The following is a 71446-nucleotide window of genomic DNA, read 5'->3' on the forward strand; positions in this document are numbered from 1 at the left end:
ACTAAACAGGAACAAGGAATTCTGACCCTGGAATGAGAATGCCCACACATGGTGTTAATCAGGGGAACTCCATGTGTGGACAGGCTGTTATGTGTGACTTTACACTGTTTTAGGCACACTGGTGAGCTTCTTTCCACCCACCTTTAGTCAATCAGGAGAGGTTTTAAAGTAAAGTGAAATAAGGCAGCGTTGAATGGAACCCAGAGTTTCTATAGAGGGGACTCCTCCAGTTCAGTTAGGCTGGTACAAATTTTAGGCAAGGTGTAATCTCTGTTAGGTGCCTCTTGCAGCAGCCTGATGTGGAAAAAAACCCAGGAGCTTGGAGTTGGGATGAAACACTGGCAAGGTCCCACTGTAAGTGATGTAAGATCTTTGTAGAGTGAGTTAGGGCATGGTAGATCCATGAAACCTGTTGGTAAAGGATATTTTGGATGATAAAGTTTTACAAGAACTCATGGGGAGACGGGAGAAATACCTGGAGCAGAAAATCTGCTGAGGGCCACTGAGTGTACAGAAAGCACATTTCACTGAGGAAATGCTGCAAACTCAAAGTGAGTGGGAGAGTAGTTGGGAAAATTATCATATGTTTTCCTTGTTCCTGCTCTTCCTTTGGTGGCCACTTAGGATGGTGGCTGAAGCCAGGACATTGGGATAGTCGGACCCTTGGCTGTATCTGTGTTCTTGTGTTAGAAAAGCACAAATAACCTGGGGTAGAACCAAACACGCACACATTCAACTTCTACTGCCTTGAATACTTTTCCCATGTGGACATTTTGAGGAGAGATACTCAAAAGTTGCATTATTGAGTAGTTACAAGAGGAACAGCCCAATCAGAGTCCGTGTGGCACAACCTCCAAGTAAACACACTTTGACTTCCAGCCCTTTGTCTGAGCAAAACCGAGGGCAAAGTATAGAGGGGTGATGAACTCTGTGTTTGGTTCCATCTGCATTTGCCTGCAAATATTATCCCCCCCCCCCCATTATCTTAAAGATCTCAGCAACAGCATTGCCAGCTGGGTGCTTCAACCACTATCAGTGTTTGTGTTCCTGTTTAAATAAGATAGAGAGGTTAAAAAAAAAGGAAGAAAAAAGAAGGGAGGGGAGAGACAGAGCAGAGCTGACTGCCTCATTTGGGTTGAAATTCTCATCCTGACTTCTTAAGAGGAGGGGGAGGGAAGAAGGGATTTTTGGTTTCCCCACTGGATTTCATTGAAAGATTCTAGAATCTCTCTCCTTTTTAAAATCCTGTTTTATTGACAAAAGCCGTGTGGGAGCAAAATCCACGGAAAGACCAAGAAGGGGGGGGGTCGAAAATCTCCCCTGCGGAGGTTAAACCTCTGCTAGGTGGTTTCTTTTGTTTTGTTTTGCTTCGCTTTGCCTTTGTTTGTGGCTCTCTCCTACTTGGCACCGAGAGAAGTCGCTGCACTTCTCCTCCACGGAATCAGTCACGCCGGCCCGAGGTTCCCGCTGAGGATCTGTAAAGTTTTCCGAGCTCCAGGGAGTCGCTCTCAGAGCGTGTGGGGGCGGCGGGGCACCGGCAGCAGCAGGGTCCGCGCCGCGGTGGCCGCTCCGTCCCGCCGGGCGCTCGTAATTAACCGGGCGGGCGCTGAATTAAACCTTTGTCGAGCCCACCGAGCGGGGGGTTCCTGCAGCTCTACTCCAGCCGGTCTCGGGCGGCTGGGATAACCTCGGCAGCGGATAACCAGCGAGGAGGGGGGAGCCGGCTGGACGCGGCGGGAGAAGCCAAGCCCCCGCTCGGAGCGAGTGCGGGGAGCTGCGGGCGGCGATGGGCGAGCTGTGCGGGGCCCGGCCGCTGCTGCTGCTGCTGCGGATGGTGCTGCTGCTGCTGCCGGCGATGCTGCCGCCGCTCCGGGCACGAGGTGAGTGCGGGAGCCGAGCCCAGCCGTGCCCGGGCTGCGGGATCCGCTCCCGGCTGAGGGATGCCGGGGATGGGGCGGCGGGGCTGCCCCCGCGGTGTCCCCCATCCCGGTGCCCCCGGAGGTCCCGGGCAGGCTTTAAAGCGCCGCTGCCACGTCCAAGCGGAGCAGAAAGGCGTGGCGAGCAGCGGTGCCCCCGCGGGTGCCGCAGCCCCGGGCGGGCTCGGGACGGGGCTCCGACGGGACGGGCTGTGCCGCGGGCATCGGGACCCAGCCCGGGCTCCGGCGGCGGGTGCAGCCCGGAGGGTGTCCCTGCAGTCGCGACATGTCGCGGCCAGCCGGAGGTGTCATCCCTGCTCTGCCCGGGACAAACCTACAGCCCAGGACGCGGGACACGGCACCGGCGGGGGGAATAGCGGAGCAAAGGATGCGGGCTTTTTGGAGAGCAAATGCGGAGCATTATGAATGGGGTGGTTGCTTTCGGAAGCGGGGCTCTGCATCCCGGCCGCGACTCCCTTCCCTCACTTTCCTCCTGATCCTTTAGTGTACGAACCTGATTTAGTTCAGTGTAGCAATCCCACGCAAATCTTAATGTGTAGGACATGACAAAGAAAGAACTCCTCCCGTGGCGATAATGAATTTGTCACAGCCAACAGGTAAGTGGCTTTTCCATTCGAGTAACCCCGAGGGGTCCATTCAGTGTTGAGGTTTGATTACACTCCAGGCAAGTGCTGAGAAACACGTGGTCTCTGGCCTGGGCCTTACAACGGCAGACAAAAGCCAGCGAAGTAAATTATTTGTTACTATTGCAGTGTTTTCAGTCGTAGATTTTCGGAGAGCAGAGCACTTGTCACAGCTACCCTTGTATTTCATAAAGAGATGGTAGCCACTCCTTTTAAAGAGGGAGGGACAGTCTAAAGATGGTTAGAAGAGCAGCATCTACCTCCAGAATCCCCTAATAGCTCCTACTTTCTCTCAGACAAGAGAGTACATCAGCAAAACTGTGGCTTTGCTGTGTCACAGTGTGCAGACACAGTGGTTTTTAGCATTCAACATTATTGTAAAACACTGAAAAATTTTACTTTGTAATCTCTGTACATTCAACCTTAGTTACTGGACAGCTTCTTAGAAAACTGAGAAGTAATTAGATAAATAAGTTTAGGTTTTCAAAGTTTATTTTAACACAAAGTGTAGCCAAATTTGGTAGTAAAAGGTATGTCAGGTTTTTATTCCCAAATATTCTAATTTCACTGAGAATTTCTATATCCTTAGAACTTACCAGTACAGTATTTGGATAGTAGTATTGAAGAAGATGAGTTACATCATCATCATGGCCAGTCAGTGTATTAATAGTTCATCCTCTAACTCTGTCTTTGGCATGTCTTGGTACTACAGGCACAGACAGTTTTAACTCACTAAACATCTGGAAACATGTCTATTCAGGGGGAGCTTATAGTTGTAATAAAAAAAAATGTTCCACTGACTTTGTGGAATGAGTTTTATTTTAAGATTATGATTTTTACATGTGCTTTTGTAACAGTAAATTTGTAAGAAGTACATGGGTGGAGGTAGGACACATAAAAGGCTAAATCTGTGCTTTCTTGCCTTCTATCATAGATAAAACCTCCCCCAAAAATCACATACTACCAGTTCTAAAATATGAGTGCTACCTCTGAGTTAGTTTTTAGTTGGGTTTTGTTTTAATGGTCCATTTTCAGACATGACATTTTATTGCAAACTGGGAAGAGCAAGATGTTAAGCTCTTGTTTTTCATCTGTGTAATTGAAAGCAGACACGTTGGTGAAATCCAAGAGAAACCCCCATAAACCAGCTTATCAAGTTACTTCAGTATATTTATACTGCTCTGTCAGATTTCAGGCATTATCTGATGGCAGGACAATGCATTTTTAAGGGTGTTTCGTTTTGTTTTGTTGCACTTTAGCCCATTCTGCAAGTTTCTTATCAACTTCACACGTGTTTTCAAAACAAACTTGCGTTAAGACCAATTTGTTCCACAGTATTTCTAGTAATGTTTTCTGAAATGAAAGATGGGCTTTAGCCCTCTGGAGCTTGACAGAAATAGAGTTACCTGGGACCATGAAAGACTTGACTTCGGTTTTGAGAGTTCTAAAGAAGTAGCTGGCAAAATGAATTCAGTAAGCAGAGAATCTGGGTTTGCCAGATGTAGTAAAATAACTGGAGAGAATGAAAGGGGGTGAGACAGAGAAGGTCAAGAAAGAGAGAGCTGAAATCCAAATAAAACAACAGGCAAGAATTTTAACGGTAACACAGAGTGGGTTAGTGTGAAAGAGATAAATGAACAAAAGCTTTTGTGAAAATGTAGCAGAAAGTGAGGGTTGACAGTGACATGGAGCAAAGAAAATGAATAAAGTTAAGAAAGAACAAAGTAAGCAGGTCATTTTAGCCAGAACAGGTAAAAGCTGCTGTAAAGCACTTGGGGAATGTCAGGCACATGTGTTTATGTCTAGATTCGATGGAAGGAGGAAGCCAGAGGTGGGATTTTAATAGCTAAGTCATCACACGTAATTAAACTGGGAGGGTGGATAGCATTACTCCAAGATAAGATGTAGAAGTGGAGGCAGAAGACTGAGAAGATTGCAGGGTGAGAAAGAACAGAAAGAGTGTCCACCAAGAAGTCCACGAAGGAGTTGTCAGGAGCAGGAGGGAAAACAGAGGACGAGGTCACAAAAAGCATAAAGGAGAGAAAGGGTCAGCACAGATCAGTGAGGAGCCCTGGGAGAATGCCAAGAATTACTGGCCATAATATTTTGTGAGTAAAAATGAGCTTAGAAATGCTCAGAGCAATGCCAGGCCCGTGGAGAAGGAGCAGTCGAGTAGTCCCTACAGCAGTGGTGCAGTGGGTGAGTTACAGTGACAGGGGGTGTGCAGGGAGGGGACAGTTGTGACAGTCCCCTGCCTCTTCAGCAGACTTGGGGAGGGCTCCTGTCCTGCTGAGACCATCTGGTACAAGTTGTGTTGAAAGTCTACTCTGATCAACAGGACACAACTGCTCTAAAGCATCTCCCAGGCCCGTGCTCTCCTGAATACACCACAGATCTTTGGCTCAGGCAGTTCAGGAAGCTTCTTGCCATCACTTTTTAAAACAAGTAGCACTTCTATTTTTTCCTCAGCACTCAGGAGTACTTTGGCTCTGCTTTGTACCTACTATAACCTACGTTAGACTTAAAGGAGTTGAGAAATTGCCTTTTGGATTTGAAGTATGTGCTGCTGGATATTAATAAGAAACTCACTTTCTAGATTCTCAGGGATTTTCATGCAAATTCTTTTCAGGTGATCAGATTAATGGAAGATTTTCATTCAAAGAAAGCTGGTGAGGGTTTGGGTACTTAGCACAAAGGCAGAGGACGTACATTGGACGTACAGACACCTCGTGCTGCACAAGGGTGCAAATGTGTTCCCCACCAAAGGGTGTCAAACTGGGGATTGAGACCTCAAACTTAGTAATAAAGAAAGCAATACCTAAAAACATCTTTTGTATCAATGCTGAAGTAAGTGCATAGACATAGAAATACTCGGTCTGGTATATTCCAGCTTTGTAGGCATTTCCAGGGATTTACTAAGCACTGGAAGGATGTGCTGTGCAAATGCTACATCCACTGGAAATGCTGCAGTCTTCCAGCTTTGCTCTTATCAGTGACTGAATTTCAGGTACTGGGGACTTCAAATATCAATGTCTAGGCAGAGAACCTGAGAGAACTAGATATCCACGCTCAGTACAGATAATTATAATGTACAGATAACTATATGCAAAAAAGGGATCTTTATTTTCACCCTGCTCTGCAAAGCCTGTGGTTCCTTCCATACTTGAACCTCGACCCATTGTACTATAGATTTTATCCCATCTGCTTATAGTGTTTCCAGATTATTCTTCAAATATAGCAGTGGTAGAATATCAGAATCTTTCATCATTGTCTATCTTTGTTTTTGTGTTCCCCAGTAAACATGCTGCCTGCAGAGTAGATCCATTTCACCTTAGCAGTATATAAAAGCATAGTTATTCTTGCTAATTCTCTGGTCAGATGAAAAGAGAGAAATCCCAGTGTGAAAATATTTTTCCTGTAACCCTTTTACATAAGAAAATATATGAGTGCTTGAGCATGTATGTTTGATATTCTGAGACATGCTGCTCTGTCATATTCTCATTCCTATTTCAGCTTTAATTTGAATATATACATACACTTGGACTCAATCCAAAGCTCTGTAAGGTCTATCCAAAGACCAAAGAAAAAGTGGAAAGGAACTTGTTCCCAGCAGAGACATCACGTGAAGCAGCAGTTTTCAGGTGCACAGCAGGCTGGGTGTAAGAGCCTGGGCATAGGAGGCAGTGGGAAAAGAAAGAATTGGAATGGGCTTTTAGAGAGGACAGAGAGCCAATATGTTATTAAACATTTTCTGTCATTGCTGAATGCATAAAATGTTGAGGAACAAGGACACATTGCCTAGACAGGTTCAGGAGTCAGCCTCACTTGATAGTGTTTTGAACAGCTAAATAGAACTCTGCCTACAACTGACTTAATTTTATCAGTTCTGCCTGAAAGTAGTGAGTGGGACAAGAGAACCTTCTGAGGGCTCCTACATCCCTATCCTTTGTGACATTTATATATATATACACACACATATATATATACATAAAAATATATATATATATGAGATGCCTTATTCCTGCCATAGATGGAGCTGTCTTTTCTAATTTGTAGTAGCCAGTTATCTACTTTTTTGAAAGAATTTTTCATTAGACCTGAAACAAAATAAGAAACCCACAGAAAACCAGTTGCTTTCCCTGCTAGAGAACATAAGGGGTGTTGCAGCATAGCTTTGCCTCCCTCAGGCCTGACCTTAGCACCAGCCAGAGCAGCGACCTCATCACCAGCTATTGCCATGGAAGATTTTAAGGACTTCTTTTATAAGCTGCAAACAGATATCTCATAAAATGAGGTTTGGCTGTATCTGAAAAATCTCCCTAATTGTGTGATGGCCACTGCTGGTGCTACCAGAGCCACATTCCCCATAAATGAGTGTTCTCCAGACCTAAGAAAATTTCCAGTAAAATGTTGGCTGTTTTCAAACCCACCACAAAACACACTAACATAGCAGGCATTTCCTTTAGGGTGCTGCTGCTTCACTTGCTGTGCTAACTGGGTTTCTTCAGTGATTTCAGCTGTCCTGAAACAATCCCCCTGAGACTGACTCTGAAAGGAAAGGTTCAAACCCTTTAAGGCTGTGTGGAGATAACGTCCTGTTTCTTAGCAGCACACAAATTGAGGGATTGTCTGCCAGTCCTCAGAGCTCCAAAATTACCTCCCCACTTGGAAGAGAGAAGCCCTTTGTCACAGGCCCTCTCTGAGGGCAAGCAGTGGACTAGAGCAGTGGAGGAGAGGGACAGCTGGTGAGGAACATAGCCTGGCATCCCACAACACATCCCCTGGAGACAGCAGCCTGTGCTGCTCTGGGTGTGAGGGGACAGGCATCCTGGCTCCAAGTTTTATGCATTTCTTATCAAGTTCAAGCTGCTACAGTTTTAAAGATAACCTGTGGAGAACAATGGAGTGAAAGGACTAAGAACATCTTATTGTCCAAAGGGCACAGCTCAGCTGTGTCTGCTCCTCATACCCCATCACTGCATTGGCACATCTGGTGAACAGCCTTGAGGTGAACCAGCAAGTCTCTGCAGAAAAAGAGGGACTCCCATTCACTTTAATTCTTTCCCTGCATGCAAATTGGAAGAGGGGCATCTTCATTCCAACTCCAGTCCCAAGAGATCCAGCACATACTCTAATCATCTCAGATGAACAGTGGCAATGCCTTCCTGCATTACTCCTTTACTTCCAATTCAAACTATTTATTTCAGGGAATCATCAGGCCAGATTTTCCAGATTTTCTATGGTATGTCTTCGTCTTTGATTGTTTCAGGTCTCCTTCACCCTTTTCCCTACTCTGTGTGCCTAGTCCCTGGGTTTACACACAAGATCAAGATGCAGCAAAGCTGGATTTATCATGTCAGTCTATTAGCAGTTGGATCTTTGAAGTCAGCTGGCTTTCCTCTTGTCTAAACATGTCTCTGGGTCTATGTGATGCCTTAAGTGGCCAGCCAGAGTGTGTTTGCATTGCCAGAGACAGCATTTCCACAGCTTGTTGTAAGAAGAGCCAGAAAATCAAGACTACAAATCCCAGCTGCCAGCACTCGACTGCTCTCCCTGCTGCAAAAGCTGCTGACTTGTCCATCTAATATTAGCCAGGTGTCATTTTTCAAGAAATGATGGATTTGGTGCTGCAGATCAGGCCAAGACCACACTGCCCTGAACCTCGAGCAAAGAGGAGCCTTGGCCAAAGGGATGTGCAGTTGCTGTGGTTTTGTGAGAGTGCAGATGTAAAGGGAGGCTGGAAGACAAAGAATGTGACTGTGAATATTATGGATGGCCAGTTTGTCATTTTGACAAATCCCATAATTAGGCTTGGGCTTTTTTCAGCTGGCAGTCAGATGGATGAGCATCACTGCTGAGAGAGTTTTCATGACAGGACAGGAAAGGTTTTATCAAAAAGGTACACAGGGAATGTTGCAAGTGGTTTTCTTACTGGAAACCTAAACCAATGCATGTGTGTTGTAATCACGAGCTCCCAAAGCTCTGGCTGACACACTGTTGGTGAAACGTGTTGGATTGGTGCTGAGCTCTCACAGAGCCCATCTGCTGCCTGGATCCTGGGATGCTGAGGAGTGAGAACCACGCTCTGCTTCCTCACATTCCACAGTGCTGAGCCTCTGACAGAGGGAACCGAGCAAAGGACAAGATCTGAACCACATCTTACAAACTGAATCGATTGATGTGCTTAGAAGATTGAAAACACCTCAATAAGGAGGAGTGACTTTGACCCCCTGACCTGGGCTCAGTTCCAAACCCAACCACAGCTGGTTATGTGGGCTGGGAATCTGGTGGGTGTGAGGGTCACATCAGTGACTGCCCTGAAGAACTGGCAGACTTTCCTGGCACTACCTTGGTGAGCCCATCTAGGCCCAGGTGTAGCTCTGGTTTGGTACCAGCATCACACTGATCCATGTTCCATGGATCAGCACTGAGCAATGAACAGCTATCCAATCCTGGACTGTGCACAGACCTTTCCATCAGGGGCAACTGTAAAGAATAGCTGCTACTGTAGATTGTTACCTAAAAAATCTGTCCCTTTTTCATCTAACTGGAATGCTACTGCCATGAAATTTATCCAGTCCTTTTTACTTTTGCTTATTTTTTGCACAATTCCCAGAAGCAATTCAGGGTTTCTCATTCCAGGAATCATGCTTTTGGGTAACATTCTTAAGCTTATCTTCCTTTTGCAGAAAATATTCACTGCAGCAGCTGAATAAGCAATTATTACATCATAGAAGTCTAAGGTTATGCAGATATTAACCACATTTCTTGCTTTGAACTCCCACACAGTATGGCAATCCTGTTAAGATTAGCAAACTACCTTTTTTTAAAGCAACCATATGCTCATACACATCGTGCCTGTGTGCGTAGTTCAGAGCCAGCCCATGAATGCATCATGCACACAAGATGTTTGAATAGCTGTGGCCTTAATCATGTCTTATCTGATAGCTTTTCTTCATGACAGCTTTTGTAAAATTAGAGAGCTGAGTTCCAGCTGTGTTCCTGCTGTCCTCTTCCCGAGACTCCTGAAATCTCCCTGGGATTCCAACACACATTCCCATCAGGACAGGCATCCTCACTGTCACCACACAGCACAGCTCCAGTTCTTTTGGATGCCCTGCTGCACGTGCTTTGGTAAAGGGACAAAGTGCTGATGAAGCTGTGTTGGATTTTATCCAAAATACACTTGGGTTTTCTCAACTAGTCCTTTAGCAGGCAAAATTAGTGCATCTAGAAAAGGCAGTCAGCATGCTGCCATCTAACCAGAGCTCTGGGGTATCATACTTTTCTGTCTTGTGGAACCAGAGAGCTGAACAAGTGCTTCTCAAATTTACAAACTGGACCAGCCAGTGTATTCCTGCGTGTCACAATTTCCCTGTAGGGTTTGTCCCTCCAAGCTGCTGGAAGAACACAGCTAGGAGAGGATAAGGGTCCTGTTCCTAAATACTCATTAACAACCCTGAGTGCCCAGATGGTCAGAATCACTTCTGGTTCACACACTTTCTGAGATTTGAGAGGGTAAGGATTTGCCCACGAATCGCAATTTTTAGAGCAACTGCAAAGCCAAGAGAAAATGTTTTTCACTGTTTAATTGTTATGTTTCAGAAGAATGGACTTGAGGGTGGAGTCCTTTTTTGCTGCTTGTTTTTCACTTCCCTCTATTCTCAGGAGATTTTTGGCAGGACCTTTGGAGGATATGAATTGTGATGTCACCAAAACAATGAGCCTGGACCACAGTTCTCCTTCAGCAAACTCTCCGTGATCCTCCTTTGTCTGGATGCACTCCTACAGACAAGCTTGCTTAGCTTGGCCTGCTTTGAATTCTTGACTTATTTCGTTGGAGTAGAGGTGTGTTGCCAGAGCTTGGAGAGAAGAACTGGTGTCCAGAGCCAGGGATTGTCCTTCTGGGGAGGAACTTGGCCAAAGACCATTTTTTACAAAGCCCTGCAAAAACCTGCAGCCAGCTCTGCACTGCAGTTAAATGTGTATCATTTTTCAACACAGTTAAGATTGATTGCAGACAGCAGCACTAAAAACATGGTTATTTGCAACCCATTGTATGAAATCTGATGCATATGATGTTTGTCAGGCAGAGAGCCCCAGACAGGGTCCCTATTCCCAGAGAAGAGCTCAGACACAAATGCGTGGCTCTCACCACGGGCAGATGGTTGTTTACCAGACTGATTTTCTCTGCAGCTTTGTAAACTGCATTTAGCTTTCAGACACTGGCATGGATTCTGGACACACTGAGGGATTCAGGAGAAATACTGCCTTGACTTAGTAATGACAGAATTTTGACCATTACTTTGGGTATGTAAGTAAGAGTAGAAGGGTGACCTGGGTCACGGAGTACAGAACTCTGTTATAAACTGACACTTAATGTAATTCCATTTAATGATTTTCTTACTAAAACCTTTGTTTTTCTGGATCCTATGATTCAGATTGTTTACTGCTGTAGTATTTGTTGACAGGAACCACATCCTTTCACAGGTTTGTCTGTTTCTCCCAGTTTCTCTTCATTTACCAGGGCTTTGATCCCCCTGATCATCCTCCTGGTCTTTCTTTACTCATTTTCCACTTTGATGTAATCTTTCTTAAAGCCAGAATTCTGTGCAGAGCTTTGCCCTGTACAAAAGAGTACCTACCTCAAGGTGACTGAAGCATCTCAAAATCTCATTTAACCTCTTCCTTTTTGCTTTGAATCCTTGGATTATAATCACTAAGTTGGGAATACAAGTTGTTCCCTGCAAAAAAAACCTGAGTTACTGGAGGGAATTAGCTTCTCTTCTTGCTTTCAGCTACTTTTTCCTTCCCCACATCTGAACACCTGCCAGCTGAGCAAACTCTGATGTGTGTCAAAGTTAGTGCGATCATGAACAGTTTAATTATTTCCGCTTATTTTGATAACTGGAACTACTTAGGGGGTGAGTACATGGACAGATGGGAGGGGGCTGGAACCCCCCCACATCAGGAGCACCTGGGCACGATGGCTTTGTAACTGGTGTAGGGAGAGCCAGAGGAGACAGGTGTTTGTCCTTAGGAGACTCTGCAGGAAGTCATTTGTGAGGATGGATGGTCTGGAATCTGATGTGGCTGCCTGCTGAAATGTGCTCCCCTTGGATGTGCTTGGACCAAAACTAAGGATGAGACAACCACGGGAGGCACGGGAATGACCTGGTGTTCACTCCCTGCTCTGCCACCAGCTTGATGGGTAATTTGGGCAAGGATCTCCAACTCCCTGACAGCAGCCTGGCAGGGCCACCAGCCAAAACACTTATGAAACACAGAGAAACCATTGGAAAGCTGTCCCTCTGGATAATCAGAGGGGTTCTTTACACACACTGTGTATTTGTTACACAAGGAGCTGTTTGGTGTTCAGGCTACGAGATAATTAATAGGAAAATGTGACTCCTGTTTTATTCCAAGTTTGATACACCTGCTGTGCACTGAACTTTTGCACTTGGAATATGAAGCAAACCTGTAGTGCCTGTCAGTTCATTAACAGTATTCAGTTTTATTAAATTAAAGACTTGCAAGAGTACACTCTACAGAAATAATTGTCTTCAATGTGCTTTTCCCCTTAGGTTCAGCTTTGGTGTAAGTTGGTGTCTGGATTAATTTTTCTGTCATATGTTAAGTGGTCAAAATACCATGTACCTTTTTGTCCCTCTCTACAATACTTTGGCATTTACAGGCATATTTTTGAGTAAAACAGATTACTTGGCTAATTACCTCAGGTGAAACTAGTTTCACAAATTTACTTGTAATGTGATTCAGGTGTTTCTGATATCACTTCTTTGATTTATCCTGCATTCTTCAGGATTTTAAAAGGTTCTTTATTGCTACTGCCATGTTTGATAGTAATGGATTGCAGTCCAATAAATCCTGTAGTTGTGTAGGAGTGTTCTGAGCTGTTTTCTGCCTGAGGTACCAGTGCCCAGGCTGTGTCTCTGTGTGGAAGGTTAAGGGAAGCTGCAGTTTGCTTCCCTGAGGAAGGCAAACCCCCAGCACTGGGCTTACAGCAAGGTGCTGCCAGGAGCCTTGTTTGGCCATGTCTGCCTTGGGTTTGGGTGCCCTGTTCTTGGGGGGGGTCAAACTCACTTACTTGTATTTGCTTGGGGGTTTTTAACTGGCACATGCAAGGTTGTATTAAATAGATTGTTGTGGTTTTCTCTCTTTCTGCAGAGCTGTCAGTGGAAGAGTGCTGTGACAAGGGTGTTGAATGGGCAAACAAAAACAGAATGTGTGCTTCTCTGCCACTGATATCTGAGTCCAGGGAATGCAGGTACGTAGTTATGTGTAATATATTCAAGTATGTTTCCATGTTTCAGTTCCATCTGAAAACAGGCAGCACTCTGTGTAACAACACGTTCTCTTGACAGACCTTTCTGTGTTCCTTTTCAAATGGGGCACATTTAAATGGGTTCATAGTGGGGTCAAACTGAAAGGGGAAATTTGGGTTGAATATTGGGAAGAAATTCTCCCCTGGGAGGGTGGGGAGGCCCTGGCACAGGTTGCCCAGAGAAGCTGTGGCTGCCCCATCCCTGGAAGTGCCCAAGGTCAGGATGGACGGGGCTTGGAGCAACCTGGGCTAGTGGAAGGTGTCCTTGCCCATGGCAGGGGTGGAATGAGATGGGCTTTGAGGTCCCTTCCAACCCCAACCATTCTGCGAGTGTATGAAATGTATTGGACTACAGAAAATAGTACCTTTTAGCTAATAAACATATTTCTTAGTTCTGTTGACAGTCGATAGGATACTGATTTCTATTCGGTAATCTACCAAATGAAATAATGAAGTTAGATGTTAAAATCACTTGCACAGTAAGATTTTGGTTCTACTGCATCTCTCATATGGTTGTGTCATTCCTGTTTTTTATATCAATGATAGTTTGTGTTATTTTTGCTGTTACATGCACTTGTTACACTTAATTAGTGGAGCTCACAATTTGTGATTGGTGGTTGGAGGGGCAGCTTCACAGAGGACTTTGTGCTTAAAGTGCTTTTCTTTTCTCCCCTCTGTTCAAATGGATTGCAAAGTGATTTAACCCTGGTAATTGTAGAAGTGTTGGATTGATCTTCATTACGGAAAGAATGTGTCTTCCAGGCAAGTCTGTCCATGTTTTCTGACTTTTGCATTTACACTGGCATTGAAAGCAGTCTCTTACGCAGAAGAATTGACAGATAGGACTCAAGTGCCAATTTAGGAAATACTTGAAGGGTTATAAGAGTTACAGACAAAACAGAGGCATGAAAAACAGGAAACCAAGTTTATTGAACAATCTGGGAGAGAGAATCTTGATGATTTAATGATCATTTGATTAATGTGAGTTGCCGTTCTGCTGTAAATTCAATTTATTCTTCTAAAGATTTTCATTTTAGAGACTCCCTAGGACTTCATGGGAGTTGAAAAAAAGCTTACTAAATGCTTCTTCTAGCTTCTGTGCATAACTGAGGCATAATTAAGAAAATTATAATAGTAAAATGAAAGGCACATATTCTGAGAGAGATACGAACAATTATTGACAAAACCTGAAGCTGATAAATGTGGTTCAGTTGCATTTACTCATGGCTGCACAAGAAAAAAACGTAGCTCCTCCAGAAGCTGGGCTTCACTCTAAAAATGAGTTAAATTGGCACCTTGGGGTGCTTTCTTTAACAGCAATACTATTTTACTCCAGTTCCGATTGCAAGCTGGCACAGCTGTGAGAGGTACAGAAAAATTGCTTTAGGATGCCATTTGCACCTTGTGATGGCGTTTCAGGCACAAAAGTAAGGGCCAAATCCTATTCCTAATTGCTGGTGTAACGGGAGCCAGGGAGAGCCCTGAGGGAGCACCATTCCCTCAGCGATTCATTCCTGCTGCACAGAGACGGGAATAAACCCAGTTCCTCGTGTTTGCCGAGGTCTGGGCAGGTGCCAATGTGGCTGTTTGGACACCTGCAGCAGTGGGAGCTGCTGGGGGCAGGTGTCACAGTTTCTGTGGTTGTTTAAACCCCGGCTGGGACCCCTCGACCTCCAGTGCAGCTCAGTGTTGACCATCTGGCTCTGAGGGCTCCAGAAAAGCGTGGTGCAAACCCAGGGGGGAGCTGTTCACCCTGTGTGTCTCTGGTTTGTGAGGCTCAGAATGTGCAGGGAGAATACTTTGGGAAGGTAGCAGGTTGGATACAGTTCCTATAATGTGAGGGATTTAGTGTGGTTGTTGTGCCAAGGCTGTGCTAAGAGGACAGGTGAGATGTGAGTGCCTTCCCTGACATGCTTCACAAGAACATACCTGCCAGCTTTGAGTCATGTGCTTAGAATAGTTGTAGCTTAGCCGTGCCTCAGATTGAGTCCTTCCCTCACAGCAAGCCCACCTGCTTGCCAGCTGTCTTACTGAGTTAGAATGGCACCACCTTGACCTTTTCCCAACCATTTAAAACACATCCGTAGAAATCATAGAATCCCAGAATGGTTTGGGTTGGAAGGGACGTTAAAGCTCATCTCATTCCACCCCCTGCTATGGGCAGGGACACCTTCCACTAGCCCAGGTTGCTCCAAGCCCCATCCAACTTGGCCTTGGACACTTCCAGGGATCCAGGGGCAGCCACAGCTTCTCTGGGCAACCTGTGCCAGGGCCTCCCCACCCTCACAGGGGAGAATTCCTTCTACAGTGAAGGAAGGAAGGTTTTCCTCTCAGGCATCATCATTCTAGTACCTGCTGTGTGCCCCAGAAACAGGGTGACAGGTCTGGGGTCCAGCATCTCTTTAGGATCCTTTCCCCCAGAGCCTCCTGTTGTTCCTGAGGGACTTGCCAGCCGTGTGAGTGTCCCCTGCTGAGGGTGGTGCAGTTCAAACTGCAGACATGGTCACTGTCCTGTCCCAGTTCAAACTGCAGACATGGTCACTGTGCTGTCCCAGCTCAATCTGCAGACATGGTCACTGTCCTGTCCTAGACTGCCTGAAGTGCCCATGAGCTCCGAGATCCACCTGGTCCCTGTTACACCCCGGTGTTCAAGCTGAAACAAGGCTCTGGGTTCAAGACCCTGCAATCTCCCACTGCGGTTTCTTGCCCCAGATATGAGTGTGTCCCTTGGTGTTATCACTGTGGACAATGACAGTGTTTGTGTCTGTGTCTCCCTGACTCAGTAAATGCGAGTGTGGAGTTTTAATGAGTAACATCCTGGCTGTCAGAGCAGCAGCTCTTTGCCCATTCATTCATTTTCTCGTGGCGTGGTTAAACTCACAGCAGCTGGAAAGAGCTGCCATTTCATTCTGGAACTCAACCTGCCCAATAAATCTTCTCCCTTTCAAACTGAAGAGTTTCCCCTGCCCAGAGCTCTTAGCAAGTGAGCTTGATTCCCATGCCAGAAAGAGCCTATCTCCATATGGGAATTGCATGCCTTTGACACTGTGTAAAGTCTTCTTGGAGTTACACAGGGAATAACATTATTTATAATTAGTGTTGCAGGAATGCAGACTGAGGAATCTAAGGGTGGAAGACCCAGCTTGTTTTTGCAAAATCATTCTTTTCAATTTTAATATTTTGTCCAAGACCTTCCAGTGTGCACATGAACAGCACTGACACAGCTTGAAGTAAGTAGGAGGCAGGCAGAGTTTAATGAAATGAGACTGACAAGGAAGACATTGTTTTCAGAGCAAAGTAAAATTTTACTGCTTTTACAGAAAAAAAGAATGAAAGAAAAAACAGGTGATTATGAAATCTGTAATGGTTTAGGAGTGCATCCTCTGGGAAGGAGAATAATAAATGTGAAAAGGTTGTGGAGGTAAATGGGCATGTAGATTTTCATCTGGGAATTAACTCCATGAAAATCAGTAACATTGGTTAAATTTTAACCAAAAGAAAAATGAGAATATAAAACATGAGTTCTTAACTTGATTTTTAATCAAATTATCCAGAGATAAAATAACTTTAATTTTAGATCAACATCTGAAACAGAGAATAAGGATTTTTGAAGCGTGTGAGTGATGTCTGTTCACTAGTGAGCCATGAATAAAACTCATCTTTCAGACATTCACAATTTTGCCTGAAATATCCTGAGTGAGAGTCAGCTATGAAGCCTCATGCTCCTAGAGATTCAATATTTAGTGTTTTAAGATTTTAGCCATATTGTGAATAGCTGTTTATTTTCAGGCAAGTTCTGTTGCACTGTTTTAACTCAAGTAGATAAGGAAAAAGCAGCCTTTGGCTTTTTTGAATATTAGGAATAATTAAAAAAAAACTAAATTGACAGGAAAGTGCTGCTCTACTTTCTCTGTTTTTAAAGGCCAATCATGTAAGCTGTCCAATGAAGTGTAATTTTATTGTTGTTGTTCTGAGAATGGAACAAATGGTATTTTAATCTATTATTCAATTGATGCTTAATTCCTTATTAGAGTTGGGGTGGGCCACATGACTTATGAATACAGCTGTGGGAAACATTGTAAGAAACTTTCTTGTTTTGGTTGAAATTGCCAATTTGTCAGGGATTTCAAAGAGATGGCTTGTGTTGGAAAACAGAGAGGCACCCTGGGAACCCAGCAGATCTCCCGAAAGGCTGTTGTTTGTTTGTTTGCTTGTCTGGGGCTAACATCTCTCCTCAGCAGAACCTGCAGGGCTGAGGGAGCTGGAAAGTCTCAGCTCCCACACTCCTGGGCCTGAAGTTCAGGTTTGAGAGGCTTTCCAAAGCCCTGACAGTCAGACCACCCCAGAGCTGGGCAGGGAATGGAAATTCTGCTTCAGAGGGAATTTCAGCAACAAAAAAGCTACATATTCTTCCAAACTGGAACCAAATCAAATATCAAAACCTTCAAATATCCTGCCAAATAAAGTTACTGTCCTGGGCTTAACTTCTTGCTGTGACTTTAGAGTCTATTTTTGAATAATTTGTTCATGAATTTATCCTGGGTTTTGTTCCTATGCGTTGAAATCCCAGAGCTGTTTTTGTCCAAGTGAGAACTGCACAGTCAGACCATCACTAATCACGGAATCGTGGAATCACAGAATGGTTTGGGTTGGGAGGGACCTGTGTGCAATCCCATAAATAGCAATTGGGAATCTTGGGGAGTGTAGCTTGACAACCTCACCCCTGTGCAGAGATGCATAATCTGAGTCTATAACCTGAGTTCAAACAATTAGAGTTGAGGGGGGAAAAAAAGGGTGAATGCTCTAACCAACAAAGAGAACGTGTTCAGTGTTGTTGGTCTGTAAGATGTATGAGATGGATATAATAGTGCATTTGTAGGGGGTTTCTCTTACAGAGCTCTAACACACCAGGTCATGCCTTTTAGGTGCCCCTGCTGTACTACAAATAGAATTCATAAATTTGGATTGTATTTGGGATCATTTCCCCGTAGCAACTCAGGTAGCAGTTATTCTTAGAGAAATTGGGTTGCCACAAAACACATGGATATGTTCACATCCTTCTATGTGTAACCTGATTTGTTACTCTTTATTTTTTCCTCTGTTTCCCAGTGTCTGTAACAGAAGGTGGCAGTGGAAAAGCCTCACCCACAAAGCTACCCGACAAAGCAGAGTTACCCATAAAATCAGAGTGGAGAGAGATCTCCACTGGGCTCTGCATTCAGGGGGCAGTAGCAACAGGACTGGAGGGCTTTAAAGCCTCCTCACGCAGATTTTTTTTCCTACAGGAAGGAGCTTCCAATTTATCCACTGACACTGAGATAAAATGGAATGATTTTATGAGCAGTGGAACTAACAAAGCTGAGTTTCCTGTGGACTTTTATCCTGTCTCCTCTCCACATCTCCCTGCCCTGTAATATTCTTCTTTCCCTTGTCTTTCTTTGCCCCTTTCTTACAACACATTGTTTCTCCCTGGGACTTCTCTTGGTACCTTCATTTCTCCCCGTCACCTCCAGCTGTCCCCCAGAGCAACGCTCTGACCTTCATTCCACTCTGTACCTGCTGATGCCAGAGAACATCTTTGGGATGTAACTGCGTTCCCACGGGAACCTCTTTCCCTGTGACCGGTTGAGGTGCTGACTGTTGGGTGGCAGTGCCTGTTCCTGACCCCTGTGTGCCATTTCTGACCCCTGTGTGCCATTTCTCCCCCCTGTCCCAGCATGAGCCAGGAGCAGTGCTGCCGCAGCCAGCTGGAGAAGCAGTCCTGCTCCGATGGCGTGGAATTCGCCAACGTGCGCCAGGAGTGCGACTCACACGCGGCTGAAAACTCCACCTGCGAGGCCCAGTACTTCAAGGTGAGACATCACAGCTGCTCCTCTTCATCCTCCAGAAGTGGTGTTGCCTGTGTGAAGCTCGGCAGACTTTGCTGCACATGAACAGTTTTTCCCCACCTGCACCTTGTGTCTCTGCTAACGCTGTTCACTCTGTGCCTGCCTCTGGGGAGCAGCTCCCTGCCTCTGGGAAGCAGTTCCCTGTTGAGGGAAGCAGGCTCTCCCATGGCATTCTAGCAGAGGCACGGGGGTGAATGCAAAGGGGTGGGAAGCCTCGAATGGGTAATTGGCCGGGAAATGACTTGTGCATAAAAAGAAGCCATCAGTGCTGCAGGAAGGGGTGGGTGAGAGGCTCAGCCGCCTTTCAGACTTCAGCTTTCATTAGAGCCCAGGGTCACACTCGGTGGTTTTCAATACTGGTGGTCCAAAGGGGTGGGACTGCACTTAATCCTTTCAGGGCACTTATAATTCCAGCTTGTGTAAGTGCCCTGAGTGAACATGACTTTGATTTGCAGCTGGATGGAGACATCCAGCACCCTGTGATACCAGCATGTGACATCAGAATAAAAATGCCTGTCCTTGGCATCTTCAGTTAATCTGTGCCCTTGTTACTGCCTTTGTCTCTCATTGCTTGAAAGGGAGCATAGTTACACCTCTCTGCAGAGTGTGTTTGGAAGGAAGTTCCGCGAGGGAGATCAGGACCCTGCCCATGACCCAGTCCTGAACAGCTCTGGTCCTATTATGGGTTCCTTTCAGTGATGTGGAAAACAGATGAGACTGATTTGAGTTCTTCCTGCTGCTCAAAGATGCCAAATGTTTCTTTCAGCTAAAACAAACCCCTTCCCTTAACAGCTTCCCTGAGGTGTCTGCAGGAGTAACTTTAAAAGTAATCCCTTTTATCCATGATGGACATAGATGACTTATGATCTGATATCATTGAACAATTCATAATTTCTTCTGTTAAATCCATTTTGAATCTGATGACCTTGAGACACACAATGTCTGGCACTTGTGCCCTGCTGTGGTAAACAAGCTTTTTACATTCACACCAAGCCTGTCTCTCATGGGCTTGAATCTCATTTTGCCTGAGTTGGTCCATTTTTATATAGTTTAGGTTGCATAGAAAATCTTTTGGATCTTCTTTGTCTCCTTCAAGGAAGCAGAAAGAACGATTTAGTGATTCAATTAGTGGGATTAATCGCAGCACTTTGCAGCAAATGAGGCAGCTAATCTTTCCTTTGAATCCAAGGCTTGGGATTGGAAAGGAGATAAAAAGACCATATTTTGAAAACACTTGCCTCAGTTTTTACAGTAAAGGCAGCAGGCACAGGCAATGATGGGCAGGATTTTCTCCTCTGCTTGTTTGGAAGCATAGCTTTTCCTGCCGTGGAAAAAAAAAGGCATGCAAAATGAACCATTAGCTTTAAAATCTTCATCAAATGACAGGGATCGATTTCCAGATTTGTTGCTGCTTCAGGAGATGTAGAAATGATTTTATGGAAGTTTCCACCCCAACAGCCCTGCAGAAAGGAGTGAAGCTTCTAGAAATTTGACCACCTTTAAGGTGCTTGGACGTTTTCCCCAATATTTGTCTTAAGTACTTTTCAAAGACCAATAAACATCTTTATCTTGCAAGTTTTGTCAAGGATGCTTCAGTTGCGTAAATCAGGTGAGCACAAAAAATTTATTGCTTTGGACTGTTGAACACATTTTTAATTTTTGTTCGTCTCTTCAAAAGTTCTGAGAAATTCTGCTGAGTTACTTGTGGTTTTCCAGTCTGTTTTTGGTAGCATCTCCCAGTTATAACGTCTGGATTTCAGCAAGGGAGAGACCTCTTGTGGACAGATCCCAAAGGCAGCGTTAGCACAGGATTCACCCTTCCAGAGCTGCTGACTTGTGTGGGAACATAAATAATAAGAACTATTTAAGTAATAAGAACTTTAACTAATCAAGAACTAAAGTTCAGTAAAAACATTAACTTATCAAGAGACCTTATTAATCAAAGCAATTTCAGGCCCTTCCTAATCACACCAAAAATAAATCTTCAGGTTTCTCACATGTGACTTTGTTCCTTCACTCCTTCCATCTTTATCCCTTCCTGTGAGGAGGCAGGTGAGGGATAATGGGATTTCAGGCAGGACACAGCTGTCTATCCAAACACGAGGAGCAAGGTATGGCTTTGAAGCTGCGTAGGATTTTGCTAATAACGGGGGGAAAAGTTGGATATTATTGTTGGGATCACTTGGGAAGCAGAGGCTTGCAGGCAGTGGAAGGGTGTGATAACAACTTGACCTTAAGGTTGTCCCATGGGTGATGCTCATCCCAGCTGGCTTCCAGGCAGCAGGCAGGCTTTGGGAATCAGCTGCAAACACCTCCAGAACTGAACTAAAATGGAGTCTGGGATCAATAGGAAAACCCAGTCACCATAAACATCAGTTAAGAAAACATTTGACACTTTCCACCTCTGGATCATTTTGGCTGTGGGACAGCAACGTCAATTATTGTCATTATCAAGCTGCTAGACCAAGACAGCTCGTGCACAGTTAGTATAAATATAGGCTGGAACAAACGGTGCAGGGCACAGTTAGTTAATTGGAGACACAGTTTCTTGCAGATGTTGTAAGACTTAGCAAGCCCTGTACTCAAAATTTCACATCAGTTGGAGACTGAGGGCTTTCAAGTGGTGGCTCAACCTGAAAGAAATAAAGGCTATTCAGCACTTCAAGAATGGCAAGATTAATGATCACTCCTCAAAAAAAAAAAAAATCCAGAGGGAGTCTGTAACTCCCAGTTTGAACCTCGTGTGACAAGACTAAGAAGCAGACTGAGTCAATTCATATGCCTAAGAGCAGAAGTCAGTGAGGATATCCAGAAGTATGTAATACCAAAATTTGGCAAGGTATCAGCTGTATTCAATAGCTTAAATAAGATTTGGTTATCAAAAATATGCAAGCTTAAGTCAAGTAATGAATCTTCAGCTCACTTTTCATTTTTGTCTTCTAATTTACGGTGGTGAAAATTGAAAATCTAACAAAATTATAGTCAGATGTTACAAACCTCGAGAAGGATGCCTCAGGGAGTTGCTTGACATGTTAGAATAAATATTGAGCAATGTTGCAATTCTTGGAAGAGATCATCAAGTATTTATTTCTAAAAGCATCCAGAAAAAAATGGAATAATCCCAGACATAACAGTGATAAAACTGGACTGTCTGCCACTGGATGGAAGTAGTTGGAGAACCAAGTAAAAAGTGGGTGGTGAGGAACCATCCCACCAACCAAACCTCTGCTCTGTTTAATGGTGCAGGTTATTTTCTTCAAGCAAAACAGAGTCTGGAAGAACAAAATTAATAATAAAAGCTTAATTCTGCTTTCACATGACAGTAGCAATTGGCAGGCACCAGTTGCAGGGAACTTTTGCTGCTTTCTAACAGCAAGGAAAAAACCAGAATAAATCAGCAGTATCTTCTCAACTGGAAATCAAAGGAAACCCCCATGGGATTAACTTGTCCTGTGCTCACTCCTGTGGTGTGTTCCAGGGCTGTAGCTCAGCAGCTCTGCAAGAGGAGGACCGTGTGTTATTGCTGCAAGCCATGGCAGGACTGTGATGCTCCTCATTAATGTTTGACTGTGCTTTTCAGAGCAATATAGCTTCTCTGTATGACCTGGTAACACTGACCTTGGTCAGGGCTATGATTTGACTCTGTTAATTTCGTTTTCTGAACAGACGTGTTGTCACTGTTGTTTGCTGGGAAAGGCCGCCCAAGTTCGGGGACAGAGCTGTGACCCCAACCCGAAGATGGGACACCAGTGTGGGATTGTCTTTAGATCTTGCTGTGGGAAAGGTCCAGAAGGCATTGATCTGTCCATCAGCGATGATGCTCCTAAAAAACAGCAAGGTATTTTACTGCAGACTTTAAAAGAGTGAGACACAAAAGGATTCAGGGTACAAGGAGTATTAAATTATTTATTTAAGTTATTTCTGTTGGAATTCCTCTAATGTGACATCTCATCTGAGTAATTTAATGATGCATGTTTTGGAGCTCATTATTTTGGCTAGTGAAAGCTGAAATGCTGTTGTTGGAAGTAAGAGGCTAAAAGAGCTGGCAAGTGGTGACTTAGTTCCTGGTGTCAGAACTTAAATGAAACATAGCTTATTTTGGCAACTAATGATCTTGCCTTGGAAGCTGAGTACAAGCTATCAATTTTTAATGGCACCTAACCCACTGAGAAATGCTTAAATGCTGGTAGGTCCCTTGTCCTCAGATCACTCTGCTAGAGAGAAAAATTTGGATATTCAATGTACCTGGCTGACATGAGAAATGTGTCACCGCCTTCCTTTGGTGGGTTCAGGCAGTGGGTGTGTTCAGACCTCTGATGTCCTCCATGTGGACAGAACAAACTCTGCACCACTGAGCAAAACTCTCCAGGTTAAGGTATACAAGTATATTTGAAAGAATGCCTTAAGTAGGTGCCCAAATGTTGGGTGTGGAGTTCTTTTTGGAATGAAGTCTAAATAAATAACTGAGGTTAATCTGATTTTCATTAAATCTGTGAGTACCCCAAGCTACTATAAAGTCGGTGGAAGCCAAGCATGCCTCAACAACATGTCTTATGAAAATGAGGTGAAGCTCTGGTTCAAAGCCTGATGCTAAGAACCTGCATTTGAGAATCTCAGTCCATGTGTAATCTGTGATCACAGCATGGCTTTCACATGGAATCAGTCAGATGGAAAATGCCCCACGGCCACGTGCATTTGAATGTCAAATTTAAGTATGAAATAGCTGTAAAATATGTAAATAATGCTCTTTAATTTTGTCCTGCTTTATCCAAAACCCTGGTCTGAGTCCCATCACAAGAACACAGCATTTTTACCTTGAGAAGGAAAGTGCTTTCTCCTCTAATGCCTATCTCCCCTCTTTTTAGTTGAGATTTCAAAGGAGGAACTAGACCAAGAAGATCCTTATCTGCACGATGGCTGCAGAGGTAAGTCAGGTGCCTGGTCCTGTTAGCCAGCTCCCTTGGGATTGCCTTCCATAAAAGTGAAGCCAGCCTAGATCTAGAGATTAACCAAAACCTTTTACCTAAGCTGGTTAGGGGTAAAAATACCAGAAGGAAGAGCCTTTCCAAGAACTAGTGGGCCATTATGTGATGCCTCAATAGTTCCTAAATACAAGGAAGGCATTGTCTCCCACAGTGGAATTCCTCTTACCCAACTGAAGCTGAGACTATACATTTAACTTTTATTTAACTTTTAGTGGGTGATACCTCAGAGGTGTCACCCTCGAACCTGTGGGGTCCTCTGGGTTTTTCAGGACATGGGATCCTATATTAAATATGTGCATTTTTTGTTCTCCTCCTGGGATGATCAGGGTGTTTGAATACGAAATGAAACTTGTTTCCTTTTGAGATGCATCACCTAAAGGAAAGGAAGAAAAGTGGCTACTGTCCTCATTAATCCTGCTATTCTGCCTCCCGGGAAGGATGTGTATTTGGGATATTGTTCTGCTAAGCATTCTGATTTATTGCTTGTCACACGTGATTTACATGTCTATAAACCTAAAGCAGCAGCGATTCACTATTTTCTGCCAGCGTTTCAGAACTCAGTAATGTATTTAGGATAAAATCAATTTAATAGACTGATATTCCAGTTGAGAGATGATTTACTGTGCTCCCTGTTCTACAGCTGTTACACTCTGGGGAGAGTGGAAACGTCTCCATCAGCAAAGCAGAGCCAACACTGCCTCTGCTGCTTGTCTCCAGCTGCTAATTACAGGAGATGACACAGAAAAATGTGTTACATATTTTCCTAGCATTATTTCTTCATGTAAGCAGTTGCTGTATTTGTCAGTTAATCAGCTGCCTGCAAGAGATGGATTGCTATGGCTAATTGCAAATCAGGAGAGCTGTGCCTACAGCCTGTTTTCTGTGGTGGATTAATGGCCCTGTCCTCATTAGAAACTGTTACACTCACAAAAATTATTTTATTAAGTATTTATAAAGTAGTACAGTTGCATTTGCTCACATGGATTGTGCCCATCTCAAACCTCTTATTTAATGCCTGTCCAGCCATTCTGAAAAACGCTTCTGGGGTTTTTTTTTATTCTGTACTGAGAGTATCAACACTCTTGCCAGGAATAGCTGGAAATACATAACCTTTTCTCTATTTTGAGGGTATTAAACACGTTTAATATTAATTTATCTTTAAACAAGATCAGAAAAAGGAAGTTTTCTTAACAATGAGCCAAATTTTGTGTAAATTTCCTGTTTTATTCTCTCTCTGTCTGCCAGAATAACCCCTCTTGCTTTATTTTTTTTAGAGCTCCCAGCACTTACCCCTTTCTTTCCTTTGTGTGTGTGTGTTCAGTTAACTGCTTTTCTAAACAAATCATCGAGTGTGCTGTAAATTAATGGTTTGTTCCAGTTGCTGTGAAGAGCCTTCTCATTACATAAGCCTGTTTCAAATACCCATCAGGTGGTGGTCCCTGCTCTCAGCAGTGTAGAGACACAGGATCCAGTTACGTGTGCTCCTGCTTCGTGGGTTATCAGCTCCAACCAGATGGGATCACCTGTGAAGGTAAAAAACATAAAACCAGTGCCTTGGGTATCAACATTCTGGTTTTAAAAGGGTGAGAGTAGATCACAACATACCCAGACAGAAGAGATCAGAATAAGCCAGCTGGGGAAAGAGGTGAGATCAGAAAAAGGTGGTTTGGAGTGTTGAAGTGAGAATTTAGGAAGTTGAAGTTAAGAAAGAATCAGTAGAAAAGGCGGAGGATTTAGAGTGGGGAAGAGGCAGATCTTGAATTTATTGTTGTGGATAAAAACAAAATAAAATAGCTGTTCTCTGTTGTAGAAGATAGTAATTAATAAGTCCTGCACAGCTGTTCTTGGAGGAAAAATGTTATTCATCAGGAGTGCCTTTTTCTGTCACTGACTGAGAATGGAGTGTAAGCAGCTCATATACAAACTTCAGAATATAAAATAGATATTGATGATTGGTCAGATGAACACTGAAATAACGCTAAATATAAAAAGGAAGAACTTTTACATTTGCTACACATGGATGTCAAATTTTCTTACTCATTCAAAGATATAAAATGCCCAAAAGAAATGTCTATCAGCAGCTGCAAAGCAGGAAGCTGGAACTTGTGGCTCGGGGAGTGCCTGTCGGTAGCAGGCATCTCTCCCTTCCCAGAGATGCTTCTTATTTACTCTCTCTTTTATTGTTTTGAATCCCTTTGCGTGCTCCAGACATTAACGAGTGCATCACTGGGACACACAGCTGTGGGCTTGGCCAAACCTGTGTCAACACCTTGGGATCCTTCCGCTGCCAGCGGGACACCAGCTGTGGGACCGGCTACGAGCTGACGGATGACAGTCGCTGCAAAGGTATGTCCTGGGCAGGGAGGCTGGGATCCTCCAGGGAACAGGGGGCTAAAAGCACTGTTCTTGACTGGCTATGTTTGAAGGCAAGAGTAACAGTCTCCTTTGCTAAAAAAATGGCTGATTTCCAGGTGTGTCTGGCTCAAAGGATGCTGTTACCTGCATCCGTAACTTCACCTGGCACGCTGCCTTTACAGAGAGAAATCAGCAGCAAACTCCATTTGATGTGGAGTTGCTTTTTACTATAAGAAAGCCTGTCCTTGCTGAGCTTAGAACGGTTTATAAATAAACGCATTTGATTCCACTGAGTAAATTAACTCAACCAAAATCCTGGGTAAGGTTTTACTGTAGGAACTGATCAGTAAAGAAAAATAGATTGAATAAAAAAGCTGGTGGATAAACTCCAACCGCAAAACCTGCAGAACATCAGGCAATGTTTTTCAGAGTATTGTGGTTTAACTGTGATCCCTTGGAAGTAACATTTCTGCTGATTTAAGTGACATCAGATTTAGACCAACAAATAGCTTGCTGGCAGGTGTTGACAGTCTTTTCTGATGGAAAAAAGGGAGTACACATACTAAATCATGCATGCCATTAATCTTAGAAAGTTCTTATCTGCGTAAGATAATGTTAATAATGTTAATTATTAATGCTATGTTAATAAGGGTAAAAATAGAAAGTGAATAATCTTCACGTATGGTGTTTAAATGCCAAGCAATGTGACTGAGATGTGCTACATGTAGAACCCTGCTGAACCCAGTTCAGTATTAACTCATCCTGAACTTAAACTGGGCTCCATGGCCATTAACTGAGTCTCACAAAGCTCTGGGCTAAACAGTTTCACCTACACTTGTGTCAACTGCATGACTGGGAAAGCTGAGGCACCCAATGGCCAGAGAGCTTCTGTATTTTAATAGCTTTTCCATTGCCAGGTGGCAAACGTGAAATTTTAGTTGCTTTTATGTGGACAGGGCTGCATTTGTGAATTAAGCCTTATTAGCCCTCGTCTGCTTTATCTGCTTCATCTGAACCATAATTTATTCACGAATATTCATTGTCTATTCTGAACTGGAATGGAATATTGAAGCTAGCAGAATCCATGTTTATGTGCATTTTAAAGCACAGTAACGCAGGGATGTTGCAAACCTTAATATGGTTGAGAATGAAGGCAAATTAATTCACTTACGAAAGAAATTAACAATGTCTGCATTGGATCTGAGGTTATATTAATTAAAATTGCACTCAGATAATTAAATCTTACCGACTTCAAAGCTAAGCACAGGGCTGGACCCAGGCTGAGCACTGCTGAACGTGATGCTTCAGGTGCTCTGCAAGAGTTTGGAATCATTCCGTTGTGAGAACTAACCTTGTAAAGCAAAATATGCACAGACACACCCCTAGATATAAAAACAATAGGAAAATGGTAAAAAATCCTGAAGTTGTCCTCCCTGAGACCCTGGCTGAGGTAGCAGGTTACATTGGTCACTGTGGTGCACTGCAGGAAGGGACGCTGAGCGTTCGTCTGTCGGGTGTTTTTAACTGTGTCTGATGTTTGAACTGTGATGGATGGACACCCCTGCCCAACACCCCTGCTAACAGTTTTTTTTTGTGACGTACCAGATATTGACGAGTGTGAGACTGGTACTCATAACTGCCCCCCCGATTTTATCTGTCAGAATACTCCAGGATCCTTCCGCTGCCGACCCAAGCTACAGTGCATGAGTGGCTTTATACAGGATGCGCTCGGCAACTGTATCGGTAAGGCTGGGTCTGGGCTCAGGGAACACCCCAGCGCTGCCTGGGAGACAGGCTGTGGTTTCACTGCATGATTTCTGAGCTTCTCAAGCCGTTCTTCATCCGTGCATTGCTCTGCTCTGGGGTTTTTCTTCTCCTTTTCACGGGGAAGATGTACAGATGAAATAAAAGACTGAAATACCAGATGGCTGTTTTTAGTGAGATTAGGTTACCTAAGGCACGTAGCTGCATTTGAACACTTTCCTTAAGTCTTCGGGTATTTTATCTGAAACAAAATTTGTGATGTATTTTATCTACCTCCATCCAAAAGGTTTTAGCCGAAGCTTAGTGTAAAAAGCTTTAATTATGAGATCCTCTGTTACACCCTTTATCTGCGTGGTTTTATGGGCGTGTAGGTCTCTCCAGACCTGTCCCTTATTGCAGCCTATCAAGAACCTTACTGTGTATGTGTATGATGGGCCAGTTATAACACACCGTGGAGAGGAGTTTAATTTATAAAGACTGATGACAATCTGTCAGGCTAATGCCTTGTTTCCAAGACTCCCTGAAACAGAATTATAACCTTCATATAAATACTTAAGAATTACTGGTTTCCAGCAGACCCTAAATGGTATTGTCTAATGTGACCTAAAAATCTACCAGTTATTCCCTGGAGTAGGATTTTCAAGTCTCAACTTACCTTTGGATTCCCCCATCGGCGCAGCAGGTCTCGGACTTGTGGAACTGGCTGAGCAGCAGCAGCAGCTGCCAAGTTGAGCTCCCTGTCAAGTCCCTCGTTGTCCTGACCATATCATACCCTGTGGTGTGAAATCTGACACTGAAAACAGAACTGCAGCCTTTAAAATGAGGGGGGCCAGTGCCTGTGCACAGCCAGCCCTTTGAGGGCACGTGCCTGCCACAGGGTCAGCGGCAGCTCGGGGTTAACTCGCTGTCACAGATGTCAGCAAAACCACAGCTATTTGTAGCAGTTATAACCCCTAAAAGGCATTCCCTCAAAATATTGACCAAAACAATTTCACAGGTGAATTTTACGCGCTGGGAATCAAATGCTGCCCTGTGCAGCGATGAGGGGGTTTTGTTGTTGGATTTGTGACTCTGATCTTTGTGTAGGAGCTGAGAGCTGGATCAGAACCCACAGACTGAAGCAGAACAGGTTAAACTGGTGAGCTGAATTGTTGATCAGCTCTTTGTATGCTTAGGGGAGGCTTTGAAACAAATACAAGTACTATACCCTATTTTCACTGCTTTTCAGTGGGGTCTGTGCCTCTCACACCTCCCCAGTCTTCGCCCTGGAAGCGTTGCTCTGGTGAAGCTGAAGGGCATGAATAATTGTATTATGCCATGGGCAGATCTTGTCTCTGAAGGGTTACAGGGGGTGTAAACCTCTGAAGGGCTACACAGTGAAAGCATCTTGTGCCCTTGCAGATATCAACGAGTGCCTGAGCACCAACACTCCGTGCCCGGCTGGGCAGATCTGTATTAACACCGACGGCTCCTTCACCTGCCAGAGGATCTCCCCCAGCTGTGGCCGAGGGTACCACCTCAACGAGGATGGAACAAGATGTGTAGGTGAGGAACAGCTTGCAAGAAAAAGCAGTTTCAAGAAAACAGCTTGCATCTGTCATTTGTCTTTAGCAGTTTCTTGCACTTTGCTCAAGCTCCCCTCGTTCCCACAGTCAGTTTTTCACCCCGTTCTTTCCCTCGTGGCAGCCCCAACAAGTGAACTCCATCCTTCATATAACTCATGGAACCCTATATTCTAAGGAAAGGAGAAATGATAATCACCCCCCAAAAAGGGCATTGTCTGTGACTGTATGAGTGTATTGGAACAATACTGTGTGGTCCCAAATCTCCTCAGTACAGAGGGACAGGGATAACACAAGGCCCACTTCATGCCCCACAGAAGCCATTTGAATAATGTTGAAAGACACATATGGCTTTGGCTGGCTTTCAACTGAGGTGGCTTTTGCAAAGAGATGTATTTTTGCATGTGTTTTCAGTTTGTGTAAGTGGCTTGTCAAAGCACTACCTACTGACTGCGGGCCTATGACATCTTACACTAGATGCAGATCTGATCCCTGAGTACTGAATATACATAAAAAAACAATTTTGCACCTGATTGCCTCCAAAGGTTGCCTGACTTCCTGATCTTTTCACTCCCAAGTCCCTCAACATTAAGGACACCTGACAGATAACCTGCCTTGGCATGAACAGTTTGCATTTGTGACTCTGACCTTCTAGAAGCTGAGAGTCTGATAAAATCTCGCTCTCTGATTCAAAACTCTTCAGAAGTACTCGGGGACACAGAAATACATCAACACGTTGCTTTTCTCTCCACTTGCATGCTCAGAAGTGTGTGCTGAGTCACTGCTCTATGTGTTTTAGATGTGGATGAGTGCTCAGCCCCCAACCAGCCCTGTGGGGAGGGACACGTGTGTATCAATGCCCCGGGCAATTACCGCTGCGAGTGCAAGGCTGGCTACACCTTTGATGTCATCAGCAGGACCTGCATCGGTGAGTTAAAGACCTGCAGCCCAGGCACTTCAAACATGAGCCTGTGTGAGGAATGTCAGTGTTCTCTGCATAACCTCTGTCATCCGAATGTAAGATTCACTACTCTGTTATTTGGGTAAATCTAATACCATATTTGAGGCTTGCTGATACTTCAAAGGAAGCTGCATGGGTATTGTCAACATGTTATCTGTCATCCCATTAAAAGGTAAGATTGTGAGAGTGTGTGTAATTGTTTTCTGTGATATTTTTATATGCACCTACAGCAAAACATTCCTTTGGAAGATCAAAGCAGCTCTCTTCTGTATAAATCTAATCCAATTATGTACTGGGGTGTTTCTAAGTGAGCATTTCGAGGACTTCTTCCCCCTCTGGTGCGGAATTTAAATCTGGAAAATAAAAATCAAACTTTTATGGCTACTTTCTGCTGTTGCAGTGAAGGCAGCTGCTCCACAGAGCTCCCTGTGCTTGTCATTGCAGATATCAATGAGTGCAGGCGCTACCCAGGCCGCCTCTGTGCTCACAAGTGTGAGAACACTCCTGGCTCCTACTACTGCACTTGCACCATGGGATTCAAACTTTCAGCTGACGGGAGATCATGTGAAGGTACGGCTGCCAGTGCCTTGGCTGTGTGCTGGGAGAAACAGCTCGTTGCTCTTCAGCTGTTTCTGTTTGATTTTTAGCTTGCAAGGCCACTGGGATGGTGTGAGAAACCAACCCACTGCAGCCTCTTGCTGTTATGATTTCATTAGAAAAACTGCCCTCCAAAGTTTTGTCTGAGCCCAGCGTCAGGAGCGCTGAACACAGCGAGAAATTCGGGGTTCAGGTGTCTTAATTTTGTGTTTCAGATTTAAACGAGTGTGAGAGCAACCCCTGCAGCCAGGAGTGTGCCAACGTGTACGGCTCCTACCAGTGTTACTGCCGCCGGGGCTTCCAGCTCAGCGACATCGACGGCATCTCCTGCGAGGGTGAGGGATGGGCAGCACTTCCCACTGCCACCATCACACAATTGCTTCATTTTAATGTTTGATTCTCTTTGGTATTTTCTCGTGAACTGTATTTAGGGAAGGTCTCCCTCCCATGCCCTTGCCTAGAAATGTCTCTGTTGTTTCTGTGCTGTTTTGATGTTTACGTGAATCGGAGCTTGAAATACTCTTGTAACTTGACAGAAATTTATTTTGTCTGAGGAACTAGCAGGACTTCTAGTCTTCAGAAAGTGAAGATATGAACATGTTACATAGGTAATATATAATATTACTAGGTAGTATTTTATATATCCTCTTTTTGTGGCTCGTTCTGAACTAATGTGTGAGTAGGTTCTCCTCAAATACAAGGAGGATGGGGTGTGACCTCAGGGACAAGATCCTGAATTTGGACTTAGGTCTACAGGACTTACTGGACAGTGAGACCTAATTTTGATTTCCTTTTTTGTAAGAACAAGGATAAAACTATTCCTCTCCCTCCCTTTTGTAAAGCACAGTGATACATATCACTGTAAAGTGCTTGCTCTTGTCCATTACTTTGTCCCTTGGGGCCTCACACTGCTTTTAATTTTCTCCAGACCTCCATTTATTCCTGCAAATCTTTGCTATTTAGACTTTATTGACTAGAGCCACAACTATCTGATGGTCTGCTTTGCCCAGCAATTAGAATCATCACACTGTGTTTGAGGCTCTCAGCGGGAGCCCCATCTGTGTGCCCCAGGTTGGATGCCATGAACACACAGGAAATCAGTGGTGTTTTCTCCCTGCAGACATTGATGAGTGTGCTCTGCCCACTGGAGGGCACATCTGTTCCTTTCGGTGCATCAACATTCCTGGGAGCTTCCAGTGCACTTGTCCCTCCTCTGGCTACAGGCTGGCACCCAATGCACGCAACTGCCAAGGTGAGCTCAGGGACACCTCGCTGCACTGTGGGCTTGGAACAGTTCTAGTGAGTCTTTGTGTTTAAAAAAAATGCCTTTCCTACAACAATACAGGTAAAGCAATAAATGACAGCCTGAAATCTGAAGAAACAAGTCTTCTATAATAAATATACAGGAAATTTCCTTTATAAAGTACAGAATTCTGTAAAGAATACTTTTTATAATGTTATTAAATAGTTATTAAAAAAATCTGAAGATGAAGATTCAGGCTGTGAAATGGTATGAGTTAGTCTAGCTGTTAAAAGGAAATATCCTGCTGTAAACACGTCAGCAGATGTTTAGGTCTTGTCCACTTAGTGGCACTGCTGCTCTTCCTTTTGCTCTTCTTGGTTGTTGGGTTAATTTTCTACTTTTCTGTTGTTGCTGCCCTCCCCTCCCAGTCCTGCTCCAGTGTTGAAGTGCAGCCCGTGTCCCGTAGTACCTGACAGGGCACTGTCATTGCCTGGCACCTGCCAGCAGAGGAAGGGCCTGTGTCTAACCCCTGTTTCCCTTTGGCAGACATCGATGAGTGTGTTGCAGAAAGCCACAACTGCTCCTTCAACGAGACCTGCTTTAACATCCAGGGGGGTTTTCGCTGCCTGTCCCTGGAGTGCCCAGAGAATTACCGCAAGTCAGGAGACACGTAAGTGCCTTCTTCACCTTCTCCACCCTCTCTGTCCAGGGCAAGCAGTTTGGTGGTGCCATGATGTCCTTTATGTCCCACCACTGCTGACTGAACACAGAACAGTTCCCAGTGAATACGTGTTGTGCTGCCAGGCCTGCCCTGTGTACTGCACACACAGGTCTGGTCTCCTTCTCGTGCTCCTGTTTCACTCTAAGAAAAAGACATTCCCTTAAAAAGTGCCACGTGGCAGTGGTTTGCACTGTCATGGACTGCAAAGCCACAAGCAGATACTCTCTCCCTGGCTCCCTTGCTGACAGCCTGTTGGGAGGGTTACATCCAGCTTCAAAATCCTTGACACCTCCCGCTAGACCAGGTTGCTCAAAGCCTGATCCAACCTGGCTCTGAACACTGCCAGAGTTGGGGCATCTAATTTTGTAAAATTGTGGGTTCATTTGTATCCTAATTAAAAAAAAAAAAGTCATATGCAGTGGGCCACTAGGCAGAATTAGCAGATTCCTACTCTTATGGACATCCCTGAGTGGCAGAGTTCAGTTTATAAAATACACGTGGTGCACATACATCCCATTTCATCTTCTCTCTCATCTCCATTGGGCTTTCATGGCTATTTGATCTGTGTGGGATCTTTTGGGGAAGCAACAGAATGTCTGAGTTGTTTTTCTGTGTCTGGGTTGTTGGGCTCTCTAATGTCTCACTCTGCCCAACTCAGACCTGCTCAGAGGGCGAGATCCTGCTGATGTGCTGGGACTATAATTAGGCCGTGAGTCAGGCACAGATCCTGCAGCTGCTCAGTGAACTTCTAATTATTTTAATTCCTTGAGTTATTATCTTGTTGGATTTATTAGGTTTTTCCCTCTCAGCATCTACAGACAGTTACTAAATTTATTGTTGAAAACATGTTTGCATAAGTGAAAGAGAATATGAGTTCATTATCTTTACTGGAGCAGTGGGAGCATTCAGCAGGCAATGGGTGCCCTCAGACCCAGCCAGGATACACCAACATGCAGGAATCAGGGTTTGTGGATTGGGTTACCTGGTGCCCAGTGGGCAGTAGTTTCATGAGAGCTCTTTAGCACCCTTTTTTACATCCAAACTATTGTCCATCTCCTTGGCTGATTTAGTTTTAGCATACCTAACCCAGCATGGTTATATGTATGATATGTAGCTAGCATGTCTTTGTTACCTTCTGCATGATAATGACATTAAATTGCTTTTTCACTCACCCTTGTGCCGGGACTCCAAAATCAAAATATTTGGTTTCTCGTAACGTCACATCTAGTACAGTTACCATTTCCCCCTCCCTTTTATTCAAAACACGCTCCAGTTTCACCAGCTTGGCACATCATAAGAGAGACAACATATTCTCCACTCCCTTTCATCAATTTGTCACCTCAGGAGATTTTTTTTTTACCCTGTTCCCCATTATTTTCTTTAGTAGGTCTCAGTCCTGTTAATCCAAGTTCCCTTAGTCTTATTTTTCCTTAAAATCCTTGTGTCCAGGCAGGAGCTCTCAGTGATCCAGAAGCTTCTTTAGCCCATACCTTCAAGGCAGAGGTTTTTGCACGGTGGCTGTTGGGTGGTGATGGCCATCGGGGGAGGTAATTGCAGGATTGTCCCATCCCTACAGGCTGGAAGCTCAGGATGCTGTTCAGACACTGAGCTCCAGGAGCAAACAGCCTGTGTAACCTTCCCCAGAGACAGCAAAACGCCTGGCATGCTCTGATCCTTGATGGTAATGATTTAATTGAAGGCCTTATCTCTTTTACCTAAATTCTGCTTTTTGTTTTTTCGTGGATCAGCCTATAGGCTTGGTATTTTTCCAAGGATAGTTAAGATCTACTGCTCCTCACAATAGGACTTGACTTGCTGCACTGCCTTGCCAAACAGTTTTTGTTTTCAAATTGCATAACAATTAAATTCTCTTTATGTGGCACTGAAGTCTTAACATTTGTAATATTTAAGCCAAGAAAAATAGTAGAAAATATAAAGAAGGGTTTATGGCAACATGTCAGAAATGTGTGCTGGGCTGAGCCAAATTGGGAAATATTTGTATATTCTAGGCATGTCTGTGTATTATTAAAGTTGCCTGGTGCTTCTCATTACTAGGACCCGTCTGCAACTCCTTAGAATTTTGCCAAAACGTAACCAATGGCTGAAATTTTACCTGCCAGGTGTCTGACTCAGGCTCAAGTTTTGGCCAATTTCAGCCAAAGCAGCTCACTCATTTCCAAGAACAAGGGTAGGGAGGATCACGTTGGTTTGTGTGTTTTAAGACATCTTGGTGATTTTTCTTTTAACAGTTTGGAGTAGAAATCTGACATTGCTTAGGAGACTGCTTTTGAATTTTTTGTCATCCTCACCAAAAACCTGTGAAACCTCTGAAACTGCAAACTTCATAAAATTGCATTCAGCCTTTTTTTCACAAAACATACAAAACGAGGACCTTGATGGGTGAACCTAATCCACTCCTGTATGCCAAAAAAAGTCTCAGACCTACCTGGAATATTTCTGAGAGTTGTTTATTTAACTTCTGCTTTGAGTCCTTGAATGATAAGGATTTCATAGCCTCTGTAGCAATCTACCTGCCTCAGAGCAATTGAATTCTCCCTGTCAGCAGAGAGGTGTTTTTCTTTTAGCAACAACCAATTATCTCCTGGCTTGGCAGACCTGAGCCCTTTCAGGCAGTCTGAGTCGTGCAGGTCCAGCTCCCCAGAGCCACGGCAGAGGAGCCCAGTTCTCCCCACAATGTCAGCGTTGGTGGTTCTGTGATTCCGTGCCAGCAGGTTGCTGCATTCCCCTGCCATCTGATTTCCTGCTGCCCACTGAGGGAAGCATTGAAACGAGGGCTGGAGAGTACAGTGGGGTTGAAATGCTCTTTGCTTCTCCCCTTTGCGGTGCATGACCCCAGAATGAACCCTGCTTCTCCAGAGCAATAACATCTGCTATCTCTCCTTTGTGGTTGTTTGATGGAACAATTAGTGCACATTAACTCAACCCGTAGTCAGTGTGTATTTGTGCACCACCAAAGCACCAGATAAAAGATTTTGGAAAATTTGAATAATTCTAGCTCCTGGCCACAGGCACATCTACCTTCACGAGGAGCTTTCTGAATCAGCAGAATGTCCTTTCTCCAGTCTTGGAGCCTTGGTTTTTTGTTCTCTTTAAAAAATTCTGGCCATTATTATGAAATGTATTTTACTTTTGTAAAATAATAAGGCAGAGCATCTTTATGAGTGTGTAAGTGCTCATAAGCATGTCTATGCTTCCAAGAAGTTGTACTTGAAGGAAACATTTCCAGCTAAGGAATTAACTGTCTTGACTTGCTTCATGATTTCAGCAAAACCAGGTAGCCTCATGATTTCAACAAAACCAAACCATTCTCCTTAGTGGAGTTACTAATGACATCTCAGAAAAGAATGCAGAACTCTCTATACCTGAAAATATTCCAGGAGTATCCACACCTAATTAGCTGGCCATCCTGTGAGGACTTGTGCATGCTCTTTACACACATGAATAAAATTAAGAATGCATTTAGATCTTCAAAGAATTGCTTTGTACTTCGGTTTGCAAGTGGTATTAAAGGAAAACATGCAGCACATTAATTGAAGAACAGAGGGTGCTTTTAACTACTCTTTTTGAAAGTGCTGATTTTGCATATAATGAGAAGTTCCTGGAATTCAGGTCACCCTGCACTGGCAACAAAGAGGGTCTTGCTTATGAGCCACAGTTCTGTTGGTAGTAGATACTCCTGATAGGGGCTCAATTTTATATGCCAAAATAAAATAAATCAAACGGGCACTCAGATCTACTTGAGGTAGTAAGAAGCCAACCATGCTTTAATGCTGGAGCATTTCTTGGTAAAGAAACACATTGTTTAGGTTCCAAAAGCTCAACCTGTGGACCAGATATTGCCTGGAGTGGAGAGACTCTCGTGCCCAGTTTAGGTGATTTGTAGTTGTCCACGAGGCAAGCTTGGAGCTAAATGTGCCTCCTGATCCTCCCCAGACATTGCAGGGTCAGCGTCCAGCTGAGATCCCATTGTCCACCTCTGACAATGGCCGTGCCTCTGCCAGGGCACCAACTGCAGCCAAGCCCATCCCTGTGTGAGAAATGCCCCTTTGCAGTGGGAATGAGGTGCCAGGCTGAAGAATGGATGCATTCAGGGCCCCTTGTCCCACCCCTCCTCTCCTCTCCTGCTCTCTACATGTGCGCTAATCCTCCTCTTGTCTTGTGTTCTCCCTTGTCTTGCAGTCGCTGTGAGCGCTTGCCTTGTAATGAGAATAAGGAGTGCCAGAGCCTGCCCCTGAGAATAACCTACTATCACCTCTCTTTTCCCACCAACATCCAAGTACCCACCGACATTTTCCGCATGGGCCCTTCCAATGCTGTCCCTGGGGATAAAATTCGGCTGGCCATCAGCAGCGGGAACCACGAGGGGTTTTTCACCACAAAAAAAGTGAACAACCACAGTGGCCTTGTGGTCATGCAGCGTCAAATCACAGAGCCCAGAGACCTTCACCTGACAATCCAAATGCAGCTTTCCCGCCATGGAACTGTCAACACATTCGTTGCCAAACTTTCCATCTTTGTCACTGCACAGCTTTGATCCCTGAATTACTGTCATCACTGGCTACTCTTTCTCTTCTAAGAGTAGCTTTTTTTGCCACAAGTTTTAATAAAGTTTTAGTTCATCCGTTGCACGCTGCACTTGCATTTTATTTGCCATCTCTGTTCCAGTTCTTCACTTTCCTCTGTAACTGAACATCTCAGTTCGGGGAGATTCTTCTGTGTGATCTGCACCGTTCTACAAAGCAGAAGCTGGAGAGTAAGAGCTTGTTACCTGGAGGTTCTGAGGACTGAAAACCACTGATTTACTTCACACAGTAGTGGAGTTTGTCTCATCTGATGACAAACAGCTGCACATGTTTAGGTCTGAATTTCCCAAATGAAATAGGTAATAATTTGAGCTGTCTCAGCTCAGTCATCTTTAGAGAATTGCATCACTTAAGGGGCAAACTCTGCATTTTCTGAACATCTGTTAAACTTGGGCCCTGGGGACCCCAGAGGTGCCCACTGTGAAAGTGTGGAGCCAGATTCTGAGGCTGTGCTCTGTTACAGCCCTTGAGCTTGTGCTGGTTCCCACCAGGTACAGATCCCAGTTCGGGCTTTTAAGGATGGTACAAAAGAGAATCTCCCCTAAACAAGATTCATTTTAGAGATCTTTCATCTTGCTTTCTGTGGGCTTTCCACTGAATGGAACAACTACTGACAGGAGAACAGCAGTGAACTTCTAACAGCATTCAGCTGACAGCAGAGAGCTCCTTTCTCTTTCACAGCTGTATCCTGAAATGTTCCTGTCTACAGGGACATTTTAAAAAGGTTTGTCTCATAACACTTTTGTCTCTCCAGCTTCCATATCAAAGCTGATAAATTTTGAATAGTGAAGACTTTACCCACTACCACCATCAAACCAAACCTTAGGAGCCTTGAAAGGTCAGCCAGAATTCCAACATCCAAATCTTTCTTCCTTTACTTTGACTTTCTTCCTTTACTTCTATGCAGTCAAGAGCATAGTAGACAATACAACTGGAATTTCTTTGGAATTCTTTTGTTTTCTGAGCTGGAAGAGGATTCATTTTACTCTCTGGTCCTTGTGTTGATAAATAAAAGTACAAGCTCAGTCCCAGAGGTGTGATCCAAAATGAGTGTTTTACACCACCCTGGGGTCTGATCTCCCTGCTGCCTGGCACACAGGGAGAACACTCAGTCCTGGAAGAGCAGGGACTAACCCATGTGGCTGCACATACAGAAAAAATACTTCACTCTTTTACAGAGAGAGAGAACTTTCTAAAGGAAGATCCCAAGCCTTAACCACCTGAGCACAGGGAATCACTCCCTGAGCTGTGGGCTCCGGGCTCGTCACCAGCCAGGGCCTGGGTGGGGGCACGATCCCAGCACTGTGCCAGAGCATCCCATATTCCCTGGGGCACAGTCTAGCCCAGCTGGCTGGCAGGAGCTCCAGTCCCATGAGGAATGCCAGTGTTTAATAAGCCTGCTGACACACACTTCCAAAGCTGCCACAAGTTGCCGGTGGGGATGGAGTCCCAGGTTTAAATACTGAAAGCACAAGCCCGTGCTGCCTGAGCTACTGGGGTTTATTACCACCACAGAAGATGCTTGTATGTAAATGCCCTCTGGCTGCCAGTTCATTATGAGGCCATAATTAAGTAGGATAAAGATTCAAAAATAAACTTCATTTTCGCAAGCGTTAATATATATTTCTTTGGCAGGAAAGGAAAGGAGTGTGAGAATTTGGCCCTCAGTATTGTAAAATGCTGCCATATTAATTGCATTCAGCAGGGAATTCAAGAACAGGGAGCTCACATCCTCCTGTGTTAGATGCTTTAATGCTGCAGTGTCACTGGGACTTCCAGGAACACATATGGAATTATGTAGTGCCATTTATGTCCCTGGTCCTTTCCAGAGGAAAATGAAATCACAGCTCCTGGTCCAAAGAACTTATTGATTGAATCCAACAGAGAATATGAAAAGGACTGATACCAGGACCCAAGTAGAAAGAAAAGATTATATTCAGGAAATAATCAGAGCAACTGAGCTGTTTTTTAACTTTGTTCTCTTTTAAATGAAAAAGGTGTGGAGGAAGGAGCAGTTCCAAAGCTGCAATTTGTGTTAGAGGGGGAAAACCTGAAGAATAGGTTCGGATAAAAAAAGTTCTCAGCACGTAGGAAGAAATTTTTGTCAGGCCCAGGTCCCAGTGCAGAACATAAGCAGAAAAGGAAAACCTCAGCTATCAGAAGATCAAATGCAAAGATGATGTACAAGGATAAAATTACAAAGTATTTTGAGATCAGAGCACATCATTAATAGCAAATATCAGGAAGGAGCAAAGGCAGGCCAGTGCTGAATTCCTCAGACACTCCCTCCACAATGGTTTTTGCATTATTTTTTCTATCATCTAAATACAGCTATGGAAATTCAGGATGCTCTGTGTATTCTAACAGTACTTCATTAGTAATAATATCCCAAAATAACTTATGCAAGCTGCTGTTTATTTGTGTCCCTAAAACCTTTAGATGATGCTTTAGTTATTATTTGTGTGTTGAAGAAAAGGAGAAGAACTTTTAAAGAACTTTCCTGGAATTTGTGGACATGTTATTGGAAGTAGAACTAGTGGGACTTGGCTGTTGTGAGCCCAGCTCAGCAGGATCCTGAGGGAAAATGCAGTGAGTTTATATGTAAATGTTTACTAAACTCAGGGAGAAGAAGGGGACAGAGGGAAGCAAACATGAATGATGTTTATTTTGCATCAATATTATCTGTTACATGTTTTGAAATAGACTATTCTACACTGGACCTCGACTATGTAATCTAGCTGATCCTTATTTCACAGCCACAAGGATCAGCCAGCTGGGAGTCCCTTCTTAATTTGGCAGCTGAGGTTTAAAATAAGGGAATTGCACATGTTGTTGTAGGTCAGAGTGTTACATCTGTATATCCAAAATTATTTTATTCTGAAATGTCCAGCAGAAAGGCCTATGCTGTTCCCTGTGAGGTGCCTGGGAACTGACCAAATTTAGTACCCAGGTAAAGGTGGGAAGTAAAGGGTCTCATCTGGCCTGGATGTCCTGGCCAGTCTCAAAACACCAGCTCCAGGGTGTGAACCCCAGACTCAGCTGGTGTTTATTAACCCAGCTCTTGTTGCCTCCCCCTGGGCTGTGCAGTTCACATCTGTTGAAGCAAAACATTGATATTGATCCACGTTTTCTCTTCATTTTAACTTCATACAGTATCAGCGTGTTTGCCTTTGTTTTCTTTGATGAGCAAATGTGGGGAGCATGTAATAAGAACTTACTGATGTACTGGCTGTTAACAGAGCCATGAAGTCCCTTTGAACATCTAAAAAAGATGGTTTGTAGGTGTGGATTTGGGTAAGACATTTTGAAAAGACCAAGAACCATTCGTTTCTAGAGGTACCTGACAAAGTAAAACTTCCATTTTTGTTTCCCTTTTACTCAGTGAATTTTTCTCCCTTTTAATCTTTTAATTCCCCCCCCCTGACACTGCAGCCCTTTCTTTTTTCCACTTAGAAATATGAAGAAATGGGCAGGTCAAAGTTGAGATCATTTGTGGGGCTTAGTCACATTTTAAGTCCCAGCACAGCCCTTTCATCTCTCATGAGCACAGAGTGGGCATTGTGTGAAGTTCTTGAACTGTAAGTGACTTTGAATTCACTCTGGTGGACAAGGGTGAGAAGAAGTCATTTAACTTTTAATAGACTTTCAAGGCCGAATGAGCAGCTGGTTGAGATGGAATATGAAATGACCCTTACCATTTCCCCAAACTCAGAATTCAGTCTTTGAGGTTTCATGTAATGTGGTTAACTTTTTTCCTCCCCTGGTTTCCAGTCCTCTCTGTTTCCCCAGTTCAGATGGAAAGGGAGGGTGTGAAAAAAAGATTTGAGAGGGGCTTTTGTGGCCCTTGCTGCAGTGAAAGTCATGGAAGAAAGGTGGCCCTTCACATATATATCCTGCCAGATTTCTAGAGTGGAAATGATTGTTTCTGCTTTACATGACTGAGTGAAAAAGGCTTGTGCAGCTCCACTGAAAGTGGTGAGACCAGGCCAGCTGAGGGCCTGGGGTTCGTTGTTTGGTCTTGTTTGTCCTTGGAAAAACACTTTACATGGTGTCTTCTGCACTCCAGCTCTCCCTGTTTCACAGGCCTGGCTTGAAGAGCTGGGGGTGAGGGAGTTTTGGCTGCCACTCTGAGCCAAGCCAAATTTTTCAGTGGTCCCGAAGCTCTGATGAGCTGCGTTTGTCTGGGGTTTCAGGGTGTGGAATGAACACTTACATCAACCACAGCTTCTAGCTCCCTAGACTGCATGTCACAAAGCAATTAATTTTCAGGAGATATATATATATATGCATCTCTTTTTGGTTTGTCCCAGTGTCAGGCTGGAGAAGACAGACACCATCCGCTGCATCAAGTCCTGCCGACCAAACGACGTCAACTGTGTGCTGGACCCAGTGCACACCATCTCCCACACTGTCATTTCACTGCCCACCTTCAGGGAATTTACAAGACCTGAAGGTAAGTGGTTTGTTCCTTCTTCCACTTAACAGACTGCAACGTATAAAACCTCCACTGGAAAGCCTTGCCTACGGCCAGGCTGGCTACCAGTGCAGTGAGATGTTTGCACAGCTCCAAATTGCAGTGTAGTGTTCATTTAATTAAGACCTTCCACAGCCAGGAGTTTTAATTTTATGGAGGAAAGAAAGTCATTCTGAGCTCTGACTTCCCAGGCTAAGGAAATACTGACTCTGAATTCCCACGTGCCACATTTACTCACACAATGCCATGTGCCCCATGACTTTTTTCTTCCCTTGTTTGCAGATTGTGCCACAGGAAAAAGGTATTCAATACATTTCTCCCATCTGTCTGTGACCTGTTGTTTGCTATTGACAGGTGGCTTGTTCCGAGAATAAAGCCCTTACCCACACGCAAAGATTAATCACAAAATGCATTAGATTGAACATGATTGGCTGATTTTTGACCTGTGGACAAACAAAGTGTTGTTATTGAAAACACAGAGTAAAGGAAGGGAAATTCCAAGGACTGGACAGAAAGATTTCAAGACAGGATTTTCCAAAAGCCCCCAAGTGAGTGGCTGTGCCCTGCAGCACCTGCCAGTTTCTAAGCCTTGCACTTTCGTAAGGATCACATTCACTTTTCTTAGTTCACATATAAACTTACAGATTGAAAGCCAATTTTTGCTCCTTGGCATTTGTAGGGATGTTCTGGTCAGTGGGGGCTGTGTACACCCCCAGAGGGGGATGAGTGCTGCAGCCCTGCTGCTCCGCAGGGCAAGGTCCTCCCTGAGTGGCACAGGCACAGAGAGGAGGGCATGGAGGAAAGGAAGACTGTTTTGGAGGGGTTTCTAAAGCTCCTAAACCTCTGTTTCTGATGCAGCCAAAGTCTCAGCCTTGCTGTCTCAGAAAGTTGTCCTAATGAAAGCCAAAGCTGGTTCTTCTCCTCTGCATCAGGCAGGAATGGGGAAGGAGACATCCCAGCCCTTTTCTGTAGAGGAACAGTTTAAGCACCAATCCCTTGGCCGTGTAGAGCTCCTGTAGGCTGTGTCAGGCCTGTTTCAGACCTTGGCTGGCCCTGATTCCCAGGGAATCAGGGAATGCCCCATGGCCACTTCTGCTCCCATACCCAGCCCTTCGGCTTCACCAGGTGTACTGGCAGCAGAGCGAAGGGTTTGGCCCAGGATGCTTCCCAAACTCTTCCCTCACTAGTCCAGCCTCGTGGTTTAATAAAAAGAGACGAGACCCAGCAGTCTGAGAGCACTACCAAAGCCCAGGAGACATAAACTGGAACTCAGTGCATGGCCTCGGGTGAGTTCTTACACAGCCTCAAAGTTTAGTTTCGTCTTCTCCAGAGTGGGGATGGTAATGAGAGCAATAATACTTACCTCCCTCACAAGGGACTTAAAAATAGTCTCCCTGTTATTTTTAAACCTAAACCCCGAAGGACTCTAAATTGTAATGGCAGTACTTAGCCTGAGGGAATCAGAGTGATCTGTTTGGCTCCCTCCACTGCCCACCCTCCGTGTTCTCCTCTTGGGGTACATGCTGCAAGTCACAGTGGTTTCCAAGAGTGCTCTTTCTGGACTCTAACAGTACAAGAGTGCTTTGGCTTCAGGGCTTCTTGGATGGTGCAGGAGAAGAAAATAAGTCTATCCAAACCCTCCCTTCCCCCAGATCTTCTTTCTTTCCATTTTAAAGGACAAATTGGGAGTGGTGAGGGGAGCTTTGAGGACAAGTCATTTTGGATCAAATTCTGTCAGATTCTTCAGTGGTGTTTTCAAATACTTGTCAGGACACTCTGTGATACTGTTTATTTGCAGAGATCATTTTCCTTCGTGCTGTCACACCTACGTATCCGGCCAACCAGGCAGATATCATATTTGACATTACAGAGGGAAATTTAAGAGATTCCTTTGACATCATCAAGCGTTACATGGATGGTATGACAGTGGGTGAGTAGAGTGTTTTCTGCTTACTTTCTTCTCTCAGCAATACTGTAGGGCAAGGTCAAAGAAATTAACTCAAGCAATTAATCCCCACCTTGATTTTCAAGGTCATACAGAGGGTTTGGGAAGGTGCTCTTTTTACTGTGGTCTGAAGGTGGCACTGCTGCATTTCAGAAGCAGGATAGCCCAGCATCAGCTCTGCAAAGGTTTTATGAGCTGCAGATAAAAATCCCAAGTCATTAGGTTTATATTTCTTTCCTTATCAAGCAGAAGTATATGTGAGTGCTGAGAAAGGGAGAGTCTGTTAAAGCAGGATGATAAGATTACAGATTTCAGGTGCTGGGGCAATTCTTTAGCAGAGTATAAATGTTATCAGATCCCACAGGAGTTCCAGTAGTTTGCTTTTCCTGCTGTATGCTTTTTTCTGTCTGAAATAAGAAAGAAGGATGTGTTTGGAAAGTCAACTGGCCAAGGTATTCGCCTGAGGGAAGCATTTCCATTTTGCAGTACAGGACTGTGTGTCAATGGTATTTTTACTTGGTAAACTGGATATTTGCCTCACAACGTAAGGAGAGAAAGGATATTCTTATACACCAAGCTGAGAGGATAAGATACATGCCCAAGTACATTCCCAGCTCTGCAAAAGAATTGGGCAACTCTCTCTTCACCTCAGTTCCCCCATGTGCAACATGGAGATGATAAAACATGCCTACTACTGTCTTAATTAATTCTTGTGTGCAAGAGTCTTAATTAATTCCTCTATGTAAAAGTACTTTGAGATTAATGGATGGAAACTGCAAAGAAAACTGCCTGCAGCAGAATTGGAAAAGGAAAAACAAAACAAACCCCCAGCTGATATTACCTGGAGGGGCAGAGGTTCAGGACAGCACGTTGTATGTGTAAAATTAGGATTGCAAATAATTCTGCCAGCAGCAGTTCTGCTGCTCTCATCATAATACCATTTTTCTTGTTATTAATAATCAGAATGTTAAGTGTTCCCATAAAAAAAGTGCTGGGAAGTTTTCAAGACAAATAAATAAGATGGGATCCTGGACAATGGGAGTTCACAAAGTGAGTCCCTCTTGTAAAGAAAGGCAAGGGTGGAAGAATACAAAGGGCATAGATGATATCAGAAAGCTTTGTTGGTTATCCCACTAAGTTGCAGGAACACAGGGGCTGTGGGGAGGGAACACAGGAACTCAGCAGAGCCAATGCCCAGCCAGCCCAGTACCAGACAGGTTTACAGGAATCTCTGCAACTGCAATGTTCCAACTTGCTGCAACCAGCATTTCATACCCTTGTGGGAGAGCACACCTGGCCCATCCTGCTGGATGACCACATGTGCCTCTGGAATCCCTGGAGCCTATTTTTTAATCTTTTTTTTTTTTGCTGCCTGTTTTCTAATGGCTTTTTGCTCCCTTTATAGAAGACAATACATTTGATCTGCTAGTAAATCACAGATGCATGGGTAAAGGGAACAATAAGCATATTTCTTTCTGCTGTAATATTTCAGGAGAAATGACCAAAGTATCTAAGCTATTTTATCTGCTAATGCAAGTTAGATCACCAGGTATCTTCTTCTACAAGACTGATTTCCTCTACGAGAGAAAAGATAGAAAACTTCTACAGGAGATTCATCTCTCAGAGAGAGATGAAATTTGTAAGAGTATATGGAAAAAAGCAGTAAAATAGTTACTAGTATTGCTGAAAGAGCTGAGTGTAATAAACCTTAACTGGAGCCAGTGAAGGGATTCAAAGAAAGAAGGGAACACTGGGACAAGAGGGGGAGAAAGGACAGGCCAGTGAAGAAGAGTCTCTTGCAGGAAGCCCTTACTTAGTAACACAGTGTTTTGCTAAGCTTTCACAAACCAGGAGAGAGAGGATGCCTTAGGAAGGACCTGCATCTAACCTGTGTTTGTGTGAATGGAAAGCAAGAAGATGCTCTCAAAAGTGTAACAGCAAAAAAGTGAAAAGGTGCAGTTCTTTTGGGAAAGGTTTAAAGAAGCTGTTAGAGATGAAGGTACAAAAGGAAAGTGAGGGCTGCAACACTGACAGAGAGTTGTGGGCTGAAGAGAGTCAGGCTTTAGGCATTATCCCTTTAACCTGAGACTGAGACACCCAAGGGCATGTTACTGAAGCTGAGAAATACATGAGATGAGATGGACAGGGGCTGACCAGGCTGGTTTGTGCTTTGTTGATGGAGAGAGAGCAGCTGGGGTCGTAGGAGGAGGTGAGTGCGAGGGAGCAGGCTGTGAGGAAGGAAAAAGAAGAAAATAGAAACAGAGGAAAGAGCTACCTCAGGGAACGTTAGGAAAAGAAAGAACACGGTCTCCCAAAGGAGGTGGAGGAGGAGCAGTTCCAAAGGCAGGAGAAGGCAGAGACAAGGGAAGAAAACATATCAAATGGGAATCCATGATCAGCAGTATCAGACATGGAGGAGCTAAAAGAAGTAAGAACAGACTCAAAAACCAGCTCTGCTGACCTGCAGAAAGGATCTTTCAGGGGAAGAGGGGGAATGAAAGCCAGACTGCTGGAGTGGCAGCACACAGACTTGATGCAAGCTGGTGAAAAAGAATCGTGGGAAAAGTCGCTTCCAGTATTTCTGCCCTATTGGATTAAAAAGAGATGGTTCAGGGAGTGCTGTAGACTCTCTGTTGCTGGTGTAGTTAAGAGGCCAAGGTGGCAATGAGTCCAAAGGATACTGTTAACAACTTCACCTACCAGCATGGGTGGGAGAAAAACAGAAGCACAGTATTATCCAGCTTTGGGGGGTTTTCAAAGCTTTTATAGACTTTTCACTGCATTCCTCCTTTAACCAGCTGTCAGTGAAAAATGAAGAATGCATTTTCAACCTGTACAAAAATGTCCTATCAGTGCCTAAGGTGTTATCAGATGCTATAAAACACTTTCCCCTTCAGCTGTGCATTCATTTCCTTATAACAGTAATCCCACTTTGTCGTCTGGTAAACTTCAGTAAGGTTTCAAAATTTCATAACACAGCTAAAAGGAGCTTTGGTAGGCTGAAATCTTCCATATTGCATTTGGTAATGACTTAGGATATATATTCTTGCCTATGAAGCAGAATGGTGCTGTTCTTCTGGAAAACACCCGGAGCCAATACAGCTATAAAATGTCACCATAGAGGTTTGCAGGGGGGTTGTGCTGGTGCTTGAATACACTGATACCTACACTGATTTGCACTACTGCTCTCCCTTGGTGTCTGCAAGCATTTCACTGCTGTCTCTGTCCTGGCTTTGCAGCCTGTTTTACACGGGTGACAGTTCATGGTGTCATCTTTGAACCCTCACAGAAAGTGTCTCAACTACTGACAGCAGAGCACTGGACTGAGCAGCAGTCTGATTTCCGTGGTGGTATCATGACTGTTTAGTGTGTTCCAGAGGCTGGGAAGACACTTGTAAAGAATGGCCAAGAAGGTAAACAAAACTAGATACCACAGGAAAGTGTGCTTGTGAGATCCACACTGGCTGGCGGGCAGGAGAAGGAGACTGGTGCTTTGTTTGTCTCTGAAACCTGTGCTGAGCACAGGGGGAGTAGTTCTGTGTCTCGTAATTAGTTTGGTCATTTGCAGAGTGGCAAAATCCTTTCACAGTTTGTATGGCCTGACATTAAATTCCATTACTGGACTGCAGAATGTTTGGTTCTGAGCTTTGTCTCTGGACCAGCTGGCCAGGAAGTGCCCTCACATTCCCCTCTGCTTGAGTCTCCTCTGCTGCTCCAGACTCCAGCTTTGGGCCAGAGGCTGGCTGGCTCCTGCCATGCCTGTGTTATGGTGTTCAGCACAATGAGATTCCTGGGCTGATCTGGGCTCCCTGGCACAGCTGTGGCACTGAAAGCAGCAGTTCATCTCCAGCTGAGCTTCTGTGAGGCCGGGGAGGCGCAGGCAGAGCCAGGGCGTCCAGGAGAGCTCTGCTGTCCGCAGGGCAAGGGGAGATAATGCACATTAACTCCTGGGTGGAAACACCTGCCAGGCAATAGGCAGCAACAGGAACCTTTTGTCGTGACTGCAATGCCAGTAGCATGAGATGACAGTGGTGTTTGGCTGTACAAAACCAGTGCTGGCCAGGCATTCCCAGCGAGTTCACAGAGCAGGACAGAATTCAGCGGGGTTTTCGACAGGCTCTTGCGGCCACACATTAAAAAAGACACAGTCCTTTTAGTATCTTTGTCCTGGTTTCATCTCTAGGCTTGCCCCTTTCACAGAGGACCCCCTCAGCAAAGAATATCTTGTGGGTTTTTCTCTGTGCCAGGTTGCCCCGCAGAAACGAGTAGCTGTGCATTTGAGATGAGGGTGCCCAGAAGCCATTTGGTAAACGGGATCCTGGATTTACTGCCTAAACCTGCCCTTTTGGGATGCTGCTGACTGCACTGTTCAGTAGTCAAATCTCTCAACACCCTCCCTCCCCTCCAGAAAAACATCAGGCTGGAGAGCTCTTCTGGGGGCAGACGAGCACCTCGAGCGGGAGGTGGATTTTCATTTCGTGTCTGAGAAATGCTGAGGGTGCTGTTCTGGTGAGAATGAGCCTTGTGCTTGAGTGGAACAACCTTCCCGATGCCAAATTTCACTCCAGCCATACTGTGCTGTGTGCCATAACGTGGCTCATTGCCAAAAAATGCTTAGGCTTGCAATAATCCATTGCCCAGACGTCAGGGATCCAAGCTTGGCTGAGTGGGGATGATGCAGTTGTGGGACAGGCAGGGTGAGCACAGCCACTCTCACTAAATGGAGGCATTACCTGTCCGTGACGATGCACATGATGGACACTAAACCCTCTGCAAATAAGATATGGGGAATAAAGCATCAGGAGGCTGACATATGTGATTTTGCACCTTTTGGACATTGATCCTTGAAGTTTTTCCACCTGTTTTTTGTAATGTGTAAGACTCCTCTACTACATAAAGCGTGTCACATTGTCAAAGGTGAAACAGGAAAGATTAAAAAATATATGGTGGAAACTATTTTTTAATGAGGCTACTTCAAGTACAGTTATTGCATTTTAGGCCTGAGTGATTTCACAGCATTGTCAACGTTCAAACCCACTGCGAGGTTTGGCTGAAAAGCAAACCAGGGATCTAAAGGCACTTGGACTTTGCCAAACCAAGATAAGAGCACATCTCTCTGAAGTTATTTGGTATCCTTAATAAAGATCATAGTGTTTGTAAACTAGCCAAACCTCAGTAAAATCAAAGGTTGTTTTAATTCTTTCATAATACTGAGGCTCCATATGATCCAACATGACAGATAATAGCTTTGAAAATATTTACCATTTGTTTCTGGCCAAAAAATGTATTAATACCATGAGGCCTCTTTATGGCCTCTTTATTTGATGCATTTCAGCAATCAAAGCTTTCTAGAGAAGCCCAAGTGTTAATGAAATTAAACTTCATTGAGTTGTTGAAGGATAGCATTTATAATAAATTGAATCCCCAATTTCTGATCTGTTGAATAAGGGAGAAAGATCCTTTCTTTCGTGCTGAAATGTAGTTCCTGTACTGTAATTTCATTTTTCCTTTGGAATTGAAGCAAAAGGCAAAAAGAGAAGCAGATTCAGTTTTAGCTGAACTTAAACCAAGACTGGTGCCCTGGGTGGAAATGTCAAAGGCTGGGAGTACCTGGAGAGTTTTAGACACAATTGTTTAAAGTCACTAAAGGAGCACTATTTTTGATCAGCCTAAACCAACAGTGAAATTACTCTGAGTGCCATACAGTTTATAAAAGTGAATTTTATGTGTCCAAACTGACTTTGAAGCGTTTTATAAGCACGAGGTTGCTCAACAGTTGAAAAATAGACCTTTTTTGTAGGAATTCGAATAAAGATCTGGGAGGTCCATGTTTTTGAAAATCTTGTCCCCAAAACACTTTAGCAAAGGCATGTATAGCCAGCCACATTCTTGTGGAGCAGTTCTCCATCAGCATGGAAACCTTGTTAACATCCAACTCTAACTTGATCCTTCAAATCTTTTGTTTTGTGAAGTGTTCACCATCAAACTTGAATGAAGGTCTAATTCACAATGTTATGAGGGCAATATACTTCAAAGCAAGAGGAAACCTATTTCAGTGCTTGTATTTTGATTAATGAGTTTTTCTGAATCCTTTCACCATATTTATGTTTGTCAGGTGTGGCAGCTCAAGGATTAATGATATCTTCAGAGCTATTTTTCTGTATATGATTTGATGCCTGTAGTGATGACTACCAAGAAATATTTCATTTTCCAAGGAGGAGCCACTTATTAATAAAACAGATTGTATCAAACTATAGAGCACCACACAGCAGGAGCCACATTGTTATTGTCACAAATAATTGAGAGAAATATAGGTAGCTTTCACACACACACACACAAGAAGAGAAAATGAAAAAGACTGTTCAGCTTTTGCGAGATGGAGGAATCTCAAGCGTACATGAACTTTCTGAAGTCAGCAGACAGACATCTGGGGGTCTGGGGAATGCCTGCAGTTTGACAGGTAGATTGTGCCTTCAGGCACAGTCATGAACTGGAGAGGAGTGGAGGAGCATGATGCCTCAGAGGCTGCCTATGGAGGCAGGAATGGGGCAGGAGACGGTGGCAAAAGCCACGGAGAAAGCTGAGGTGTTCAGCGCCTTCTTTGCCTCACTCCTTACTGACAGGACTGGCCTTCAGGAGTCCTGGGGTTCTCAGAGCAACAGGGAGGTCTGAGGCAAGGAATGCTCCTCCTCAGTGGGGGAGGTTGAGGTTAGGGAACATTTAAACAGACTGGACATGGCTGAGTCCCTGGGAGCTGGTGGGGTGCCCCCAAAATGCTGAGGGAACTGACTGATGCTGCTGTGAGGGACTCTCATCTTTAAAAGATTGTGGTGGTCAGAAGTTCCCATGGAAAGAGGCAAAAGTCACAGCAATCTTCAGGGAGGCCAAGGAGGATCTAGGGAAGCACAGGCTGTTCAGCCTCACCTCAGTCCCTGGAAGGAGACGGAGCAAAGCCACCCAGAACCCATTTCCAAACATCCTAAGGACAAGGAGGTGACTGGGAGCTGTCAGCAAGGATTTATGAAGGGGAAATCATGCCTGGGCTGCCTGACAGCCTGCTGCAAGAAGATGGTACAGGGGCTGACAGCAAAGGCAGCTTTCACTCCTCCAGAGGCAGCAGGACAGTCCCTAATGGGCTGTGTTGGAAGCAGAGTATGTTCAGGGGTAGGATCCAGTCAGCAGTTATCTGAGGGCTCATTCACGTCCCTCCTCCCCTGGCATGGGGTAGGGCAGTAAGGACTCCACTAAGTATGCTGGCAGAGCAGTTTATGCCCTGCAAACCATTACTTTGGCATAAACTTTTGGAATAAAGAGCAGCCTTCAGGAAAGGAATTTAATTAAACTGTAATGCATGCAGAGTCCCAAAGCTTTTCACAGAAAAAAAATTGCTAAAATAGCCTAAAATATGTAATTTCTGTTTGTGACCAGGACATGAATTATTTTCCAACCTTATTGATGAACTTTGTATATTTATAATGAATACTGGATAAGAAATAACTTTTTCCTTACAAATCTTAACATGACTTGAGTTGAGGTCTACAGAGCCAAAAATAAATTTGGCTGTGTAGTTTTGGCTCCACACTATACATATGCATTTACATGCTGTAGACTGAGATAGCCTGGTGTTCCAGCCTCACCTGCAACTCCTTGCCTATGGTTTGATCCAAAGAAGCATTTATTCATGGCTGGGTTTGTGCCTCTTGCTCATTTCTGGAATGATCCTATCACCATTGCCTTTTAAAAAATGATCGTTTCCCTAGTCCTGAATTTCCTCATTGCCTGAACATCTCTTTTGAAACTCTGACTGAGCTGTTAAGTCACACTGATGCAGCTGAGATGTTTACTCTTAATTTTGTAAATCTTGGCCAGCAGTATAAAGCAAGAGGCCTTGAGGAGAAAAGAAAACTTGGAGTTATAGTCCAAGGTCTTGCATTAACATGAGGAGATCAGTCTTCTTGTTTTGCTTAAGGGAAACTCAGAGACATGCTCTTCCCCTTCAGCGAGTTGTTCAGCACACATTCCCACCAGTGTGCCAGTGTTTTGGGATATTTTCCTTTGGCAGTCATGCCGTGGCTGTAGGTTCCAGGAGGCTGAGGTGACAACTGGTTTTGTGATTCCCAAATGTCATTTGCTCAGACAAGGGTAGTTACTGCTGTGATGTGGCACTTCAGACTATTCATCTCTGACAAGGCTGTAAAAAGGACCAGGGTGGTTTTTGTGGGGAAACAGAGAACCAGGAGTGGCCAAATTCATGACTTAAGAACATAGGCTGAGATTATTTGGAATTTAATATAAAGCCCAATAAATTACCTGAGTTTCAGCTGAGTTTATGCTCCAGCTCCACAGCTCTCACCACATTCTCTGGTACTCAAATTTTTCCAAATGAACCATTTCATGTTCCAAGTATCCGTTTAAAGCACAAGGAAAATAGCTGGAGGAAAAATTATAAGGTGTTCTCTTGAGTCACTGAAATCTCTCTCTTGTAAGTGTCACTAACAGCTCATCCCAAAAGTTCCATCTGCAAACAGACAGCACTCTCTCTTACCATGTACCAGCACATTCTCTTGACAATCCTTGCAGTGTTCCTTTCCAAAGGGAGCACATTTCAGTGGGGTCATGGGTTCACAGTGGGCTCAAACTGAAAGGGGGAAAAATTAGGTTGGATATTGGGAAGAAACTCCGCCCTGTGAGGCCCTGGCCCAGGTTGCCCAGAGAAGCTGTGGCTGCCCCATCCCTGGAAGTGTCCAAGGCCAGGTTGGATGGGGCTTGGAGCAACCTGGGATAGTGGAAGGTGTCCCTGCCCAGGGCAGGGGGTGAGACAAGATGAGCTTCAAGGTCCCTTCCAACCCAAACCATTCTGGGATTCTTTTTAATGATGGACTTCAGTTTTTTTTTACAATCAGACCTGGTAGACTCATAGCCCAAGGATTAGGAAATTTAGGGGAAAAACTGATTTACTTGGGCTGTTATGCTTCTCACGTGGGATTTTATCTATTTAATGAGGACTAGACATTCCTGCTGTTTTTACCAGAAGGCCATTGGCATGGCAGCATGGGTGAGCTGGGCCTGCTTCATTCTTGATCAGCACATGATGACCAGAATAAAACCATGGCCTGTAATCTCATGGGGGGAACGATGGGAAAGGGCCAAGAGGAAAAGAGCTCTTGTGCTTGTTACTGAACCCAGAGCTTGAAATGTGGTTGAGGGAATTGATCCCATTTTTGATAGCAGTGTTTACTGTATTTTTCTGAGCGTAGCCCACAGGTTATTTGGAAGAACAACTTTTGATTTGGCAGTGCTTGGGATTGTTTTTATATACACAGATACACATAGCTGCATAGGCAGGTAAGGCAAGAGGAGTTCAGTGCAGCAGGTCCTCTCTTCCAGCAGGCAGCAGATACAGCCCCTGGCAGCCCTTGATTCCTCACATGCTCCACTGACACTTCTCTGCTTGATTTTTTGGGGATCCTTAAAAGTTTGGGTTCTTTGAGGCTCTCTTTTCGAAGAATGGGTGCAACTTATGTCTGTTCTGTGCTCTTAATGATGATGCAGATTTAAATATTTGACTGGACTCAAGAATCAATCCCTGTGGAAAACCCTGTGAGCTTCACCTCTGCAATGGAAAATGTAACCAAGGCAAACCAACCTTTTCTTGTGGCAGTGTGAAAATCAGTGCTCTGGCTCTGCTTTGCTTTCTGCAAACCATAGAGATGCCTGCTGGAGGAACTTTCTCTAGGGAAAATGGAAATGCAGTGTTCAGCCAGGGCTGTGAGGAACACCACGACCCAGGTCCCCTAGAGTGTAATTGCAGCAGGTTTTGTGGTTAGCAGTGGAAAAAAGGAAGAAAGGTTATTTAAAAAAAAAAAAAAAAAGGTTTCAAAGAGCTTTGCAAGTGCCTCAGCAGTGAGCTTAGCACAGAAGTCAGAATTAGGAGTCTGGGTTTCTGGAGGCAAAATGTGAATTCATGGTAAGGCAGGGACTTGTCCCCCAGGACAGGCTGACGTGGTAACACAGGAGCAGTGCTTCCCCTGGGCTGGAGATGGAGCTCCTCAGCACATCAGCTGCCTCACACAAAGGTACAAGCAGAAACCAGACACAGAGGTGAACTGCCTGAGGGTCCCATATATTTCAAAGCAGAGAAATGCAATGATATCTTAAAGAGGTATAGACAAGCCAAGGAATACCTGTGGCCTCTAGAGAACAAGTCTGGTGAGGAGCAGCTGAGGGAGCTGGGGGGGCTCAGCCTGGAGAAAAGGAGGCTCAGGGGGGACCTTGTGGCTCTGCAACCCCCTGAGAGGAGGGGGGAGCTGGGGGGGGTCGGGCTCTGCTCCCAGGGAACAAGGGACAGGAGGAGAAGAACTGGCCTCTAGTGACACCAGGGGAGATTCAGATTGGATATTAGGAAAAATTCCTTCACTAAAAGCATTGGAAAATAAGTATTATTTATTATTTAGGTTATTGTCCTCACTACACAGGGTGACAAAGTTTTACCTTAGACAATATTAAATATGAAACATAAAAGAAGAAACAGGACAAGAGAACAGCTCAGTGCATTAATTACAGAGCTTTAGAAGTTCTGGGACATGGTCAGACCATCACTGTGACGTCCAAAAACTTGCTGCCTCTCCCTCCAAGGCTGTTTGCTTACACAGATCAGCAGGTGGAAAGGATGGCCACAGATCCTGTTTACAGTAAGGGCAAAGTGTGCAGGGAAAAATAAGTCTTATCATTGCTCTCTAAAGGAGGTCAACAAACCATGAAGATAGCCAAGCAGATTTGGGATGTGCAATGACATCTCTGCTCAGTTAACAAAAGAGCAGATCCAAGCACAGGTGAGCTGGTGGAAGGGCTTTGCCTGGCCTGTCACACGGGGCATTCTCTGCAGATGGAGCTTGTGTTCGGGTCACGGAGTGTGAACCAAAGAGGATGAGCAGCACCAGCAGCACATCAGGCTGGAGGGCACCAGCAATTGCTGCCACAGATGTGCCTGTAGGCAAGAGAACACAGGTGCTCAAGGATGCCCAGCACACGGGATTCAGCAGCAGTGGGAATCTCCAAGTTCGTTTATTTTCAGTGATTCTCCTGTTCAAATACAGACACATTTTCTCCTGGTTTATTTTCTTTGTGCAAAAATTTCAGCTTACCTAGCTGAAATTAATTTTGTTGGGAAAAGATTGGGGTGAACTTCCTTAAATAAACTCACCCCATTTGCCAGCTGTAGAGCCTGAACCTTTGGTACCCAAGAGGACCAAGTGCTGGTATGTGAGAGGCCTCTGTTTTCAGGTCATTTACTGAGCAACACCACTGTGCTCCTGACATCCTACAGAGAGCACCTCACAGGACAGAGGGCACTGCTGCATTGATCCAGGACTGATTCCCAACCTGCAGTTATCCCCATGTCAAATCTGAGTGGCTCCATCCAGCTCCTTTGGATTTAGACTGGTAAAAGATATCAAAAAGCAGCAGCTTAATTTCTGCATTTCCTGACTTTTCAGTGCATCTAAAAATTGTAACCTTCCTGTTACTGTAAGGTATGTTTTTATACTTAATATTCAGAAGGATGCCAGACCACCAATCTGGATCCACTAGTCTGCCAAAAGGGAGAGTGGAACAGCATGTTGATGCAAATGCTGCAGTGTCTCCTAAATCTGTGGTGCTTGAAAACATCCAGAATTGTTACATGTGGCTCCTTCAAATGTGTCCTGGGCTAAATGCTTTTGGATACTGACTGATTTCACTGAGCCACGTGTGTGAATTCCAGGGACCAGGCCTGGATCTCAAGCTTTTTCCCTGGATTTCTGTTTGGCACTGCTGGCCTTGTTTGGGTCTGGCAGAGCTGCCCCTCCCTTGTACCTCCCGTGGAAGGCACGAGACAGCAGAGAACCACACACAGGCAGCACCAAAGGGCAGCAACACCTTGGGGAAGGTGGCCTTGTACAGCATTTCTGGGGCAAATCCTGAGAGCACTGCGACAGGATCACTGGGAATTGGATAAGCATGTAGCCTGATTTCAGGCTCTGAGTAGCTTTCCTGTTGCACAGTTTCCACTTGCATTTGTCCTTGAGTTTGGTGGAGACAAATACGCAGGTTTCCCATTTTAGCACTTGTCACAAAACAAAAATGTAAAGCTCTTGAGGACTGAATCTGCCAAGAGCTGCAAACCTCTCATGCTTTTGTCCAGTAGAACATTACATTTCAAGGTTTTCCCCTCACTCTTTTTTCCTTCTGCCCATTCTGAATGACTGCATCCTCACACTCCTGCTGTAGCACAGACCCACTGCTGGATCATCCTGTTCATTTAATGGGAGAGGAGTGAAATACTCCCTTCAGGGTGGTCATTTCAGGACCATTCAGGACATTGGCACGACAAACTGCAGTTTTTGTTTGTTATTTTTTCAGTTTTGTTTGATGTTGTGGTAGTACTGTGTTTCTCTGTGCATTTCCTCAGTTTCTGCCTCAGCAGAGCTGTCAGCATGCACAGCATTCACTTCCCAGCCATTTTAGAGGCTTGATTTTGAAAGTGCATGGAAAGGCACTGCCACAAGGATGGCAGGGCTTCCCCACCCCACCTTTTTTCCTGCCTGTTCGCAGGATGCATCCGAGCAGGAAGGAGGAAGTTCCTGATGGCTTTGGATGCAGTGATGTGTGAAGGGATGCCACAGTGGGGCACAGCACAGCAGAAATGACACCACTGGCAATCCCACCTCCAGACCAGAGAGTGTAGAATGCTGTGAAACCATTGCTAAATGGAACCAGCAGCCTTTGCTCTCAGAGCTGGGTGGTGACAGCAGGAGCTGCTCCCAGGGTGGGTTCCAGACTGCCAGCACTGAGTGATTCCAGCGCTCTGTGTTCCCGTGGTTGTCAGTCAGAGCAGGGCCTGCAATAATGGGACGAGTTGTTAGCAAAATGCTTTCAATGTGACCCTAAAGGGAAGGCAATTTTAGCCAGGTTTTTCTGTTTCAACACATCATCTGCCAAGCCCAGTCATTTTTATAAGGTACAGGAGAGTAGCCAAGAAAGCTAAAAAAAAAAAAATAATATATATATAAATATATATAAATGTATGTACATATAAATTGCAGGGGGAAGGATGCTTAAAAAATGTATTCATCAAATATGGCAAGGAAAAGTCAGTGTGGTGAGAAGTTTGCAATTTCCCTGCATGCTGAAGATATTGGTTAGTGTTTGAGCAGGACAAAGCTGTGATGTCAGCCCTGCCTTAGCACAAGGTGCTGACAGCCTGCATGAGCAAACGTTTCTGCCTCCCATCAGATCTCAGTGTGCTCAGAGGGAATGGCTGCAGGACTCTGGGATGGCACCAATGTGCTGCCTGCCTGTGAAACAACCCCCAGCACACAGGGCAGGAGGAGAACCTTCTCCCTTACACTGGGTATTTCCTTCTGAACTAAAGGCTCTGTCAGCTCACTCTGAGGAGGGGTCCCCACGAGGCTCCCTGTGCCTGCTGCCCTTGGCTCCCCGTGGTTGGGACATTTGGGTCCATCCTTCTGGATGGGAGCAGCTGGGAGCTGCCTGCTCTGTAACACCAGGACTAGGGCACAAACATTAACTGAGAACCAGTTTAGGAGCTGACCTGGAGCCTTTAGAGTCAACGGCAGAGCTTGTGTTGACTTCCTTTTGTAGGTCTGAAGCTGTAACCCTGTTCTGTTCAGCCACATCATGTCAAGGCACCGATAACACCTCGTGGCCCAGATGTGCCTCCCCAGGGTCCTGTCCCACGCTCTGCCCGGAGTCCAGGAGCCTGATTTCAGCTTCAGTCCCTGCCTGAAGGGGGCTGGAAGGGGGCTGGTCTCCACAATGATTTCTGCTGTCCCAAATGAAATGAGGTTTTCGACACAGTCCCGGGAGTTGTAATGGCATCCCCAGGTGTGCTCGTGTGCTCCTTGGGGCAATGTGTGTGCTGGCTTATTTGGGGGAATCTCCTGTGGAAAAGCACACGAATTTATGTCTCTGAATAAAAGGAAAAAAAATATCGCTACTTTCAGAATATATAGGGGTTTTTCTGCTATTAGCAGCATTTTCGTGCTAATTCTGTATCCTCTTCAAGGTATTTCAATATGCAAGTTGTATTTTATTCTTATTTTGTCAACTTTATTGCGAGACCCAGTAGATAAAATGTCATTCCACGGGCCGCACTGAACACAAAGAGCAGCGCAGCCCATCCAGGCTTGGCTGATCCTCCTGTTAACCCCAGCAACCTATTGGTGTCCCCACAGGTGTGGTTCGCCAGGTGAGGCCCATTGTTGGACCCTTCCACGCCATCCTGAAGCTGGAGATGAACTACGTGATGGGGGGGGTGGTGTCCCACCGGAACATCGTCAACGTGCACATCTTCGTGTCCGAGTACTGGTTCTGAGGCAGCTCTGCACCCCCGGGGCTCCAGCTGCAGCAGCACCACCAGCTATTATGTCATATACCTGTTTGTAAAACCCAGTAGTGTTCTTTTGTTTGTTTCGTTTCTAAATATTTGGTTTATAGTCCAAGACAAATAGCAAGCTATTACGTTGGTTAGACGTAGGGTGGAGCGGATTAAGGGAGCCTGATGTAGTCTGTCTGTATAAATAAGTAGTGTGTGAAAATGCTCGGCTGCCTGGTGAAACATGAAACTTTTCTAAATGTTTGGGCAGATCTCAACTATTGCTCCTTGGCCAGATAACCTGAGTGACTGAGGCTGTGGAACAAAACAGATGTCAGAGTTCATTGGGATGAATATATGCTATCTCTGGATGGAAGCAGTTGGGTAAGGATTAATAATTTCACCTCAGTATTAACTACCTTAAAGGATTCACATTGTCAGAGAGTGCTAAATACTTGGATTTGGGCCCCCATAGGATAACTCTGAACAGGCTCTTAGAATTGCTAATAATTCCTGAAGAGTTCAGCCTGGATTTTTAAGAAGTGCCATTCAGCTGCAGGTACAAGAGAAGGTGCAAAAGGAATTAGAAATAGTAGGAGACTAACAAGCTATTGCACATATTAAAAAAAAAACCCTCCATTTTTTTTGTACTTCTTATTTGACTGTAAGATTACGTTTGATTCTAATTAAACAAGCACCTCTCTTTGAAATTACTCTGTCACAAGGATAAGGCATATTGCTTAAATTCCAGTCTCACCTGTACTCAGCAATACATGGGAAACTCAGACCTCTCTCACCTGTCTGTTATAAAGCTCCATGCCTTTCAAAAATTCGTAATAAAATTAGCATGTTGAACTGTACATTTCCTATGCACCAAACCGAGGCATATGTAAAAATATAATGAAAATCTCGCCAATAAATGAATGTTTAATGTATTTTCTGGGCATCGAAATAACGTATCTTTTTTTATTACAGAACTGAAAAGAAATAGCACCATGTTTCAGTTTGCTATGTTTGTTAAGATATGAGGAAATAAAGAAAGTCAGATGGGAAATACTCTGAAGTGTGCCATGGTTTCTGCTTCCCAGGGAAACTGTATGATACAGCTCAGGATATTCGATGATTCTATGTTAACTAATGACACGTATTCCTTTTTGATTAATGGAAAAGGCATTATCTCTGAAAGGAACAACAACAACAAAAAAATCCTTGTTTTCCCTAAGCTGGGATTTTTGCTGGCTCTTTAAAAGATGTCAGCTGAGGTCTCCCAGGGGTGCTCATTTCAAAGGTTTGCAGTCAGTCACCCTCAAAAATAGCACTTGGTTGTTCTCCCTTGGCCAGGACTGAAGCCCCTTCAGGTTGGCCAGCCTGTGCCTAGCCATGGGTTAAGGAATTCCATTTCCCACAGGGAAAGGAGAAAGGGTCCAGAATGTGATCTGTGTCTCGGTATCCCGAATTTGGCTGAGGCTTCCATCCTGCCCTCTGTGCCCTCAGCTCCTGCCCATCCCACGGGAGCTCCCTGCACTTGTGGAGGACTCCCTTCCCTGCAATTCCCCTCTTGTCCGAGGGGAGCAGCGCTCAGGGAATGCCAGAGCCCTTCCCACATCACTGATTTCCCAATGCCTGTGTTCCCACTGAGTGTGGGAGGTGTGAGGCTGCCTGGAAATGGGAATTGCTGCTCCAAGACGAGAGACACAAAGTACACCCTCTGAGCCTCCAAACCGTGGACCTGATGAAAGACTTTTCATTCCTGCTGTGGCTAAGAATGCACTCACTATCTGTTCTGTAATGAGCCCTTTTTTTTTGTTTTCACCTTATCCTATTTCATCGGGGTTTTTTCCCTCTCCCTTTCCTTTGTTGGATTCTCTTCTCCCTCTCCATGTTTTCACTCTCTATGGTGTTCAAGGCCAGGCTGGACGGGGCTTGGAGCAAAAAACCAATCAATGCAATGGAATAAAGCCAGCTGTGGTGTGTCACACCACAGGGGATGGGCACCTCTGCCTGGCACTGCTCACAGAGCCACGCTGGCAGGTTCATTCCCGGGGTGGTGATGAGCTCTTTGGTTTGGCCACGTGTGATTCTCCCATGAGGGAGACCTGGTGCAGGTCACACAGCGATAGGGGAGAGCTGATAAAAGAGCTTTTGGGTTTCCCTCACCGGGCTGACCCTGGCAAAGGCAAGAACAGCTTTCTCTGAACCTGCCCCATCAGTGACCTCGGACCTGATCAGAGGGACCACCCTCAGCTCTGGATGCGAGGTAAGTTAAATTACATGTTGCTGGATTGTCCTAATACTGCCAACATTTCGGGCAGAAGTTGTAACAATGATAAAAAAGCACCAGTGTAATGGATACCATCGTAACTCTGTAACTACAGTTTAGGTTTTGAAAATTACAAATATGTGTATAACTAAGGCTAACCAGAAAGTACTAGATGGTGCTTTAACTGTGGCCAGCTGTCTAGTAGTTAGAAATTAGAGAAAAAGTGGGATTTTTCTCTTCCAAAGTGGAAAAATTGTGTACATTTGTACCTACTGAGCTGGTGAGCATTTGTCCAGCTCTACCAGGAAGCATCAGATTATCCGTGGTATCAAGAGAGGACAAAGTAGTAGTTTGTAAAACAACTCTACAGAGCATGAGGAAAAATGGACTCTGTAGCCTTCAGCTCATGATGCACTTCATGTCTTATTGATTAGGGACCTCCTTTGCAGCTGCTAAATCTCATAGTTTATTTGTTTAGTCAGACTCCATCAGTTAAAAAATCATGTAAACTTTGCTTTCTTTAGTAACAGTGAGTTTCATTTTGTCCTGAGTTACCTGTGAGACTGATTTCAGTGATGTTTCTTCAACTGGTGCAAACAGCTCTGCTCTTTTAAACTCATGTACCTGTGGCTGCCATTAGTTTTGACCTGATAATTTCACTAATGACTTGGCATCTTTTGCTCTCTCCCCATCCTCTGTTTTCTTTTCAATCCTTCTACAATGCTAGATGAATTAGACCCCTCATAACACACCAAACTTATTTTTTATTTACCAAAAATGAAACTCTCGATGGGGAGGAACCCAACAAATATTTGACAGGCTCTGTGAATGTGAAACTATTTTCCACATGGCAAGATTCCTGAAAATCTAGAGATGCCGACTGACATTGTCATAGGAGTCAAGACAGATTAGCTATCTGTGGTATTTAGGTATGTCAATGCTTTTTATTATCTAGTCCTTAATCTCCTCAAAATTTGGCTGTGTAACAAAAAAGAAAGTATGTGCTAAGGTATTTGCAGAAGTAATTTCTTTAAATGCCATCTTTCCCTGAGTAGAATAAAATATATTTGACTTACTAGAAAGTGATGTTGTGCTTTCCCTCTGCCCATCCTTAAATTTAAACCACAGATTACGCATATGAAACTTGCAATAGAAATGCTGATATTCTATAAGATTCCAAGGCAATATGATTCAAATAAATATAAAGGACCTACACAGCAGAGCCAACAGTCACTTGTTCAAACAGTGGAAGAAGGTCACTGATGAAGGACCTGCAGCCTCTCCACTTGGGTCTGTGGTCAGCAAATCTCACCTGGAAGGTGCTCCTGTCTCTTCTCCTGTCACACAGACCATCAGCACCCTGGGTGCTTGGCTCTGTGCTCCAGGGACAGCACTGCCCTGGGCTCAGTTTTCCTGAGCATTTCCCAGGGATCCGCTCAAGCTCCGTGGCCTGAGACGGAGCTGGACCTGGGTCTGCCCCACAGCCCTGGTGTTTGCTGCTGCCTTGGGCTCCTGAGCTGCCCCAGCACAGTGGGATGTGGGTGTGTGGAGAGGCTGGAGATGTGAGGCAGCTTTAGGAGTCTTGGTCCAGCCAAATTTCTCTAATGAGAAACTTATCTTGCACACAAAGCGTAGCTGACAGCAGAGTTTTCCCTAAACCAAGATAGGGAAGAATCCTAGAGTCAAAGCAATTCAAGGAACAAAGCTCCCCTTTCTCCTCCAAGGAGTTTAACCCACAGGCCAGTAGATTCAGTTGACAGAAGGACTGGAAAATCTGATACATGCAGACAGATGCAGACATGTATAAGATACATAAAGTACCTGTATCCTTATACCTGTAGGCATAAGGATAAGAATACAAACATCCTGAGATTTATCCTTGCAATGGTGGGAATACCTGTATAAACACTCAAGTGCTGGTTTCTGTGCATGATGCAACAATCCATTTCTGAGCCTGGATAATGTATGGTGCAAACTCACCCATCCATTCTGCTGGGGAGCACAGGAGCATCTGCCCCTCCCACGGCACGGTGCTGGACAGGGTCAGGTGTCTGAAACCAACTGAGATCTTGTCAAGGCTCCATTACAGCCCCCCTGGGCTCTGGCTGCCCCTCCAGAAACGTGTGTCTCTCCCACAGCTCCTACATCCCCTCTGCCAGCCCAGTGTGGGCATCTCAGCAGCCCAAATCACCTACTGTGGCTTTGCACATCTGTGTTCAGGTGCCTGAATTGTTCCCCTCAGGAGCTCTGCTGGAGCCTGTACTCAGGGAGAATTATGGCCAACTAATAGTGGATTTTTGCCATTGGAAAGACCAACACACTGTGGAAGGAAGAAAAAAATTATAACAGATTACACAGGGATTGCTGGACTAAAGTGCTCCCAGCTGTGTGCTGGAGCAGGGAGTTGTGTTACTGCTGGCAGGAAAGGCAGTAAATGCCCACTTTGTTAGCTGGGGGAAACCCAATTTGTAAACTTCAAATCTGCATTCAGGCCAGAGTTATTTTGATCAAAGGGGTGAGTACAGCCTGCTGAGAGACAAAAACAATAGCCAGGCTGGGCTGGCAGGGAGGGAGCTGGAGCTTTCAACCTCTCAGTTCCTGGAGCACTGAGCCTGGGCACGGCTGTCCAGGAGGGAATCAGGGCTCAAACCAGCTGCATTTGGGGCACTGAGCCTCTGCTAGATAAGACACTGGGGTAGATTAGACTGCAGTGTGTTGAGGGAACATCTGTTTTGGGGAACAGCAGGAGGAACAGAAAGAATAAGACAATATAATGCGCAGAAGATAAGTTTTTTGACAGTGTTGTTGATTATTCGAATTTTTGGATTTCAAATGAAGTTCTCCTCGTCCAACTGCAAGGAGCTGTGTCCTTGCAGGAGGTGCAAGGGGTTTGCATGTCATGGCTAACGCAGAGGAGAAGGGCCACACTTGATTTAAGGTGGTGAACTGCACCGAAGACAGCATTTATGATGTTGTGAAAGGAGCATCTGCATTGCTCAGGGTTATTCAAGAACTGCCTTTATTGAATCACTCATCAGGTCAGCAACGTGAATTTAACAGCACAAATACCTCCTACTCACCTCTTCATCTCTCTGCATGTTGTATTTCTGTCCCCAAAAAATAAAAAATAACTGGTCCTGACAACACCAGTCATTTGAAGAAATAAAAATGCTGACAGGACAGAATGGCTCAGCAGCACAGAGCAGTTTGGCTACAGGGAGCTCGAAGTGCTGCATTCCCAATGAGGAGAACACCACTGATTTATTTCCTAATTTCACCTGCCCCTCACTGATAGATGGCTGCTTATTTGGATCCCTGAAAAACAGTTCTGCACAATAACATAGGTGCATTGAATGCTCCAAAGGTCAGGCAGCTTGAGCATGGGAAAATATTTGTGAATGAGGCCCAAAAAAACTACTGAAAGAGGTGATTTCTGGCTCAAAGATTAGTCTTCATTTAGAGACTGAGAATTTATTGCTGCCTGAACCAGCATTATCAGCTTTCTGTCAGCAACAATCATCAGGATTTCCTTTCCCAATCAACATGAGCTGTGACCTCATCGTTGCAAAGGTGAAACCCTGACAGGGATTAAAGGCTAATAGAGAGAAATGAGGTAGCAGGGCTGAACAAAGAGGAGATTGTTACACAGCAATGGCCAACTCAGGCAGAATGTTACAGCTGAAACACGAACCACCAAAGGGGGAAAAGAGTATTTCTAAGAAGAGCCTGAGTAATGCTGGCTCTCCCTGTCTTTCAGTGGAGAAGGAAGGCAGACTGCCATCCTTGCCAGCAGGGATTTTTGAAGTGGGATTAGCATAGCCTTGTGGTTTGTCAAGTGTTTAATTGCAATTCTGCAGGGACGCAGCCTGGAAGACACTGGAAGCCAATTTAACAATCATGCCTATCATTATACACACCAAATTGCTCCTGTGCACATACAATATTTAGTAGTCTGAACCAGAGATGCTGAGTCTGGGGGCAAGGCTTACAACATGAAAAGTGATGAAAGGCAAATACATGTCTGATATTCATCAAAGCAATTTAATCCATGGTGGAAGAGTGAAAAGAGGTAAAAAGGGTTTTTTGTTGATCTGCGAGTTATTCGTTTTTTCACTCATCCCCCCAGTTTCTGGAACCAAGAAGTGAGGATATTTTTTTCTGGGGAGATTCTCTTCTCTTAAAGGTCACTCTTGGCTGCCACAGTGTCTTTTCATCTTAAAACCCACCACAGACTTGGTTCAAGTCCCAGTGGAATGCAGATGTGTCAGAACTTCGGGTGGGCTCTGGATCAGTCCCTTCAGCCTCCAACACACCCCTGCTTTTTCCAGCAGAGATGAACTAGTGCTGCAGTCCAGATCCAGATGTTTTGGAAGTTCATGGCTTGCAGGTTGCTTTCTGCATGTTTCAAACATCTTCAGACCCCCAGTACAGGGTAGCACCCGCTCCTGCTGTGCTGGGCTCTCAAAAAGGGACAGGATAATTTGGCCTCTGACTGGAGCACAGAAATCACCCAACTGTGCTGGGGGTACTCGACACTTCACTGCATGAAGGCTCCTGGCTGCAACTGGAGGATTAGAAAACAAATCCATCTCAAACATACAAGAATAATATTGAATTCCACGTGGACCAGATGCTGCCATATTTGAGCACATCCCAATCTGGCACAAGGATTCCAAGTAAATCTTAAGCAGAAAGCACCAAAGAAAACATTTTGATGGTGATGATAAGTATGTATATAAATCAGGGTCCTTGCTGATACTGGGCAGCCCTCAGAAACTATTCAGAATAAAAGTATCTCCAGCCTAACACATTATAGAGCTTTCAGGAGGAATCAATGCATCTTCAAAACCTCCAAGGTGCTTTATTCTTTATATTTTAGGGATTGATGTCAGCCACAAATACAACAAGGTTAAATCCCTCTCTAGTAAAGGAATAACCAGCTCCCAAAAGGTGGAGCTGCAGGAACAGCCTCCAGTGCTTTTGAAGTGTTTGTGAGCTTCTCCAAAACTCCCAGTCCCCTGTGGATAATCCCCAGCCCACAGGGAAGCATTAGGATGCAATGTCTGTATCCGCAGAGGGAAGCCCGACTGAAATTTGGTTCCTAACTCATGCTAAAAACCTGTAGCAGCTTTTGGAGGCTGGGCTGAACTGGGTGGGGTTTGGCACAGATAAAAGTTTCACTCAAGGGCAGTAAGATATATAATTGTATGGAAATCTTAGAGATCTTAGCACTTAGCAATGCTGTGGCTTAAACTCTACTTTTTTAGTGCTATCAGGCTAAGAAATATGAAGCCTAGTTGGGTAGAGGTATAAAGAGTCCTGTAGCAAACCCTAAAGCCTCCCAGCATTGAAAGGCAAGTGGCAGATTTTAGATTTGTTAGACAACAGTTTTCAGAGAGGAAGACAAATACATCAGGCTGAACTGAAGGGGAAATTTGAGTAGGCACAATGTAATTACCTTATCTGGATCCAGGCCAGGAAACCAGGCTGGGATCTTTATTCTCAGTGAAAACTGCATGGATTTATGCTTGGCAACCTAATTACCATGAATAATTTATTAATTTATGATATCTTTGGGGTTTTATTTCATTTTTAGTGACCAACCACCTGCAAGCAAAGTTAACTTTTCTCTTTTTTTTTTCTTCGTATCTTCAGCTGTGATCAAACAGGATCCATTTCAGTTGCTGCCTCTCTTGCAAAGTTCTTGTTTTGTTTAATTTTTTTATTCATGCCATTTCTGCTTCATGCATGACTGGCTCTCCAGGCACAAGAAAATGAAGACTTCAAGGTCTCAGCCTATTTAAATGTCGGGCTTGAATGTGTTTACCAACACCTGAGAGTGGAGGAGGTGGTTTTGCAGACTTTTACAAGGTGGGGATATTTTAAAGAGAAAACAAACAAATATCATCAAAGATGTTGTGTCTTGTTAACATGTGTTTCTCAGGAAGGAACACTGGAGGTTTCCCACTGGTATGGGGCATAAAGCACCTGTATCTGCCTTGGATCACAGGGTGTGCTGGCACTCCTGCCAGAGCTCTCCTACTGAATTAAGACATGCTCCTTCAAGGTCTTCTCCTGGAGTGTTTGAACACCTTTTTATTTGTATTATAATCCCCTGTAAAGCGTGCCAGCCTAGGGGAAATAGCTGTGCTCTCCACAACAGGACCTGTTGAGGGCAGAGATCAGCATCGCCCGGCTACAGCAACCAGAGCCCTCCTCATTTCCTCCCCCTGGCTGCAAACACTCTCATCTGGAGAGAGCTGGAACTGATTCTTTTTTCACTGCATATATTGAAGACAGACTCGGTGTTTGTGTTGGCCCAGGGTCTGACATGGCATTTGTGAGGATGAACCACAAGCACGAGTGCTCCAGCTGAGCTGGGGAAATGTGCACCACAGCCAGGAACCACCTTCTCCCCCCACCCCTCTGCTCCCACACTGATAAGGCAGGAGGAGAACACCCTCCAGGCTTCTTCTCCTTTGTCACTTCAGCCACAGCTTCCTCTCCCACCTCTCCCCACCCTGACAGGCACATGAGCCCCCTGCACAGGGCTGGGCACGGCCAGGGCTGCACGAGCAGCTTCTGTGGGGTGGCTTTTGCAGGGGTGTCAGGGGAGGAACATGGAAGTGATCCCGCAGGAATGGTGCTTTGGCTTCCTTTTCCAGTGATCTGCAAGGCAACCCAGCTGAGCTTTCATGGAGGAGAAGATAATGTGCCCCTTGGAACTGAGCATGTTCCCAACCAGAACACAGAGGAGAGGCTGCTCCACTCACACAGATTTCATCTCCTCTTACATCAGTCTGAATTTATGGTAAAATGTCTGGGTTTGCCCCTAGAATGAGCACAGCACAAATTACACCAGGAGCTTTTCCCATGTGAAGGAACAGAAATAGCCTGGGTCTCAGTTTCATTCATTCAGAATTTTCATTATGTCCCTCAGCAAAGGTAGAACCATAAGACGGTGAATCATGTCTGATTTAGCCATCCCTGTTTGAGGGGAATCATGTCTGATTTAGCCATCCTTGTTTGAGGAGAATCATGTCTGATTTAGCCATCCCTGTTTGAGGTCAATGGGAGCTTCTGGATGCCCAAGTAACTTTCATTTTCAAAGCCATTAACATTCCACCTGTGCTCAGCAGAAGGTTGTTCGTCTCCTGGAGGTAACTCCTATAAAATACCCTCCCTTTCTGTGTGACAGGAGAAAATACTATTGCTCGAGCTCATTAGACTCATTTGACTAATTTATTCTGTTATTTCTGTCGCTAAACCAGCAAATTCAGTCAGTACTTTTTTCATAATATTCCTTAAGACTGTATTGCTGGCACTCAGTTTTTGCAGTTCTGTACTTATATAGTGGTTATAAAAGCAGTTGTGTGTTGTCATTCCTACCCAGATTTGGATGCACTCTATTTACTCTTGTTTTATCAAAATGCTGCAAATCTCTTAATAAACTTTTCTTTCCTCCTTCACATTTAAATGCTTGTAAACAGCTTTTATCCTGACTTCAAAACCGTGACGATTTCAGAGAAATTTGCCTAGAAAGAAAAAAATAGTCACTGTTTTTGTAAAAAAAAATAATCTGAAAAACACTTTATTTCGTCTAAATTTAAAAATTATATAAAGATAACATAATTCAAAATACTTTCATCAGTATTGAGTCAGATTTATTAACTGTAACAAACTGGATACAGTCTGATGGGTTTTTTCTGTGGTTGAAATGGATAAAACCTCTCAATGTTTAAGGTTAGGAAGAGCTGAGACACTCACCTCAGCATGTCCTCCAAGTGAATTATTAAGAATGCAAAGGTAGACAGATCAGGAAACTGCAGTTAATATGTTTCCCTGATAGATTCCTCAGTCATTTATACCTCCTCTTTTTGTTTAATCATTAAATCAGTCAATCTTTTCTTCTTCACATGTATCTAACTTATATTGCTGTGTAGGGATCTCAGATGGTTTTTCTCTCAGAAACCCTGCAGGGATTAACAAGATGTTTTTATAAATCAAAGAGAAAAAAAAAATCAAGAAAAGAGGCTTCTTTTCTTTCTATAAGCAGGTTGGCTTCGCTCCCTTTGGAATTTTTTTCTTCTTTAGTCTTGTTAAGAAAAAATAATCTCCCCGCCTGGCTTACTGTGAGCTCCTCTGCAAATATCTTAAATGCAAAAGACAGGTAGGATGGTGCTTTTAGGAGAGATTTTTGGACAGGGTGTCTGTAGAGGTTGAAATATAACTTCAAAAAGAAGGTATTTTTAAGAATCAGGGCTTGAGGAAGGAAAGTTGGAAGCTGCTGTCAGCTCAGAGCTTTGTTTGCCAGTGGTCAATGACTGATGAGAAGAGATTACACAGCAAGTAAATAATGTTGAGTAACAAGCTCTGAGACTCTTCTGTAGCTTTAAGCTTGCATTTACCTCTTGCATTTCTTCTGAACCAGTCTGAATAAATCTTCTTAATTATTAAAATCAGCATCTGGAACAAAAACTCAGCTGTCATTAATGGGATGGGAGAGGGGAGGAAGAAAAGACAAAAGTGGCCCATTCATGACAAAACCAGTCATTATTTCTTCCTTTACAAACAATGGGGGAAAAAGGGAAAAGTGCTCTCGTGAGAACCTGTATGAATTTCCTCAAGAGGGTGTACTTTAGATGGAGAATAAGGTAAATTCTGTGAGATATTGGGGTTACCAAGGTAACAATGCAGTGTTTTGAATGCAAAAGCAAATAGATGTATGAGCCCAAAGTAAATCATTAATGTGTGTCAGTATTTTTGAGATGGGTTGGAGTGACTTATATATTGTAGTCCCTCTTTATTTAATATTTCAAAAGTGTTCTTTGATTTAAAAGCAAACACTTACCAGGCCTCTTTTCAGACAATTATGCCCCCTTTTCTACACAGCACTCTGAGAAGAGACTGGTTATTGATGCCATCTAACAGAACAAACACACAGACTTGATGGAGTCAAACAGGACAGAAGGGCCTTGGTACATCAAGAAACTTAAACAAGGGCATTATTTCAAGGTTGATAATCATCCCAGGACCGCTCAGTTTCTCGCAAACTTGCACTCAGCACCCTCTGAAGTCAGGCTCTCCTGGTCATTCTGCCTTATACTTTTAATTGCACCAAACAGTTTCAGGTAAAAGTATTTTTCAAATTAGTCTTCCTATAATAGATGAAAAAGCGGCTACAGAGAGGTTTGGGCTGTACATAACTGTTATCCAAGCAATTCTAATCTTGTTCATACCTATTTTCCTTATTTTATACAATAAGTTCAGTCCAGGAGACCTGTTCATAACTGTATGACAAAAAACTGCTAAAGTTAAACAGTCAAACAAAGAGATTTCCTACAGGATCACAACTTGGCCTCGACAGGTACTAAACCTCTGGTTGTTAATGGTTGCTAGTAACTGTGAATGATCACTTTTTTCCCCAACAATCAACAACCATTCCAAAATCTCTTCCCAATTTCTTTGCTATCCCAGGGACATACTGTAAGTTTGGGCTACATATTTAGTAGCACAAAACATGGTCATTTAAAAATGTCACTAAGCTGGAAGAGAGCTACAGAGGTGCTCTGCTCATCGAAGTTTGGGACAAACGAGAGAGGATAATATCCCAGAAGAAAAAAAACATACTGCATGCTGAACATTATGGAAGGGAGTTAAATTCTGATTTGTAGTTAGAAAATCTTTGTAACTACTTTCACTAGTCCAGTAAGGAAACTCAGTTCTCCTCTGAAATAAGAGATGTTAAATTTGTGGAAATTTATTCGATGCTGGAGGTTTTGCAGTTCACAATGCACGGGAATGATTATAAAAAACAAGTTCCTAAGAATTTAAGGAGTGTTTCTTCCCAGGATTATTTTTGGAGGCTCCTATTTGCTGTATGCTATTTGTGTCTCAGGGACAGTGAGTTTGCAAGCAGCTTCCTTTGCTGGGCTGAAGGATGTGGGTGCCGAGAACCCCCCTGACTTCTGCAACCGTGCTGATGGTGTGACCAAACACCCCTTTTCTTGCAAATCCCGCCTCTTTTAGGCAATCCTGCCACTTCCAGGCACAGAGGGCAGCCTGCTGCTGGGAGCAAGGGGTTTCCCTGCAGAGCCATCTCTCGGGACATCCCAGTGGCAGTTCAGGTGTGCGGGAGGGATGGGCAGAGCACGGGAGGAGCAGGAGCTCTGCCCACCTTCCCCGGGAAGCTCCCAGCCCCAGGAGGGTGCCACACCAACCACCCCGCTGCTGACAGTTCCCTGAGCAGATTCCTTCCATGGGTAATTAGCCTTCACGGAGCATGAATGGACTAGTTTTCTATCGGGAGGCTGAATTTTAGCTGACAAATTAGACAGATTCCCCGAGGCCAGAGTTAGGCGGCTTTGCCAGTCTCACTAAAAATGTGATTTATAACAGATTCCTCGGCAGAGGCACTCCTTGCTTCAGGAATGAAGGTGCTCAGACTGTGTCTAACATGATGGTCTTACAAGGCTTTGCCTTCTGCTGGAAAAAACTGACTCTGTTACCTGCTTTTGATTTATCAAGTGACTCCACATTTGTCCCGCTGAACGTGACAGTGCTGAGTCCTGGGTAACAAAAATGATGGGCCAGGAGAAAGGGGAAGAGAGAAGTCAGATCCCAGTCCCAGTTCCTGCCAACCCAGGCTCCACCTCTGACCCACCACTGGGTTTTCTCCTGGTTTCCCCAGTCCGGTGAAACCAGTGTTTGTATTCTGTGAATATCAGCACTTGCTCAGATTAAAAAGCAGGCTCGTCCTTCCCTGGCAGTGTATAAATACAAATAATGACTTCTGCAGAGGCTGAATCTTA

The 71446-nt window shown here is 44.4% G+C and overlaps 1 protein-coding gene across 6 annotated transcripts; it reads left to right on the top strand.

The window, feature by feature from the left end:
- Positions 1-1345: 1345 nt before the first annotated feature.
- FBLN1 (fibulin 1) lies at positions 1346-58585 on the top strand. 6 transcript variants are annotated; one of them, XM_027702542.1, is made up of 17 exons: positions 1346-1880; positions 12746-12845; positions 18619-18754; positions 22457-22628; positions 23656-23715; positions 25205-25306; positions 25984-26121; positions 27736-27873; positions 29296-29439; positions 30256-30384; positions 30862-30987; positions 31230-31349; positions 32135-32266; positions 32804-32927; positions 41893-42035; positions 43855-43986; positions 58236-58585. In XM_027702542.1, exons 1-17 carry the CDS (start codon positions 1787-1789, stop codon positions 58373-58375), a joined length of 2130 nt encoding a protein of 709 aa, XP_027558343.1. In that variant the 5' UTR covers positions 1346-1786; the 3' UTR covers positions 58376-58585. The 6 variants fall into 6 exon arrangements, with proteins under 6 accessions (XP_027558343.1, XP_027558345.1, XP_027558347.1 ...); XM_027702544.1 differs by lacking the exon at positions 58236-58585 and adding an exon at positions 44357-44450; XM_027702549.1 differs by lacking the exon at positions 1346-1880 and adding an exon at positions 10826-10870.
- Positions 58586-71446: the final 12861 nt, after the last annotated feature.

This window comes from Neopelma chrysocephalum, unplaced genomic scaffold, assembly GCF_003984885.1.
Source record: "Neopelma chrysocephalum unplaced genomic scaffold, ASM398488v2 Primary Assembly neopelma1_188, whole genome shotgun sequence".
NCBI lineage: Eukaryota > Metazoa > Chordata > Aves > Passeriformes > Pipridae > Neopelma > Neopelma chrysocephalum.

What these genes read in the sequence shown, in the direction of transcription:
- FBLN1 (XM_027702542.1), top strand. Translation starts at nt 1,787, where the DNA reads ATGGGCGAGCTGTGCGGGGCCCGGCCGCTGCTGCTGCTGCTGCGGATG. An exon ending in GCCGCCGCTCCGGGCACGAG is followed by an intron (nt 1,881 to 12,745) that starts GTGAGTGCGGGA and finishes CTCTTTCTGCAG; the next exon opens with AGCTGTCAGTGGAAGAGTGC. An exon ending in TGCGCTCGGCAACTGTATCG is followed by an intron (nt 27,874 to 29,295) that starts GTAAGGCTGGGT and finishes GTGCCCTTGCAG; the next exon opens with ATATCAACGAGTGCCTGAGC.